Source organism: Aricia agestis, chromosome Z, assembly GCF_905147365.1.
Source record: "Aricia agestis chromosome Z, ilAriAges1.1, whole genome shotgun sequence".
NCBI lineage: Eukaryota > Metazoa > Arthropoda > Insecta > Lepidoptera > Lycaenidae > Aricia > Aricia agestis.
In genome coordinates, this window is record NC_056428.1 from 35,968,274 (window position 1) to 36,029,221 (window position 60,948).

The 60,948-nt window shown below is 36.9% G+C and overlaps 2 protein-coding genes across 2 annotated transcripts; both read left to right on the plus strand.

Moving 5' to 3' along the window:
* The first annotated feature begins 18,269 nt into the window (after positions 1-18,269).
* Positions 18,270-60,279, plus strand: LOC121738756 (PDF receptor-like). Its single transcript, XM_042130991.1, has 12 exons — positions 18,270-18,429; positions 19,388-19,434; positions 22,501-22,612; positions 44,429-44,539; positions 45,936-46,090; positions 52,937-53,040; positions 53,293-53,437; positions 57,759-57,988; positions 58,078-58,147; positions 58,223-58,308; positions 59,753-59,936; positions 60,058-60,279. Exons 1-12 carry the CDS (start codon positions 18,270-18,272, stop codon positions 60,277-60,279), a joined length of 1,626 nt encoding a protein of 541 aa, XP_041986925.1.
* LOC121739295 (tubulin polymerization-promoting protein homolog) lies at positions 31,112-39,012 on the plus strand. The gene is made up of 3 exons (XM_042131672.1): positions 31,112-31,221; positions 31,565-31,763; positions 38,798-39,012. The coding sequence occupies exons 2-3, from the start codon at positions 31,579-31,581 to the stop codon at positions 38,991-38,993; spliced, it is 381 nt and encodes a 126-aa protein (XP_041987606.1). The 5' UTR covers positions 31,112-31,221; positions 31,565-31,578; the 3' UTR covers positions 38,994-39,012.
* Positions 60,280-60,948: the final 669 nt, after the last annotated feature.

Genomic DNA, 60,948 nt, shown 5'->3' on the forward strand with positions numbered 1-60,948 from the left:
AAGCGCATCGAAGAATACCACAGGTCTTCGGGGGGGAGTGATGTGGCGGTACCCACAATTCGCCTAACATTCCTGCATCGCGCTATCGAAGTTTCGGAGAACGGCAAGATATATACAACGTCTGAAATGACGTCAGTGGGCTTCGGCCTGACCGAGCATGCTATCTCGCTCGGTCGGAAGATCTTCCTTTTCGGCCGCCACGAACAACGTTAAACTCGTGTAGCCCATATCACTGCCAAGGCCTTCAAACTCTCTGGTTTCGTGAGACGAGACCTGCAACAATGTTAATGTTATACAAGACGCTCATCCGATCGCAACTGGAGTACGCCACATGCATTTGGAGTCCTTTATACGATAAATATAATAATCAAATAGAATCAGTGCAACGTAAATATCTAAAATATTTAATTCATAAAGTCGAACGAAAACGATTATCATACAACACACTTCTGGAAAAAAATTCTCTTCAAACTCTTACACATAGACGAATATACTTTGACCAAATGTTTCTCTATAAGATTTGTCACAAGATCACCAATGTCACAATTCACATGGTTGTATATGGATACAATATACACACAACCCTTCAATTAGGGCATAAATTCTTTGCAAAAATGTGGGTACGTGGTGTGCAAAAAAAATGGCGACGGGCTACCCTCTTTGTACAAATAATGTAATAACCTTACATCTAATCCATATTTTATGTTTGTGTGAAAAATATTATAATATACTTATGTTAAATTTTCTATCTATCAAGCCATCATAATATAGTATTTAGTCAGATGTGATATTCGTCTCACCACTGTAAACTTTGAAATCTATGTTTCTAACTATTTCGCTACAAATATATTAATACGACCGTTTTCCACCCCAGAGGGAAGAAAACGATTATTTCAGGTCTTGCCGAGGCTTGACCTTTCGGAGATAACCTACCTTACCCAACAGTACACACATGCTTACTACTTACGTCATTTGGTCCCTGAGTGAGTTGCGGACGCGGGAACGGGCCGGGCGGGGCGATGGCAGGCGCAGCACTCGTCGCGCGATTTCTTCAGTACTTACCTATTTCCGAAATGCCGGCAAGGACTTGCTCAGGTCAAGCCTCGGCAAGACCTGAAATAATCGTTTTCTTCCCTCTGGGGTGGAAAACGGTCGTATTTCAGTTCTGTGCCTTCGGCTTGACCTTTCGGAGATGTGTTTAATTATCTGCCGGCGCCCCTTGAGAGCGTACTGTGACCAAAGAAGTAGTAAAGGACTAGAATCACAGGAAATAAAATAAAACAATAAGACGATCATTCAAGTAAATAACAAAAATATAATGTTTTTAAATTAAAATTAGGCACACCATAAAAAGCCTCCTTGGCCTTAACAATTACGTAACTTAAAAACACAGGCTTATATAAAATCTAATTAGACTAAAGGAACTATTAATTTCTGAATCACAGTAAATCACAATAAAGTTGAAATATCTTATTGTTAGTAAGGGCGAATTAAATTGCTTTAAACGCATTATTAAGAATATTCCCATTTTTTGTTCGGGGTTTTTCTACTGGCTTGCAATAGTGTTTGAAAAAATTATCCGAACCCCTCCAGTTCCCCTGTCTTAGAATGTCATCTAACGGAACAAGGTTTTCGAAATCATTCGAAGCTACCGCTGCTCTGATGGAACCTGGACTACAATTGATACCTAAATTTTTAAAAGGACCTTTCAACCAACCCGCAATAATTGCCCTCGAAGCGGCCTTGACTTCGCCTCGAGTGGTAATGAATGAATAAGTTATCTAAGCCCTTTCGCGCCTTTCTTCTATGAGCTGATACCTTAATTAGACAGTTGACCCATTTTATTAAGCTGAAACTTGGATCCCCTGAACATGTCAGAAACCAACCAGACTGGCGATTTTTTGCGTTATCCGTTTTCGAACCGAACCTAGGCCAAAATGTTATTGAAGAGTCTGTTCGCTCACAGTGTTGCTCGTCGATGCTTAAAAGCGTCAAATCATGAATCCGACGACCCGATGCTAACAAAAGAAGTAATGCCACGTGCCGAGACACTTGAAAAATACTCTCGCCAGATAGGCGAATGTGACCTCAACCATTCGAACAAATCCTGTATATTCCAAATATGTGACTTTGACAATGAAGAAGAAGATTTCTGAATACTAATTGCTTTAAGCATTGCCGTAATTAGAGGATGACTAGCAAGACCATTCTCATGAACGGGGTCGCACAAAGCAGATTCACAATTACAGATTTGTGAACGAGAATTGTAGGGTAAGCTAGTTTTTTCGTTCGATGAAGGTGACCGATGTAAGCAGCTAGTTGCTGGGGACGAGGTCTACTAGATTTTACCCCATTCTGTTTACCCCACAAGACCCACTGCTTCCAGGCTGACTTATAAGTGCGCCAAGTCGAATCCCGCCAAGACGATTGCACTAAATTTACATCGTCTGGATTTAGACCTAAAACTAGACTACTCCACCCCGTATCCTCCAGACCTCTAAAAATAGATCTCCCACTTTCGGTGGTGGGCGACCGGTTGATAGGTCGATCAGGTTCTTGCTGACATCGAATATCTGAAATGGGGCCTCCAGTGCCCGACTTTTGAGATCCCCTCTCCAGAAGACCTTTTCCCATCGCGGGACCACTATCAAGTACGTTCCCGATGATTTGTTGAGGTGTTGAAGTACCCTGGGAATTAGGGGGGGAGGAGGAAACAGCCACGCTAGATGGTAGTGCCACGTACGACTGAAAGCATTGACAAACACAGCTTGAGCATCTGTTGCCTCTATCGAAACATAATTCGGAACTACTTTCGACCGATTTGTTGCAAACAGATCAGTCATCACATTATGTCCTTATTTATTTAATAACAATTTAGTTTGTTCTACAGGTATATTAAATATTGCGTTTATGAAAGTGTTTTCATATCAAAAGTTTCTTTTAATTGCATAAGTTATCGAATTGTATAAGTACAAATATTAAGAAATTTAATTGAAAAAAAATTCGACTTGAATATCCAACTTTAAAGGCGCATAACAAAAAAAAATACAAATGCTATCAAGCTGAAATTTTGGGAACACTTATTTTTTACCATGATTTTTTTATTTTATTAACGAAATTCGCTAATATTTGACCTTGTCATCATCCCTATTATAATTATCATCAGTCATCTCGTTATGTCCTTATTTATTTAATACTTTTCATAGCTATTTTAATTAAAAAAAATATAATGTTGTTTCAAAATAAATAATTCAAGTTCTAAGCGACTTATGTACCACAAAATTGAACATAAGTAACAAATTCAAGCCATATATAATTATATTATAATTCTGGAGTTACCAGAGCGTAAGGGCTAAGGCACACATTTGACATTAAAAAATGTAAAGTGTTCTCGTCGCACATGTTACAATAAGCTGACAGACCTACGAATAATATAGTTTTTATTTTTCGTAGTGACAGACACTTCAACTGAACAAAAATTACAATGTTGGCGTTGCGTTCTTTGACGCATTCAATAATGCGCCAATACGAAAGTTGAATAAAAGTAGATGACGAAAATTGAAGATGAAAGTGCATAGTGTGGACATAGCTAATCTACTTCGTAATAGGAATAAGAAACATAATCGCAATTAGTATAAAAAATACTTCGTATTTTAATGTATTTTTATTAATTTACTCGAATTTGATACACATCGACGGTGGAAAGGCAAAAGTTACCAAGCGACATATAGCTATTTTTACAGGAGAGCCGTTTAAAGATTGATTTTTTCTTTAAAAAATCGTATAAAATTAGCTATTAGAGATATTTTAAAAAATCCAACGGGTTTTTAAAGTATTTTAAACCTTTATTAATTTGTTTATTAAAAAAAAGGTATATCTGTATACTTAGCGTAGAAGTGGCGTTTGGTTACAATTTACCTAAATTTAGAAGCAGGTAAAAGTTACCAACCGACAAAAACGTTTTATCTTTCAATCTAGTAAAGATATCTAAATATATATTATTTTTTTCCAAATGGTTCGAAGCAAAAAGGGTTAAGTAGAGATTTTTTTTATTAATTGAACAAGCAAAGGGGTCTTAATTTCATAATATGCCATTATTATAACAAGCAATGTTTACTATACGACAAATAAAATTCTGTTAGTGTAAGTAATTATTTACCTGCCGTCAAATAAATTTGAGCTAGAACTCAAAAGTTTTTACTTTTTAGACTCAGTGAGGAAATTTGCTCAGTATAGTTATGCTGCAATCGAAAATAACTGAAGTTAAACTGTTGAAGAAAAACCTATCAAGTATACAATATTTGAAATATGCCTTTGAATAAATAATTTTCAAACAAATAATTGAAGCTGAGTTCTTGGTAAAAATAATATTCAGTATTCCAATGAACCGTAACTTACTTACTGACTTCTAAAATGTATGAAGATTGAGTACAGATAATATAGTTTAGGCTTAGTCCAATCGTAAAAATCGGCCAAGTGTGAGTTTGACTCGTACACAACTCGAAGGGTTCCGTACCATTATAGAACAAAAATAGGCTAAAATAGTTTTTTTGTATGGGATTATTTATCTATTTTATTTTAATTTTATTATTAGTTATAAAAGTATAAATATACAATTCAGTATTCTGTAAACATTTCAAGGGCCTAGTTGTTGCCATTATTGATATCTAGCAAAAAAGTCCAAAAAATCAGGTTTGTTGTATGGTAAAATATTTTTTTTTTAGAATTTGTTGTTACAGCGGCAACGAAAATACACTATCTGTAAAAATTACAGATGTCTAGCTGTAGCCGTTCTTGAGATACAGACTGGAGACAGACAGACAGACATCGAAGTTTTAGTAATAGGGTCCCGTTTTTACCCTTTGGGTACGGAAACCTAAAAAGGTACTACTATAGAATAAGAATTATGTAACACTTTTTAGTTTATTCATAAGAATAATATTAATTTTGTTTTTGCCAAGGAAGTCAGTTCCAATTTTTTGTTTGAAAATAATTTATTTTTCTCTTTTTTACGGCTAGTCAATAAGGAACCCTTATAGTTTCGGTCTGTCCGTCGGTCTGTCCATCTATTCTGTCTGTCCGTCTGTCTGTCCGTCTGTCTGTCCGCGGTTTTTCTCATAGACTATAAGGCCTACAAAGCTGTAATTCGGCATGAATGTACATCTTAATCAAACCGACAAAATGGTAAGTATTTAAAACCTTTAATTTCTTTTGTGGTACCTTCGATACACATTAAGCGGGGGTGATTTATTTTTTCCGCATCCACCCCACAGTATGGAGTGTCGTTGGATAGGTTTTTTAAAAATATTATGAGTATTCAAACACAATTTTACGATTTAGGGATCCATTTGTGAAATATGAAGTTTTAAATTGGAACAAATCGTTAAAGTCTAGTGTCCCCCACTTCTACCAGCTAAACGGTTACTTCTGGAAATGTGAAAAAATTCACGGGGGTAAGAAATATGCTGAATTTAAAAGGAAAAGTATCACTGCTAAGAAAACATTCATGAGTTATTGAGTAATAGTCGATCAACTAAAAAATTGTATTCGTAGAAGTACAAAGGAAATTTTCGTTCAAACTTCAAATTCCTTTGAAATTAACTGAGATGATGTTGTTACGAGTAGTAATGTAAAACACGTTATAAATGTACAATCATTAACTATACGAAAATTATCAAAAACTAGCGGTACTATGGAACCCTATATTGCGCGTGGCCCGACACGCACTTGGTCGGTTTTTTTTTCGTATCCATCCCAAAACATTTTCATTTCAAAAATAATTTTCCGATTTCGGGGTCCATTTGTGAAATATGAAGTTCTAAAGTGGAAAAATACGTTAGTCCAGTGCTCCGCCCCCCCCCATTCTACTGTGGATGTGTCTAATGGAAATGTGAAAATATTCACGGCAGTAGCAAAGATGCTAAATTTAAAAGGAAAACACTCACGGCTAAGAAGACTTAACAAGTTATTTAGTAATTGTCGATGACATTTAATTTATGAAAAGTATAAAGGAATTTAAACGAAAAATTCCTTTAAATGTTACTGAGATGGTGAAAAATTATCTAAAACTAGCGTTACTACGGAACCCTATATTGCGCGTGGCCCGATACGCACTTAGCCGGTTTTTTTTTAGTTATCTAGATGTCTATTACGCAGTTAGTGGTGGATAATTTTATCTAAGTGTTTATAACTACCACAAAAGTTAACTGTTATTATACCTTTAAAAAAAATACACATTATTTTGATGTGATTGATTTCCGACCATGGGAAGTACCAATAATAGGGTCATAATTGACGGTGCGTGCAGCGTGGCATAATAACTTTAAGATGATGAAGATGACAATTGATGAAATTGATATATTGGCATATTATTATGCTTAAATTAGTTGTTTAAATGCTGAAATCCCTGAACATCTATCTATGAGGATTAAAAATTTCTGTACAGCACCTTCGGAACCAAGGTACTTATACATTTTTGCAGAATGTTACTTTTTGGTAGTACATAATATGTTTGAAATCCTTCAGAAAAAGTCAAAATCACTACAGTAATACCCCTGTACACGTTTCCTTACAAATTTTAAGGTGTTGCCTCGATTCATCATGGATCGCATCATCAGATCACAACTTTTGTAAACGTGGTACCAAATTTCAACTATGTCCTATACAATAACAGAAGTATCTTAAAAATCGGTCTACAAATAGTGGAGTTATCCGCGAACAAACATAACTAAATAAAGAACATACTATCGAATTGAGAACCATCCTCCTTTTTTGGAAGTCGGTTCAAAATAAAAAGACGATTCTCTTCACAAATTCCTTTATTTTATAATCAGCTTTTGCTACGGAATCAGTAAAATATTTGGTATGAGTTTATTATAAAATTAATATAAGAACTTACCACATCGGTGTTCTTATATTCAAAACAGAAAACTAAAAAAATCAAATTAGCTTGAAAATAATATTTTAATAGATACCAAGTGTCGTATCGCACAAAACAGTAGTAAGGAAATGCGCAAGAGCGCGCACGCTGGTTGCCTAACGACTGATCGAAAAAACCGTCACTATCCACCATATTAGGTATGATTTAAAGCGGGGACAAGCGACAACGCGTCAAGTGTTTGTTTGGGCTAACCACATTTAAAATTAAATAATTATTTCAGCAATTGGTATCCAAGTAACAAAATTTATAGATAAAACGGCAGGTAAAAGGTTACCAAGCGCCACATATTATCTTAGTTTCGGCGAGTAAAATTTACTATATCGAATTTTTGATATGATTACGGTTTGTTAAAAAATACTTAACGACAGAAAAAATATCTCAAGAGTTTGTAAAAGAGTCCGAAATACCATAAATAAATAAATGTATTATAGGTAAAACGTCCCAAGTACCTAATTGATAACATCAGTGGAAAGGCACAAAGTACTAACTGTAGTTTGAATTAAAAACGTGTAAAGCCAAAAATTACCAAGTAAAAAAAGAAACACATGTAGATATTACCAAATGCCTACTTTTTAAAAAGATATCAAAAAGTTGTCGCTTGGTCGCCGAAAATAAGAAAAATACAATGGGTATATATCCACGGAGGTCCTAAGCGACATCAAAAGTGCTCGTAGAGACATGGGACTAAGACCAATCGATAGAGAAAAATTCGCTGATTCCGAATAAATAAATAACTCATTTTGACCCCTAGGTGTCGCTTGGTAACTTTTGCCTTTCCACCGTCGATATACAGATCGAATTCCTTCGCAAGTTTATATAGGTACAATAATTGTTAAATTACCTAGCGGCTAGCACGTGTTTACTGTTCACTTCGATTTTTTTTAATGTATTGTTTAAAATTATCTACCAGATATTTGTGAGCACGTGTGACTCTTAACAAATTGTAATAAGAATTAAGATACGTAGAATATTAAATATACGCGATGGTTTGCTAGGTAACTAAAAAGAGTGAAATTATTATTTTTAACAAAAAATTAAAACCGACTTCCAAGGTAAAAACAATAATAACACCTTTTTCCGAATTCGGCTAAACCTCAACTATTTCTGAACTGAAGATTCAGCTGTCTGGTACCGACTTCAAAATGATGAAGATTGAGTACAGAAATAGTTGAGGTTTAGCCGAATTCGGAAAAAGGCACTATTAGATAGGAACAATTATTTAATACTTTTTAGTTCATATTATAACCTGGATGTTATTATTGTTTGTACCTTGGAAGTCGGTTTTAATAAAGTCGGTCGGTGGGTAGTACCAAACAAAACCACATTTTTTTCCTACTTTCGCTCTATATATGTACGTAACCCTTCGTCGCGGGTCCGACTCGCACTTGGTCGTTTATGTTATTTAAATTTCACACTTTAACGGATGGTATCAAGGAATATGCAGATTACCTAGGTAATGTGCACAGTAACATAATATCTACATACTTGGGCTCTTACTTAGTATCTAGGTAATAAACTTTTTTAAATAAAGTGTGGTATTGATTGTAGGTATGTAGATATACCTAGAACAATTTTAATAATTTATCCAAACACTGTATAATGTATCTACTCTTACATAATACAATAGAATTAAACAATAGTTCAGCTATAGGCAGAATATTTGTGTCGAGACTCAAGATTCATGAAATTCTTACATAATTTTTCATCCAACGAAATCTCTTATCTACTTACTTCACAAGAGTCCTTAAGGTTCACTTCTGTAGGCGCTTCAGAACGAGGGATACGAGCCATATCGCAGCGAGAGCAAATCTCAATGCCATTATTCCTTTCTTACTCTCCGTCGCCGGTCGCGTAGTAAAAGTTTTTTCACTGCCCAAAATCTGGATATGTGTTCAACAACATTCGTCCCGCGTGTACACAAATTTAAGTGCATACGGCCGTGTAAATTTGCACTCAATTGTACCCGCGGTGAAAATTCAGGATCGGAAAAGAACAGAAACCCACAGGCATTGCCAAGCAGATAATAATTAGGTGAAATCCCCAAGCCATAACATTTGGACGTCGATCCCCCCATACGGTGTCTGTCCAGTGATAAAACTAGCGGATTTTAGTGTTTTGTGGTCTTGTGTTTGCGGAATAATTATTAATTGGATTGTAAACGGTAAGTACGTTATATTTTATTCTATTTCTGAACAGTATATAAGCAGACTTGCAGATGTTTCTCGTTGCCTTTTGTTTGGAATAAATTACGCAAAATCGTAAAATATATCTTAAACTCGTGACAGGCGGAACTACTTGACTCATACTGTGTTACCACGGTTCAATACGGGGCCGGCGTTAGCCCTACCAGCGCCCTGGGCGAGATTCCTTCGGCCCTTTAACTTGATTCAAATACATACGAAGAATATCGGCCAGGCGCCCTTTTATACGGCGTGCGGCGCCCCATTTTACCCGGCGCCCTGGGCGGTCGCCCAGTGTTACCCCCTATCCTAATCCTTAATTTGTGCCTTAATTTTTCTGGCTTTAAAGCTTTTTGTGTCAATTTGTAATTAAAAAGTCTCACCGCTGTACTCAGAGACATTTAAATATGATTAACCTTCAATTAAATGAAGAGTTTGACAGATAATGTATGGAGCTTATGTCAAAATTTTTAATTAACTACATTTAAGTAATTAATGTTCCACTCTGAGTGCGGCAGTAAGACCAATAAAAAATATAAAAACTTTGCTTATTTTTCCAAATCCTCTCAGATCCTCTCTTACAAATTTTGAAAGCTTACTTTTTACTAGTAGTCCATTGAAATGTCACATTAGCCTTGCATTTTTTAGAGGATGCATTTTATTTTTGGGGCATATGGGGTAACCCCCCATTTTGAAAAACGATATCTCGGAAACTATACGTTTTACAAAAAAAATTGTTAAATCATAATTTGTTGTAAATAATTTTGCTTACAAATAGGTTTATATATAACTTTTTACCCTAAATTGAAAAGTAAAAAAGTTATAAGCAAAAAAGTGAGAATTTATTTTAACAACATCAGCAGCCTATCTTATATCTTTAAACGAGCAATTCTTGTATATGTATGTATATATATATATATATATATATATATATATATATATATATATATATATATATATATATATATATATATATATATATATATATATATATAATTGGAATCTCGGAATCGGCTCCAACGATTTTCATGAAATTTAGTCTATAAGGGGTCTCGGGGGCGATAAATCGATCTAGCTAGGAATAATTTCTAGAAAATGTCATTTTCATCGGATACATCGGTCAAACAGCTAGTTATTAATAATAGGGGGAAAATAAAATTTAAAAAATTATGAAGAAACACCCTGAATTTGCTGGTGGTACCGCGCTATTTCTGAGTAAGGAAGTCGATCAATCTTTGCTCACTCTTGTTGGTGAACGTTGTTTCATTATACGGCGGTAATAAAGACGACTTACTAGACGGCTTGCGACACAAAAGATTTGCAAACAGATTTGCGACAGTGACTAAAATTTCATTTAAAATATCTGTGAGACTGAAAATGAGCAGCATCTGGTGTTGGAGGCAGGAATGATAGATTATATCTAGATGCTGACCGTGGGACATGGGTGGTGAGTGGTGACCCCACAAACTTGAGTTAAGCCTCTATTGACCCCCCCCCCCGCACATATCTCAAAAATAAAATTACGTCCTCTAATAAATGCAATATTCGGTCCTTAAATTGTAACATTCCAATGAACTATAGCACCTCCCATCAAACAGGTTGAAACTTTTTGAAAATTGTGGTCTAGAAAAGCCCTCTTTATGCGTATTCTCATATTGCTGAATTCTGTCCGTAGTGGTCATTGACCCCCTGTCAAAAACTACTCATCTATATTTCATACAAACCGCGATTGACAATAAAGTGAAAAAAATGTTTCTAGTCTCCTTGCGTATCGTATTTTGTATCCTCGATGTCGGATGTGAACTGAGTGTGGAGTAGGGTTACATAATGTCACTTCGAGCTCATAAATACTTGAAGATTCTGAGAGTTACCAAGTGGTTTTCCGATGAATCTATAACTATAGTCTGTGTCTTTAGGTGTCTTTATAAGAGTTCAATTTTGCTTAAGTTAACATAATACAATGCGAGCATTTTTTATATAGCTCATAGACTAAAAAGGTCAATGACTGTTGGTGTCACCTTAAAGTATTTTAACTATAGGTAATAGGTATATTGGGCTTCTAGCGTTAATACGAGTATGAGGCATGCGACCCGCCTTTTAGTTTATTTTGCCAACTTGTGGCTGTTGCTTGCCAAAGATTGCCGACCGTTGCTCTACATCCATACGTAATACCGTGTATATCATAAATGTTAAAGTGCGCCTGTCCGTCTGTCAGTCTCTTACCTCTTGACTCTTGAAGCCGCTTACGTATATCCTCTGTCCTGCCCATCTCTCAAATTATCTCCTCGCTAAATTTTTGTTGAGCGGTTATTTTTAATGAAATTTAGCGAGGAGATAATTTGAGAGATGGACAGGACAAAGAATATTTTTGATCCGGGAAAAATTAACGATTCCTTCGAGATGAATGAATTACAGAGTTCCTGGCATCAACTAGTTGTGACGTCATGAAATTATATGAGAAACGAGAACGTAACTTGTTACTTGCATGAGAAAGGATACAATTATTTCGATAGTATTATTAAGAGCTCACCTGACTCTAAAAATCAAACATCGTCCTTCTCTCTTCACACTCACGCCCGTCTTTCATATGCCAGGTGAAAAAGAACGGCGCGGAATCATCGCCGAGTTAGTTTTACTTGAATAAAAGACGAACTATAATAATTATGAAAAAAGTGTTTTGAGCAAATTTAGGTCTTATCAATACCTTTTTAGATATTAAAAAATATTAAAGAAAAGACAGCAAACTTCGAAGATCCAAGCAAAAATGTGTCTAAAACAAGGTTTTTTGTAAAAAAGAAACTATCGAGCATTTTTTGAGTAATCGTGTTTTCGTCTCTAATCTTTATGAACTGAAGTTACTTGTGTCAAAAAATCAGTTTTCTAGACCTTACAGATTTTGAGATGTAGGTTAAAGTATGTAGTCAAGTTAGGGTCATATGGACTCTTAAATCTATTACCTAGGGTTAACTTTAATCTTTAGCGAGGGCCTAAGACTTACGAAGCATGCTGATGATAATCTTACGTAATCTTTATTCACAGTGCAGAAGTCGTGTAGTAAGCCGGTAGGTAGTGTATATTTTTGAGCTGTCATCACATTTGTTCAGTAACACTTTTATAGCAAACTCTGTTTCGAGCGCGTCTATGCAAATTAGGCGAATATTTATTTTCACAAGTTTATTTTTAAAAGCCATTGAGTTAACATGTGCGGAGTGGTGGATGATTCGTTATTTATTTTTACTGAAAACATAAAATATGTTTCTTGAAACATCCTGGTTTATTGGTTTTACTTAATTACACTTTTTTCGAATATTTTCGTGTACGAGCAATATATAGATAATATTTTGTGGATGTGAAAAAATATTATCAGTTGATTCAGAGGCAAACATCTTTTTTCATACTTGAAATTTAAAGTAATAACGTAGCAATTAGCATACTAACCGCCGTTCTCAGAGACACAATAACTATGATTAACCTTCAATTTTATACGACCGTTTTCCACCCCAGAGGGAAGAAAACGATTATTTCAGGTCTTGCCGAGGCTTGACCTTTCGGAGATAACCTACCTTACCCAACAGTACACACATGCTTACTACTTACGTCATTTGGTCCCTGAGTGAGTTGCGAACGCGGGAACGATCGCCCCGCGCGGAGCGGCGGGGGCGGGGCGATGGCAGGCGCAGCACTCGCCGCGCGATTTCGTCAGTACCTATTTCCGAAATGCCGGCAAGGGCTTGCTCAGGTCAAGCCTCGGCAAGACCTGAAATAATCGTTTTCTTCCCTCTGGGGTGGAAAACGGTCGTATTTCAGTTCTGTGCCTTCGGCTTGGCCTTTCGGAGATGTGTTTAATTGTCTGCCGGCGCCCCTTGAGAGCGTACTGTGACCAAAGAAGTAGTAAAGGACTAGAATCACAGGAAATAAAATAAAAAAATAAGACGATCATTCAAGTAAATAACAAAAATATAATTTTTTTAAATTAAAATTACATAAAAAGCCTCCTTGGCCTTAACAATTACGTAACTTAAAAACACAGCCTTATATAAAATCTAATTAGACTATAGGAACTATTAATTTCTGAATCACAGTAAATCACAATAAAGTTGAAATATCTTATTGTTGGTAAGGGCGAATTAAATTGCTTTAAACGCATTATTAAGAATATTCCCATTTTTTGTTCGGGGTTTTTCTACTGGCTTGCAATAGTGTTTGAAAAAATTATCCGAACCCCTCCAGTTCCCCTGTCTTAGAATGTCATCTAACGGAACAAGGTTTTCGAAATCATTCGAAGCTACCGCTGCTCTGATAGAGCCTGGACTACAATTGATATAACTAAATTTTTAAAAGGACCTTTCAACCAACCCGCAATAATTGCCCTCGAAGCGGCCTTGACTTCGCCTCGAGTGGTAATGAATGAATAAGTTATCTAAGCCCTTTCGCGCCTTTCTTCTATGAGCTGATACCTTAATTAGACAGTTGACCCATTTTATTAAGCTGAAACTTGGATCCCCTGAACATGTCAGAAACCAACAAGACTGGACCAGAATGTTATTGAAGAGTCTGTTCGCTCACAGTGTTGCTCGTCGATGCTTAAAAGCGTCAAATCATGAATCCGACGACCCGATGCTAACAAAAGAAGTAATGCCACGTGCCGAGACACTTGAAAAATACTCTCTCTATCTGGCGAATGTGACCTCAACCATTCGAACAAATCCTGTATATTCCAAATATGTGACTTTGACAATGAAGAAGAAGATTTTTGAATACTAATTGCTTTAAGCATTGCCGTAATGAGAGGATGACTAGCAAGACCATTCTCATGAACGGGGACGCACAAAGTCACAATTACAGATTTTTGAACGAGAATTGTTGGGTAAGCTAGTTTTTTCGTTCGATGAAGGTGACCGTAAACGTAAACAGAATGGGGTCTTCGTCCCTAGCAACTAGCTGCTTACATAAGCAGCTAGTTGCTGGGGACGAAGACTACTAGATTTTACCCCATTCTGTTTACCCCACAAGACCCACTGCTTCCATGCTGACTTATAAGTGCGCCAAGTCGAATCCCACCAAGCCGATTGCACTAAATTTACATCGTCTGGACTTAGACTTAGAACTAGACTACTCCACCCCGTATCCTCCAGACCTCTAAAAATAGATCTCCTACTTTCGGTGGTGGGCGACCGGTTGATAGGTCGATCAGGTTCTTGCTGACATCGAATATCTGAAATGGGGCCTCCAGTGCCCGACTTTTGAGATCCCCTCTCCAGAAGACCTTTTCCCATCGCGGGACCACTATCAAGTACGTTCCCGATGATTTGTTGAGGTGTTGAAGTACCCTGGGAATTAGAGGGGGAGAAGGAAACAGCCACGCTAGATGGTAGTGCCACGTACGACTGAAAGCATTGACAAACACAGCTTGAGCAGCTGTTGCCTCTATCGAAACATAATTCGGAACTACCTTCGACCGATTTGTTGCAAACAGATCCACTTGTAGCGTGCCCCACTTTTGAAAAATAATCTGTCGTATTTCTTTTCTCAGATGCCAATCCGGTAGCTGTTGGCCTCTCGATAAGCAATCCGCTATTAAATTGTAGCGGCCGGGAAGGTAAAAAGCCTGAATTTCTACGTTCAGTTTCGCCGCCAGCAACAAGATGTTCCTCGTTGCCTCCAGGAGTACTACAGACCGGGAACCTCCTTGATTCCTCAAGTATGACACCACAGTTCTGTTGTCGGACTGAATCATCAGAGATCGGCCTCGCACGAAGTCCTGAAATTCTGTTAACGCCCTGTTGACAGCGAATAGCTCCTTCCTGTTTATGTGCCAGATGGATTGTTGCTTCGTCCACACGCCTGCAAGATGAAGATCGCCGAGTTGAACTCCCCAACCCACATTGCAAGCATCTGTAGTTACAAAGATTGATGGATCTGGAGCGAAAATCTTTCCCACCCTTCCTATGTTCTGGATCCACCAAACACAATCCTCGAGCGCGGGTTGAGGAATCATCACCTTCCGGTTTGGACAAACTTGTAAAAGTTTTCGAGCAGCCCTCTGAAGGTTTCTGCAATGTAGCCGACCCAGTGGGGTTATAAGAGCAGCGAAGCCTAGCCTGCCTACCAGTGTGGTTCCCGACTTCCACGACCATTGACCTAACGTGATGACTTGTTTTAACTCCGATTGCAGAAGCTCTACTTTCTCGATTGACAACGATGTTTGGTTTAGCGCTGTATCCCAGACAATCCCCAAAAACTCTATTTGACGTGTAGGCTTCAATGTGGATTTTTCCACGTTCAGGCACCAGCCGAGACTCTGCATCAGATCTACTGCATACTCCATCTGGTTTTCGAGAGTTTCTGGATCTTGGTGAGCAAATAGGAAATTGTCTAGGTAAACCAGCACCCGAAGGCTCTTCTTCCTCATTAGACTCGCTACCCACTTGCTGACTTGAGAAAACGCTAAAGGTGCACTGGACAGGCCGTCATTAGATACAGTTGGCCTGCGTAAGTGAAAAATAGAAATCTCCGGTGACTTGCTTTTATGGGTATATGAAAGTAAGCCTGACTGATATCCAGCTTCCCCAGATAATCGCCGGGCTGAAAAAAATTCGGGACCTGACCCTGATTTATTAGGCGGAACTTGGGAGGAGAAAGGTTTAGAGGACGTAGATCGAAAATCTGCCTTACCTTTCCGCCTGTCTTTGGGATAAGAAACATTCGCGAAAGGAACTCAGTTACGGTATTTGACTTTTCTACTACCCCTGAAGAGAGGAGACTGTCTAGCTCTTTGGTCATTGCAGGCGATGGTGTCGTCGCAAAACTCGCTAAATTTTTGTGGAGGGGAATGGAGGGTGGTTTTGTCACGAATGGAATTGTGTATCCCGATATAATTTTTAGGATCTTCTTTGGGGCTCCTAAATTTTCCCAACGCGTTAGGAAAGCTCCCAACTGTCCCCCCCGGAAGTTGTCAGTAACGTCGGGTCTTTTGCGGCTTGTTCTCATTTCCTGCTTGACGTTGCTTGTTGAGTAGTTTGGATCTTCCCCCCGACCGAAAAGTCGGTGTGCGAGTTCTGGAGAGATACGAGGGGATACGGGCCTGCCAAGCTTGTGGGTTCTTTGCCTTGGTTGGGTTAGAAGGTGCCGATGGTTTACGAAAAGCACCGTACGGCGAATTCCTAGCCTTATCCTTTTTCCCCACATATCTCCCAAAAACTCCGTTAGAGCCTCCATTATCCCTAATGAAGCCAGGTAACTCCTTGTTATCGAAGAGGTGAGTAGAGGATGGCACTATGTTGTGTAGGGTAGTGTCCAATACCTCGTTTCGTCCTCTAAATGTCATCCTTTTCATTTCAATGAATTCTGCGCGGTGAGCGCAAACGTACTGTAAGAGGTTATCCGACACTAACTTAAACTGCGAATCCTGCGCCAAGAGACTTCGCAGGTCCTCCCCAGCACTTGGGCATTTTTTAATTATTGTATTCAGCCCCTCCGCCAGGGCCTTCCTTTGCAGCAATAGTCCATGGGAAATGGTTCCCAACATGGACTCCTGCTTTGTAAGCCAAGGAGATGGTGTGGGTAGGCCTCCGAGTTCGGTGTTCACTTTTCTGGCACTGAAAACTGGTGACGCGTGTAGGTGCTTTTCTGCATCCTTGTATCTAACTCTGTTCCAGCCTTCAGTGCCTAACCGCTGACACTCTATACCTTCCTTTTTGAGCTGTGCCGTGGGCTCTGGCACAGGTGGCTCTGCCTCCTTCACTCTTGGCGGAAATTCAATTTCGTCCAATACCTGGTCCTCCTGGGGTCTGTAGCAATTGCTGGTGGGCCTATTATTAGAGCTCTTGTAAAGGCCCAATCGAGAAGCCTAAGTCGTATTTCTCTATAGCATTTTTCGGACAAATGATCAATATCAGGATAAAAAGCCTGAACTAGGCCCACGGTCGGTAGAGCGAATACTAATTTATTTAAACTTGCCGGGTCCACTTTGCTTCCGAAGACCTCTTCTTTGGATGCCGACGACACCTCCCACTGCGTCCATCACTGCGGGAGACACTCTTGAGCTAAGATCTTAATTCGATCTAAGATCTCCTCATCTTGATCTGGGCCCACACGCTCGTCCAGCAGCTCCCCCAGCGTTATCACACCACTTCCTAGCGCCACCTGCATAATAATAGCTAATGTTACCCAGAAGCAAGGCCATGCGTGTTAGGGGTTATGCAGTCAAAGGCAGTTAGTAAAATAGAAAATAAGCCACCGCTTTAAACAGCTGTGCCACCCAGTATCTCTTCAGAATAATACTTCAAGAACTGTACCGCATTGCCTAAAATTGGGCCGCGCCGTCCAAATTTATTGCCAGGTAGTGAGTGGCTCAGCCTCTGGCAGAAGCTTCTGAGGGGTTGGTATTTTCAGCTTTCCTCGCTAGGATAAGTTTGTGGATGGCATGTCCGACAAACAAAGTGAGTTTGTGGATGGGATGTCCGACAAACAAAGTGAGTCTGTGGATGTAATATCCGACAAACAATCACAGGCTGCGCAAACAGACCAGAACTTAGGTAGGAATGTTAGGATACAAGGTTGAGCTAAACTGCATATTGTCTTTTATATTGTCCGCACGAATCTAAAACACTCAAACAGAAACCAAATAAAAACTTTAAAAAAAGCCACTTACCGCAATGACAGCCAGCACCTGCCGCAGTAAGTTCACTAATTGAGTAACCAAATTTGCGAACGTTACATCAACGTTATTAAATTATTATGTATTCACAATACAGTAGCACGTGCGTATGTCACGGTAAAGAAAGCGTACTGACGAAATCGCGCGGCGAGTGCTGCGCCTGCCATCGCCCCGCCCCCGCCGCTTCGCGCGGGGCGATCGTTCCCGCGTCCGCAACTCACTCAGGGACCAAATGACGTAAGTAGTAAGCATGTGTGCACTGTTGGGTAAGGTAGGTTATCTCCGAAAGGTCAAGCCGAAGGAACAGAACTGAAATGAAAAATTTGACAGATAATGTATGAGGCTTCTGTCAAAATTTTAAATTAATTACATTTGGACTAGGCTTCTATAATCCATGCATTAGAATTTCTGAAAACGGACAACGATTTCGGAAATCAAACACGGAAAACGTGTGTAAGCGATATACTTCAATACTAAGGTTTCATCGAGTATGCAACATACGATATCGCCCTCAAAAGGCCTCAGCAAGGCTCCCGCCCCGCTGCCCTCTGATTTCAAGAAATCAGAGGGCAGCGAGGCGGGAGTCGAGCGGTGGCAGCGGCGGCACGGGAAGCCCCCAAAAGGGGGGAAACCGCGACGTTGGGAACACTGTAGAACGAATTGAATGATCGGCCAAGTGCGAGTCGGACTCACGCACGTAGGGTTCCGTACCATTATAGAGCAAAATTAGGGCAAAATTTGTGTTTTTTTGTATGGGAGCCTCATTTAATTTTTTATTTAATATTAATATTGCATATTAAAGTACACATACAACTAAGGATTGTATGAAAACTTCAAGTAACTACTTGTTGCTTTTATTGATATAGAGCAAAAAGTCCATAAAATCACGTTTATTATGGGAGCTCCCATTAAATATTAATTTTATTTTGTTTATAGTATTAATTGTTGTTATAGCGGCAACAGATCTGTGAAAATTTCAACTCTCTAGCTATTACCGGTCTCGAGTTAGAGCCTGGAGACATACAGACGGACAGACGGACAGACAACGAAGTCTTAGTAATAGGGTCCCGTTTTTACCCTTTGGGTACGGAACCCTAAAATGGTCAAGACCAAACCAAGCTTTACCAAAATAAACCTTAATTACTCGTAGTTTGGTAGATAAAAAAAACACTTTATAAAATATTTTCTAAAAAGTTTGTTAGGAACACTCATTAGGATCAAGAAGTGGTGAGTTGATTGGAGAATGGAGATAGCGATACGGGTTAAAACTCCATCTACGATGAAAATCCTATACTCTAAATAATGGAATTTAGCGCTCTTAGGCCCACTTGTGCCAAAACTTTGAGTTAAATAAATAACCCGGGGCTTAATAACTCAGTGTTAACGTTTTTAATTTTTAACTCTTCCCAATTTTTATAAAAATTATAAAAATTGGGAAGAAACACTTGTGTCCAATGTCTACCTATTTATGAAGGAGTTCACTAAAGACGCACTAATCCAATATTTATTATTATTAAACTTTGGTAGGGACTTACTTTTTATCCTCATTTGTATGTTGCAATTATTTTCAATTTTATTTAATAAAAAGAGAACAGTTTCTTTTTCTAGGCGAAATCTTCAATGGAATTCGGATCGGTCCGTTCGACAATCCTTCTGTAATATGAGTCCGAACTAATGTATTCGATAATTTCTTCATAATCATCAGATAACAACCACTGATCATTTATCATGGTCAAACACAAAATAAAGCCGGTACCTATTACTGAACACAACAAACTGCATAAGTCATAACCGAAAAATCTCAGTCTTGATATTACTAACCCAGAGTTAGTTGATTTAACCCTCCGACATCGGTGGGTTAAAAATTTAAAAATTAACTCGAGGTTAACCTTACTCTTGGTGGTGACGTGACATGATGTGAATTTAAATTCGAAGTGTAATTTAACTCAGAGTTAAGCGTGTTAACCCAGTCTGGCGCAAGTGGGCCTTACAGACGAACGGTAGTCGGCGGCACGTGTCGGCGGCAGTCGGCGGCACGTGTCGGCGGCAGTCGGCGGCACGTGTCGGCGGCAGACGCGGCAGCCGACGGCAGCTGACGGCAGCCGTTGACAGTTTATGACGCATGCAGGGGGCCTACCATGACCTTTGTTGTAAGATTACAATAACATTACCGTAATCACTTTTTAAACATAATTTTACTAAAATCAGTAAAAAATGCAAAGCATTGTTAAATCCGCTGTGAAATATCAACTTTTTTAAGATCGCTAGCTTGACGTTAAAGTAATAAATGCTTATCTGTCAAACGGTGTCGCTTAGTAGAGGCAGAGTAGACAGAGTCCTTATGTCTATTGTGGTAGAGGTGGTGTTAGGCCCCCAGTTGTGATGTTAGCACCCTAAGGTAAGCGTCCACAGGTCGGTATCGTAAGCAGCGAACGTCTTGCATCAAACGGATTATTTTTTTCACAGTATATCCGCCGAATTGGCAGCGTACGGATTACCGACTAGCCTAGTAAATGAAAGCTCAAAAGGGAGGTGTGGATGGAAAAGTCGAAAGCTGAGATTTCGACTAAGGAACTTTGTTTGGACTAATTTTAAGATAAACATACTGGCTAGTAGGTAAATCGTACGCTGCCGATACAGTCGACGTACTGTAAAAAAATATCCGTTTGAAGCGAGACGTCTGTTGCGTACGATACCGACATGTGGACGCTTACCTTTACGCGTTAAGTCACAAGTCACAACTGCAAGCGTGATAAACTGTCGACGGCTGCCGTCGACTGCCGCCGACGCGTGCCACCGACACGTGCCGTTCGTCTGTAAGCGCTCATATAGTTGGAATTAAAATTAAATTAAATGAGAAATGTTAAATTCATAAAAACTCAATTTTTTTGTTTTGGAGTGCTTCAATTTAACGCGACAGTGGCATAATATATTATGACATAGGGAGAGGGGAATGTTATCTCTACCACGCATAGAGTACTAAAGAAGTACTCTGAACCAGATCTGAACGTAGTTTGGTCGCATTACGTCAAACCGAACCGATAGATCATAATTATCTACTCAAGAGTTCTTTAGAGTCATTGACGTTTGAAGAATAACATTTTAGGTGGTCAATATTTTTGTAGCAAAAAAATATTTGAGTCCTGTGGTGTGTAATGTGTATACTACCATGGCCCCCAAGCCCCGTATTTAATAAGCCAATAAATGACACGTAAGGCTGGCGTCACACAGCCGGAATTTCATAATCGGAAATTCATATTTTTATTTCTTACAGATCGATCTATGAAATTCATAATCAGAATGTGTGTGGAGCTTACTGATATTGTATGGTATTCCGGCCTTTCTGAATCAAAATCAAAATCAAAAATATTTTTATTCGGAGTAATTTTTTTACAAAAACTTTACCGAACGTCGATACTACGATGCCTACCACCGGTTCGGGAACCAACCCGGCGAGAAGAACCGGCGTAAGAAACTCGCACGGGGCCATCTTTTACTAAAAAGATGGAAAATTACAATTTAAAACATATACAGTACAACACGGTCACATTAACCTGACGCACCACTGGAATGTATATGCAAGCTTCGTAATGACGTCATGACCATGCGTCTAGTTAATTTGACTGTGTTATATAACAATATTATCACTAAGAGCTATTTACAATAGGAATTATAAAAAAATATTCTAGCAGCCTGTAAGAACCATCCTATTCCCAAGGTGTGTTGTCGTCGACGAAATCATTGATTTTATAATAAGCTTTAGTACACAAACGTTCTTTTACTACATTTTTAAATTTATTGATAGAGAGATTTTGAACGTTTTCTGGGATTCTATTGTACAGGCGTATACACTGGCCTTAAAAAGATTTGCTGACTTTGCTAAGTCTGATCACTGGTATTTCTAATTTGTTCTTATTCCTAGTGTTAAAACAATGATTGTCGCTTTTCTTTTTGAAATTATTTAAGTTCTTTCTTACATACAGTACGTTATCCAAGACATATTGAGATGCGACGGTCAGAATATTTATTTCCTTAAACTTTTCTCTTAAGGATTCACACGATGACATCTTATAAATAGAACGTATGGCTCGCTTCTGCAGCACGAATATTGAATTAATGTCCGCTGCATTTCCCCATAGAAGGATTCCATATGACATAATGCTGTGGAAGTAACTAAAGTAAACAAGTCGCGCTGTTTCTACATCAGTTATTTCTCTGATTTTTTTAACAGCATATGCTGCAGAACTGAGCCTATCCGCCAGATTTGCAATATGCGGACCCCACTGTAATTTACTGTCTAAAGTTATACCTAGGAAAACAGTGGTGTCCACTAATTTCATTTTCTCATCATTTAATAATACATTGGTTTGTACTTGTCTAACATTTGGCAAACTGAACTTTAAACATTTCGTTTTGTTAGAATTTAATAGTAAATTATTAGCATTAATATTATATGAATTAATTTATTAATTCATATAATATTAATGAATTAATATTATATGAATTTCCGATTATGAAATTCCGGCTGTGCGAGGCCAGCCTAAGAACACGTAAGAACATCAAGATTCAGGGTATGTTCCTTAAATCAGTAGCGGCGTAGTGACCCCTCCCTAGGGGCGACGCTATGTCACCACCCAGGGCGGCGGATAAAAAAGGGCACCGCAGGCCTCTTTAAAATGCATCAATTTTTTTTAATTAATTGACTTTTATGTTCATTTCAGATATTCTACAAAATGGCATTGAACATGTCGGAAGTGTTCACAGAATCCCTGCAAGAGATATCGACGGAACAAGAGTGCCTCAGCAGATACGCCAATTACTCGTTAAGCGACAGTGAGTGCATTATTTATTACCCATCTGATTAATGTCTTCCTAAATTAGAATCTATTGTCGAAAACACGAGGTCAGTCAGAACGTTTCATACAAATTATATTAACAGAAAAGTCCGGAAAAAGACGTCAAGGGGCAAGGGCATTCTCGGTGCCTGCGGTGGACAGTGAAGTCTTTGAAACCTAACTTCTGGGATGGGGTCGGACTCTGGACTATTTTATGGTGGGTCGCGCCAGATCGCTTCTGTAAATACACTTGGCATACTGTAGACTCTTGAAAACTTAATACAATGTTAGCCCTAGGGGGTGGCAAACAGGGCAATCGCCCGGGGCCTCGCTCTTGCAGGGGCCTCGCAAAGTATTTATTCGTAGGACAAAGGGCCTCGCAAAGACCTTCCGCCCAAGCTCTCGCATAGTCCTTCTGCCCGGGGCCAAGACCGCCACTGTCGAAATGAGACTTGGCGATACATAAGGACCGTAATCTTAATCAACTGGTAGGTAATCAAATGGTCTTCTGGTGACCATTTGGTTAATTACCTGGGGACGATTGCTATCCCGTTTTAGGTATTTCCGAAGTACACCTTGAAATGTCCAAAAACTCTTGATGTCACTTGAGTATAGATATAAGTATCGCCGGATCGCCACAATAGACAAAACTACCAGTAGTTCGACTGCAAAGAAACGGACAGGTTTCAATATCTGTCAAATTCGTCGGGTCTCACTAGGATTATGAACGGATTGTGCCTCGCGCTGGCTGATATAATTTATTTTTAAATATTTAAAATAAAGATTTCAAAATTGGATTCAGACATTAAGAGGAACACGTCCATCGAATATGTCATATTTTTAAATTCGTAGGTAACAAGTTAACAACCCTAGCGACGATTTTCGTCATAATACGTCAAATTTAAAAATTTCAACATCAGTGCTAAGTCGGCATACTCTATCATTCTGTCTACTCTGGTATCGCGTTCCATATTGTTTGTTGCTAACACTAATTAAGGCCAGGGTGTGTGCATTGCACAGCCATAACCGAACACCCATTAGTTTTTAAGTAGTATGTTAGTATGTTAATTTGTCATGTCAATTTGTTGTTATTCTTCTGTGTTAAAAGCTCTGGCTGTGATCTGTCCTTGTATGTTTAATAAAGATGTTTTTATTTTTTTTATTTTTTTATTTTAAGAAATGCATCTACGCGTCGCGTTGCGGTCTGACATGACTCTAATACGGTAATGCACAGTGATGATAACTCTCTCAAAAAATTGCATTTTGTCTTATCTATACACTTCACTACTTTGTTGACAGGTAATAATAGACAATAGTAGTTTATACAATGACGTCATCGATATTAACTATCGTTATTAATTTGGCTAAAATAGTCGACCTTTAAATTTTAAGCTGCTCTGTATCGGTTCCCGGAATAAGCGTATCGGGGGCTGTCAATAAATTGAAATACTTACATAATATATTATACTATATTTAGAATATCTAGATCTAGATATCTACTCATAATACAGTAGAGTAACTAATGACTGGTTTACGAAGTTTGTTCAATCTTTTTCATTGACTACTAGCTGTCCGGGTAAACGTTTCTTTGCCATATAAAGTATTTCGCTCGTATTATTTTATTGAAGTGACTAAATAAGTACCTATGTCACCATGGCAACGTCCATCCCGTCGCACAAACAATGATCGCCGTCAATCTCGAGTTGTAATAATTATTATTTATTCAACAAATGCACTTATTAATATAATAACACGGTATAAAAAGTACCCTTCACGGTACACGGTATAAAAGATTCTCAGACCCACTGAATATGCATATAAAATTTGGTTAAAATCAGTAATCCATACTAATATTATAAATGCGAAAGTATCTCTGTCTGTCTGTCTGTCTGTCTGTCTGTCTGTCTTGCTTTCACGCCAAAACTACTGAACCGATTGCAATGAAATTTTGTATACAGTTATTCTAGAGTCTGAGAAAGGACATAGGCTACATTTTGATGTGGGAAAATATCTTATATCCATGAAAATTTCGATGAAAATGAATTTGCATTGCGCGTAGCCAGCGCTCATCCCGGGGGTCCTGGGTTCGAGTCCCGCAGGCGGAACAAAAAGTTTTCAATTTTCCTGGGTCTTGGATGTGTATTAAAATAAAATTTCAAAAATCTTAAACATATTTTATGTATAATATTATAAAAATCCAAAAATATATCGATGGAATGAACATTTTAGTTCTAATACGATTCAACAGATGGCGTTTTATTTTTTACTTTATTGTAACATAGAACTAATCATACTTATTAGTTAGTATGTTTTTGTTTATAGTTTTTAATACGTTAGAATATTATCTATACTAATATTATAAATGCGAAAGTATCTCTGTCTGTCTGTCTCGCTTTCACGCCAAAACTACTGAACCGATAGTAATGAAATTTTGTACACAGATAGTCTAAAGCCTGAGAAAGGACATAGGCTACTTTTTAACTGGAAAAAGGGGTTGTAAGGGGGTGAAAATGCGTAAATTTGGTCAAATTAACTTAGTTCCAAAAACTTAAAACAGATGGCGCCAAGAGTCCCCTAGATCGCGCTATTGCTTGCTCATACGTATTTCTATAAGAGGTGGTACCATATTGAGCTAGATTTTTCGATTCTTTCGATTGTTATACACGTTAATATTAACTAACTAGCTGTTGCCTGCGACTTCGTCCGCGTGGACTTTAGTTTATAGCGCGCGGTGTCAACAAAATTTGTGTCAAATTTAAAAACTTTTTAAAACCCTGGTAAGTGGTACCCCTCTTAGGGCCGCGTTACACCGGAATGGCAGCGCTGAAAGTGCTCGCCTCGCCGCTGCCATTCCGGTGTAGCGCGGCCCTTAATTAATCAAAATACCCAAAAACAGCTGTGCAGTGTGCACATAATCTATACTAATATTATAAATGCGAAAGTATCTTTATCTGTCTGTCTGTCTGTCAGTCTCGCTTTCACGCCAAACGCCAAAAGTATCTCTGTCTGTCTGTCTGTCTGTCAGTCTCGCTTTCACGCCAAACGCCAAAACTACCGAACCGATGGTAATGAAATTTTGTATACAGATAGTCTAAAGCCTGAGAAAGGACATAGGCTACTTTTTTTACTGGAAAAAAGGGTTGTAAGGGGGTGAAAATGCGTAAATTTGTTCAAATTAAGTTAGTTCCAACAATTCATAATAGATGGCGCCGTGCGTCTTCTACATCGCGCTGACGCTTGCTCAAAAGTCTTCCTATAAGACGTGGTATCATCTTACATTTAAGTTTCGATTTTTTTCGATTGTTATATCTATTCTACGGTATTAAATAACTCAGTACTTTATCTGTGCAGTGACGTAACCTTAAATCTATCAATGATAAATAGTTTATGGGTAAAGTTGTGTAATCGGAGGGCTAAATAAGCTTTAAAATTTGGCATAAAATATAAAGTTTAATATAAAAAAATGAAATACTTATTGTGTGCACACTGCACATCTGTATTGATTTAAGGGGTACCAAGGTTTTTTTATAAAAGCTTTTGATACCAATTTTGTTGACATCGCGCGCTATAAAGTACTATAAACTGAAGTCCACGCGGACGAAGTCGCGGGCAACAGCTAGTATAATACAAAGCCGTTTCGGTGGAGTACGCTATCTAACATTGTGACACGAGAATTTTATAGATATTAGAAGATTAATCTATTAATATACAAAAAATCAGCTCGTTAGGGTTCCGTTATAGGGTTTTGTAATCAACAAAACTTGGTTGACTACTGAACCTTAAAACGGAACCCTAACAAGCTGATTTTTTGTATATTGATAGGTTAATAGTTACATAATTTAAGAGTAACATTTTTCGCAAATAAAAATGTTCGTCTTATCAAAATGAAGCTACTCACAAAAATTTGCTTGTTAGTAATCAAGAAAAAAAATTGTTCTTTGTTTTCGTTGGCTCCCTTAATTTTATAAGAATAATTTTATAAGGCATTTTTTAGGGCAATTTATAAGGCAAAAAAATACATTAATTAATATTATGGTAGTTATTTGCATTAAGTAACTGAATGACCGAGCTTAGCTCGGTATAGCAAACACTCATTGAGTATACAAAAGTGAAAAAAAATTTTGGTCTTTCAGCGCTGTTGTTTTTGTTACACCTGTATATATATACAGGGTGTAACAAAAACAAGTGATAATACTTTAGGGTGTGTACGTGTTCCCTGTAGAGATTTCACTGTGAAAGTAGCAGCGCTGAAAGACCAAATTTTTTTTTCACTTTTGTATGGGCAAGGGCCCGAGCGTCACGAGTTTCCCCATACATAAAAGTGAAAAAAATTTTTGGTCTTTCAGCGCTGCTACTTTCACAGTGAACTCTCTACAGGGAACACCTAGAACACCTACACACCCTAAATTATTATCACTTGTTTTTGTTACACCCTGTATATATATATATATATATATATATATATATATATATATATATATATATATATATATATATATATATATATATATATATATATATATATATATATATATATATATATATATATATATATTTTGTTGACATCGCGCGCTATAAAGTACTATAAACTGAAGTCCACGCGGACGAAGTCGCGGGCAACAGCTAGTATAATACAAAGCCGTTTCGGTGGAGTACGCTATCTAACATTGTGACACGAGAATTTTATAGATATTAGAAGATTAATCTATTAATATACAAAAAATCAGCTCGTTAGGGTTCCGTTATAGGGTTTTGTAATCAACAAAACTTGGTTGACTACTGAACCTTAAAACGGAACCCTAACAAGCTGATTTTTTGTATATTGATAGGTTAATAGTTACATAATTTAAGAGTAACATTTTTCGCAAATAAAAATGTTCGTCTTATCAAAATGAAGCTACTCACAAAAATTTGCTTGTTAGTAATCAAGAAAAAAAATTGTTCTTTGTTTTCGTTGGCTCCCTTAATTTTATAAGAATAATTTTATAAGGCATTTTTTAGGGCAATTTATAAGGCAAAAAAATACATTAATTAATATTATGGTAGTTATTTGCATTAAGTAACTGAATGACCGAGCTTAGCTCGGTATAGCAAACACTCATTGAGTATACAAAAGTGAAAAAAAATTTTGGTCTTTCAGCGCTGTTGTTTTTGTTACACCTGTATATATATACAGGGTGTAACAAAAACAAGTGATAATACTTTAGGGTGTGTACGTGTTCCCTGTAGAGATTTCACTGTGAAAGTAGCAGCGCTGAAAGACCAAATTTTTTTTTCACTTTTGTATGGGCAAGGGCCCGAGCGTCACGAGTTTCCCCATACATAAAAGTGAAAAAAATTTTTGGTCTTTCAGCGCTGCTACTTTCACAGTGAACTCTCTACAGGGAACACCTAGAACACCTACACACCCTAAATTATTATCACTTGTTTTTGTTACACCCTGTATATATATATATATATATTATATATATATATATATATATATATATATATATATATATATATAGATATATATATATATATATATATATATTATATATATATATATATAGATATATATATATATATATATATATATATATATATATATATATATATATATATATATATATATATATATATATATATATATATATATATATATATATATATATATATATATATATAATATATATATATATATATATATACAGGGTGTAACAAAAACAAGTGATAATAATTTAGGGTGTGTAGGTGTTCTAGGTGTTCCCTGTAGAGAGTTATATATATATATATATATATATATACATATATATATATATATATATATATATATAAATTGCTCGTTTAAAGATGTAAGATATACCTAGATATTAATTTTATGGTTATTTGCCAGACCAAGGTCAATTACACCGGTGTTGAGTGTTCGAAACCACAATTTTAAAATTACGCGTAAATATTGCTTCAGTGAAGTCGTTCAAAATTAGACATTATACATATTTACTTCGTATTATAAAATGTAGAGATTTATAAATTTTAATCGTGGCACTTCACACGGCTGCACTGTTTGTATTTGCGTATTTGATGTATTCGCCAAACAATCACCAAACATTGACAAAGTATTGACCTTATTTGCCTATTTGACAAAATATATGACCAACACCAAATATAACACCGTGCCATTGTCGGTTTTTGACAAACATTGAACGACTTCAAAAGAGTCAAATAATAGGCAAGTAAACAACAAAAAAAAGTTTGGTATTTGACGTCCATGTATAGCAATATCATATTGCTATACTGTGTCCATGTGTTGAAGGCCGTATTTGTTTTTATTCGCTTGTTTGTGTATATGTCGCAGCCGACTGGTTTAAACAGCCGTTCAATCAAACAGCTAGCCCTTTGACTGAACACCGCCATTCAATCACACGTCTAGCTTTTATATTGAATATTTTAGTCGCTCAAAACGTTCAACACTACAGCTGATTCAAAAGCCGCCGTCTAATTGAAGTAGTTCAGCGCGCACCGCTGCGGCGCTAGGTGCGTTTTATTTACAATATGGCGTCAACTAGCAGGTGTTTGTTGGTGTTTGTGGTTGTTTTTCGGAAAGAAAAGACAAAAATTGTGGAGGCACATACGAGTGAATTAAAATTTCAACAAATATTCGAGGAGAAATTACGGGAAACAAACACAATCCAGGTGGCCGCCACACCGACTGGGACCTCACCGTTCAAAACATTAATATTATAATTATGCAATTTATAAAACAATAAATGTATATATTTATTTATTATATGTATAACATATTATACTCTATTCTATTAAATATACACATATTAAAAAAAAAAAAAAAAAAAAAAAGTGTCCATGGCGTGATGGACCACAATTAATTAAAATTCATAATATTATTTCAATTATCCTTGGTGCGAAAAATCTAAATAATAAAATAACAAAAAAAGGATATGGACGAACAGTCTATAGACGGCCCCAATTTTATAATAAAAAAAAAAAAAAAAAAAAAAAAAAAAACAATCCAGAAAGTCTAAAAGTTGGTTAGGTTAGCTTAGAACTTAGACCACAACACAGAGGGAGCCGAGCGAGCGCAGCGAGCGTGCTGCGGCAGCAGCCGGCGACCGCCGTCAAATAAAAGGGGGGCTCGGGGTGCGCAGCCCTCCGACAAAACAAAAACAAACCAGTTGGCTAAGGGGCGATTTCACCAAAGAAATGGAACGCGTTCAAAGCACTCTGAACCGGTTCAAAACGTATAAACGCGATTATAGCATCGAAATGCATTTCACCAGCATAAACTAAACGCGTTCACAGCAAATCCGAGTTTTATCTTTTGAACGCCCAAAGTCCGAAGTTTAACGTCATAAAACCCGTTCAAGCCCTGTCATGGCGGAACGAAAAACATAGACAAAAGAAATGTCAAGATGACAGTTTTGACACATGCGTTTGTTAGTTTATGTATTGTTTCTTGCTATTTTGTGGTTAAATTAACGTGAAAAGGCTTTAAAATGATGAAAACATGTAAAATAATCGCGTGACGTCACGTAAACTTAGATTTAATAATCGCGATCAAAAGAAGTTTGTGAAATCCAATCGAAACAAAACGAGATTTACGTCGCAGCAGGAACGCGTTCAATGGGAACTAAGTTTTATAAAACTAAGTTTTATGTGTGTTTGGCGAAATCCCACCTAAGAGTCGTCTAGCTGTAGTGTTGAACGTTGTAGTCAACAAGTCGGCTAAACGACGTATAGCCGTGTGATTGAATGGCGTTGTTCAGTCAAAGGGCTAGCTGTTTGATTGAACGGCTATTTAAGAGGAGTCCACACCGCCCTTTTTTCCATACAAACGTTGTCCCCTGTTTCCTCCCTGGATGATGCTAATAGAGTTATAATTTTTTTCCTGAATATCTACGGCCACTAATACAATGTCCCTATGTTTTCTTTTTTTTCATAATTTAATTATTAAATAAGATATGAACGTTCAAAAACCCAAAAAAATGGCCAGATTTTCCGCTGTGTTCAAACGTCCAGAAAACAGATTTGGCTAGATTATACAAAAAAAGCAAAACATAGGAACACAGCTCAATCCTTTTTTTAATCTTTAATGAAAAAACTACTTAAATCGGTTAAGTTTTGGAGAAGGAATCAGGGGACAACGAATCGTTGATTTTCTGGATTTTCTGCAGTTGTCTCTATCGCGTTCTGCGGTATAGGCTTGAGGTAAGGGAGACAGCTATAGATATTACAGTTACTTTTTTTTCATTTCTCTAGCCCCTGGTGTATCCTCTTAAACCAGTCGGCTGCGACATATATACGCCAATAATTTTGACAAATGCAACAAATAGCCTATCAAATACCAATAGCCATATATGAAGTGCGATCCATTCACATCCACTTGCGTGAATCAGAACGTTCCACTGTTGACAAAAATTGTCATAGAAACGAACGCCTCATTTACATGTATGTTTATTTTTCTCTATGTCATTTACCTACACAATTTGTTTATGGAAAAGTATTTCATTTATAAAACTTCGATGTACACGTGCTTTTTAGGAAATTGTGACTATTATTATCTACTTGCATTTACATTAACTCTGGGTAGGTTTTAGGTATTCGAGAAAGGTACGCACTACGCAGTTAAGTATTAACAAAACATGTAGTAAATATTTTAGAGGTTATGATTTTTCTAACTTTCACGGAATCAAAGTCTGCCAAAGTTTGTAGGTATATGAATTGAAGAAATAAAAGAAATGTGACCTTCAATACTTCGATCGATATTATTATCCGATCTAATAATTCGATGATATAATAATTCGATCGACGAAGGGCGTTTTCCCTTTCAGTGAGAATCGACTTCACGACGGAGCTTAAAAATAAAATTATAGTAATTAGTATATTATGATAATAATTATACTTTCGTGAAGTCGGTGATGTTTCCAAGATAAAAAAAAATATTTTTTCGCAGACACCATTAAAATAATGGCAGAAGAGCCAGGAGCAACTTTAGATAGCCAATTTTGTGAATTCGCTAAATTCGGTGACAATAATCGCGATGGATCTACCATCACCTTGTATAGATCTGATTACTGGATGAGACAAGCTAAATTAATAGACGACAGAAAACTAACTATGACAGACACTGGAATAACTTTTTATAAATTCAGGTAAATGTGGTCTTTTAAAGTTTTCCTTGTAAACGGATTTGAAAATAACTATTTAAAGCTATTATTACGGCGAAAGTTTGTGTGTATGTCTGTTAGTTCTTTATGGCTCTGGATTAATAAAATTATGTAAACTTTTGTGATGAAATACTATAATATTTAAATACAAAAAGCTCAGCTATAGTTAGAAGAGTTATAATATGGAGCTAGTATTTTTATCTCGAGTTAACTTCTCTTAGTAAATTCAGTCATAGTAAATTAATTCTTATATAAGGTAAAACCACTAATGGCAGACGCTTTAAGGAAAAATGGAACATTTGAATGTTGTAAAATATATATTTATTTCAGTTCTGTGCCTTCGGCTTGACCTTTCGGAGATAACCTACCTTACCCAACAGTACACACATGCTTACTACTTACGTCATTTGGTCCCTGAGTGAGTTGCGGACGCGGGAATGATCGCCCCGCACGGAGCGGCGGGGGCGGGGCGATGGCAGGCGCAGCACTCGCCGCGCGATTTCGTCAGTACGCTTTCTTTACCGTGACATACGCACGTGCTACTGTATTGTGAATACATAATAATTTAATAACGTTGATGTAACGTTCGCAAATGTGGTTCCTTAATTAGTGAACTTACTGCGGCTGGTGCCATTAGCTATTATTATGCAGATGGCGCTAGGAAGTGGTGTGATAACGCTGGGGGAGCTGCTGGACGAGCGTGTGGGCCCAGATCAAGATAAGGAGATCTTAGATCGAATTAAGATCTTATCTCAAGAGTGTCTCCCGGAGGGATGGACGCAGTGGGAGGTGTCGTTGGCATCCAAAGAAGAGGTCTTCAGAAGCAAAGTGGACCCGGCAAGTTTAAATAAATTAGTATTCACTCTACCGACCGTGGGCCTAGTTCAGGCTTTTTATCCTGATATTGATCATTTGTCCGAAAAATGCTATAGAGAAATACGACTTAGGCTTCTCGATTGGGCCTTTACAAGAGCTCTAATAATAGGCCCACCAGCAATTGCTAACCGCATTAGGGGTTCGGCAGCTCGCACTTAATTTTTCAAACAGTCGGTGGAGTCACTGCGACCCCTTCTCCATACAAGAGCGGAGGCAGACAGAATTCTCTCTGGCAATCTGGCCGAGACAGAGGTGACGAATCGAAGGCGTAGAAGCATATCCTCAGCTTCAAGCAGCCGCAAGAAAAGGAGAATCTCTCCGTCCCCTTCCGACAAAAAGTTCGAGGCTCTGGAGAGGAAAATGGAGGGAATGTTCGCCCACCTCCTTGAAAAGATCGAGGGACAAGGTAGTCATGCAAATGATCAAGTTTTAGACGATTGCTCCTACTTTGAATCGGATCACGAGGATGATGAGAGTTTGTGCTCGGACGGTGACTCGTGGAGGGCTCCCAATATGAGTGAGTTCATCGACAGACCCCAGGAGGACCAGGTATTGGACGAAATTGAATTTCCGTCAAGAGTGAAGGAGGCAGAGCCACCTGTGCCAGAGCCCACGGCACAGCTCAAAAAGGAAGGCATAGAGTGTCAGCGGTTAGGCACTGAAGGCTGGAACAGAATTAGATACAAGGATGTAGAAAAACACCTACACGCGTCACCAGTTTTTAGTGCAATAAAAGTGAACACCGAACGCGGAGGCCTACCCACACAACCATCTCCTTGGCTTACAAAGCAGGAGTCAATGTTGGGAACCATTTCCCATGGACTATTGCTGCAAAGGAAGGCCCTGGCGGAGGGGCTGAATACAATAATTAAAAAATGCCCAAGTGCTGGGGAGGACCTGCGAAGTCTCTTGGCGCAGGATTCGCAGTTTAAGTTAGTGTCGGATAACCTCTTACAGTACGTTTGCGCTCACCGCGCAGAATCCATTGAAATGAGAAGGAGGACATTTAGAGGACGAAACGAGGTATTGGACACTACCCTACACAACATAGTGCCATCCTCTACTCACCTCTTCGATGACAAGGAGTTACCTAGCTTCATTAGGGATAATGGAGGCTCTAACGGAGTTTTTGGGAAATATGTGGGAAAAAGGATAAGGCTAGGAATTCGCCGTACGGTGCTTTTCGTAAACCATCGGGACCTTCTAACCCAACCAAGGCAAAGAACCCACAAGCTTGGCAGGCCCGTATCGCATCACTCCAAAACTCGCACACCGACTTTTCGGTCGGGGGGAAGATCCAAACTACTCAACAAGCAACGTCAAGCAGGAAAGGAGAACAAGCCGCAAAAGACCCAACGTTACTGACAACTTCCGGGGGGGGACAGTTGGGAGCTTTCCTAACGCGTCGGGAAAATTTAAGAGACCCAAAGAAGATCCTAAAAATTATATCAGGATTCACAATTCCATTCGTGACAAAACCACCCTCCATTCCCCTCCACAAAAATTTAGCGAGTTTTGCGACGACACCATCGCCTGCAATGACCAAAGAGTAAACATAATGGGGTAAAATCTAGTAGTCCTCGTCCCCAGCAACTAACTGCTTACATCGGTCACCTTCATCGAACGAAAAAACTAGCTTACCCAACAATTCTCGTTCACAAATCTGTAATTGTGACTTTGTGCGACCCCGTTCATGAGAATGGTCTTGCTAGTCAACCTCTAATTACGGCAATGCTTAAAGTAATTAGTATTCAGAAATCTTCTTCTTCATTGTCAAAGTCACATATTTGGAATATACAGGATTTGTTCGAATGGTTGAGGTCACATTCGCCAGATAGAGAGAGTATTTTTCAAGTGTCTCGGCACGTGGCATTACTTCTTTTGTTAGCATCGGGTCGTCGGATTCATGATTTGACGCTTTTAGGCATCGACGAGCAACACTGTGAGCGAACAGACTCTGCTATAACATTTTGGCCTAGGTTCGGTTCGAAAACGGATAACGCAAAAAATCGCCAGTCTGGTTGGTTTCTGACATGTTCAGGGGATCCAAGTTTCAGCTTAATAAAATGGGTCAACTGTCTAATTAAGGTATCAGCTCATAGAAGAAAGGCGCGAAAGGGCTTAGATAACTTATTCATTACCACTCGAGGCGAAGTCAAGGCCGCTTCGAGGGCAATTATTGTGGGTTGGTTGAAAGGTCCTTTTAAAAATTTAGTTATATCAATTGTAGTCCAGATTCCATCAGAGCAGCGTTAGCTTCGAATGATTTCGAAAACCTTGTTCCGTTAGATGATATTCTAAGACGGGGGAACTGGAGGGGTTCGGATAATTTTTTCAAACACTATTGCAAGCCAGTAGAAAAACCCCGAACAAAAAATGGGAATATTCTTAATAATGCGTTTAAAGCAATTTAATTCGCCCTTACTAACAATAAGATATTTCAACTTAATTGTGATTTACTGTGATTCAGAAATTAATAGTTCCTATAGTCTAATTAGATTTTATATAAGGCTGTGTTTTTAAGTTACGTAATTGTTAAGGCCAAGGAGGCTTTTTATGGTGTGCCTAATTTTAATGTAAAAACATTATATTTTTGTTATTTACTTGAATGATCGTCTTATTTTTTATTTTATTTCCTGTGATTCTAGTCCTTTATTACTTCTTTGGTCACAGTACGCTCTCAAGGGGCGCCGGCAGATAATTAAACACATCTCCGAAATGTCAAGCCGAAGGCACAGAACTGAAATACGACCGTTTTCCACCCCAGAGGGAAGAAAACGATTATTTCAGGTCTTGCCGAGGCTTGACCTGAGCAAGTCCTTGCCGGCATTTCGGAAATAGGTACTGACGAAATCGCGCGGCGAGTGCTGCGCCTGCCATGCCCCCCCCCACCCCCCCCGCTTCGCGCGGGGCGATCGTTCCCGCGACCGCAACTCACTCAGGGACCAAATGACGTAAGTAGTAAGCATGTGTGTACTGTTGGGTAACATAGGTTATCTCCGAAAGGTCAAGCCTCGGCAAGACCTGAAATAATCGTTTTCTTCCCTCTGGGGTGGAAAACGGTCGTATTAAAATAAAGGATTGATAAATTCTTCCATGTCTTCAGTAACTCTTACAAAATAAAACAATTATGATTATTCACTGACAAATAAATTAGAAAATAAATTATTGATCTTTTTGTAAACTTAGTCATAACAACTAATAGATGACATCACAGAAAACGAACATTACTAATAGTAGACACCAATTAGAACTAATAGTTGACATATAACATTACATTACATTTAACATTTTTCCTATTATTAGGTCTTTATTTGCCGTTTTTTCAAAAGATTTCATTTACTTCATCATAATAACTACATGTATATGAAATATTATCCACGTTGTCTCCAGATTCTATCCATTCTTCTTCCATGCTGAAACTATCTTTCCTTTTATATTTTTATTTTTCATATATTTTTTCCTAGCAAATTTATTAATTTTTTAGTCTTTAGTCTCCACGCTTCTCTTGCCTCTTCTTTTTTCTTCTTTATTTTCTCAGCTCTCCTTTTTCTTCTTTTTACTGCTAAAAAAGTAAAGCAATCGATTTTTAGATCAGACAAGGTTTAATATGTCAATTTTCAGGTACAGTAGTTTTCATTTGTTAGCTTGTGAATAGAATTATATTTTCAGAGAATATTAATGATATTTGCAGTAAAATAAACTACAAAATAACTTTAGTATGTATTGCAAAATGATGATATGAGTTCCATGTCATCTATTAGGTTTTTTAACATTTTCAAGAACTAATAGTAGACACCCTTTATATTGTTAGGGAAAATGGTTAAAAAATCATAAATAAACATTAATTAGTGTAAACAACATGACCATTAAACCAAATCAATAGAAATTACAAAAAATCAAATAAATGTATTCAAAACTTACGTGCAAAATTTCGCCTTCCTTAACCTATTTGCTAAGAAACTGCCGAGCGCGAGTTGACGCGGTCACATTTTTTACGAAAACTGATCCCATTTTAAAATTTTGTTATTTTTTCACGTCAACAGATAGCTTGAGAAGCTTATAAAATTTATAGTGTTGAGAAAAAATTAGACTTATTCTTATTTTTATGGTATTTTTGTCGTAAGTGTCATCTATTAGTTCCGAGTCTACCATTAGTGCTCTTACCTTAAAGGCGCCACTCACACACCTGCCGCAGGGGCAATCTAGGGTGCATGGCGGTTGTGGCGATATCGGGAGTATCTCTACACACTTGCCTGCCGTGCAGTGTTTCGGAGTAAGCTGAGCTGAGCACACGTATTGAGAATGGCACCCGTATTATCGACCAATCAAAAGATTGGAGTAGCCTTGCCGCTTTCTGTGGTGCTACCTCAAAAAAAAAGGAAAAGGAGATACTGGGTGAAGAAATGGCTACTGAAAAGAAGTGAGTTATGCCACATGAATATTATAAAAGAACTGGAAGTAGATGACTTCAATAACTTTTTACGGATGGATTTTGACTCTTTTGAAGAGCTTCTTGCAATGGTGGCACCATTTATAGAAAAAAAAAATACATACATGATGCGCTAGAGAACGATTAATGATTCCTGAGACTTGTTGAAACTGACTGAGAAATTGCCCCAATTGCGCTACACACGCAGCGACGGCAGGGACGACTTAGGGATCAAGGATGGTCTCGCGCCCCTGCCGCCCTGCCGCAGGGCCAATCTTCTAAATTGCCCCTGCATACCTTCACACATCACAATGAAGGATGCAATTAAGGGTCATCCCCACTCCTACACCTTAGATTGCCCCTGCGGCAGATGTGTGAGTAGGGCGCTATTCATTTATTACATATAAATAATATTTAATTGCTTGAACTGAAAAGGTTTTAAAGACAGGCGAGCAAAAACTACTTTTATTTTTTAAATCAGGCCTTTTTCTCTGATACTTCGTAAATGCATCAGAAATGTTCCGGGAATATTATTTTATTTCAAACGCAATCGACAGCTGAATGTCGGTGAAAAATCAAAGGTATTTTGTTATTACTTTCCATATTTTGTAAAGCTGTTTAACGCCTACAAGACACGCGGGAAAAAACGACCTTAAAGCTTAGACGGATTCCTGCGAAATTTTCTTATAAGAGGATTAATGTAATAATTATCGTCTACGGACTATAATATTTTACCGGGCAACCAGTCGCTGTTACTAACAAAATGTATAGAAAAATAAACCAAACGGACACGGGAATAACCTTAACCTTCTACCTACCAATGTGAAAATACTTTAGGGCAGGGGTTCCCAATCTTTTTCAGCCTGCCACGCAGTTACACGTTCAATATTTTATCACGGCGCCCTTCTTTGCCTAGCTATTACAAAAAGATTCATAAATAAATACCTTTAGTAATTATTATAGTTAGGTTAAGGGGGCGACTAACCCTAAAATGTCGATTTTATAATTCATTTTTATACTTGAAAATAAGCATGGGCAAATTCATAAAAACGCTGGGGCGCTTGCCCATATTAATCACAAAAAAAAGTTTTGCTCCGCCGGCTGCTACTTTTATAGCGAACTCTATATACACCCTAAAGCAGGGGTTCCCAATCTTTTTCAGCCTGCGGCGCACTTACATATTGATATTTTATCACGGTGCCCTACTCTACTAGCTATTACAATAATTACAAAAATATACATAAATAAACACCTTTAATAATTATTAAGTATAGTTAAGTTAAGCAAATAAATAATAATAAACAAATATTTAATCATCTGTCTGCTTTGTATAATAATTCATATTAAGTACTTATAATTTTATTTAATAATATTTGTGGTTATGGATAATGTTGGAGAATTGACTCACGGGCCACGGCACCCCTCTTGCCTTTCCACGGCGCACCAGGGCGCCGCGGTGCACAGTTTGGGAACCCCTGGCCTAAGTATTATCACTTTGTTTTGTTGCACCCTGTACAGACTAGTTGCCATGGTATCCCTAATCCCGGTGAAATAAAGCCCTCAGGGAAATTTCAGATGACACGCATTTTGATATCGCGCATTTTCACTATTTCGGACTAGTTCACTAGTTCGCTATTTCGGACCACAAATGTTTCGGACCCTGTAATATGAAACACCCAAGTACTGAATAATGAGACCTTATTGATTTCAGTAAATCGGAACTCAATTGGGAAGAATGGAAAACATTTTTGGATAACTTAATCGAGTTGAAGGGTTTGGACGGGGAGGAAATAAAGGAAATACTGACCAACTGCGGCTTGCCAGGTCAATCACCGGTCGTGGTGCCGCAGTATAGAGACTTCTTCCTAACATACAAACCCAAGGAAAAGGGCTTGATTTTGGGCTGAAATGTGGTGGCTAATAAATTTTTGTTGTAATTTGTGTTTTGATTTGTAGACTACCTATTTTTTATTTTGATTCCAAGTATGAAGAGTACTGTTATAATAATACTATATAAAAATACATTGTAGGTACATCGCTACGTCCTTATAACCATTACATGATAGAAATTAGTAGGACTATGCTGGTAGAGGCATGGCGAACCTACATTTTCGGAATAAATTTTCAGATTAGTCATAAAAGTTCATTCAATAATTTTTGTGATCCGATGCGTACCTATTTCAAAATTCGCTTAATTTGGTGCCTACTATGTAGAGTTGGAACTAAAAGTTTAATCCTTCATTGTTGGTTAAAATAATTTCGTTACTAGTTTTGTGAGCAGTGGCGTGCTTTAAATTTTATTTCGCGTGCCATTGGTGGCACACCTCTGCTATTCCTCTACTACTAGTTTTAAGAAAAAAATCAACACATTGCACTTCAATAGTACCGCCATATTAAGTGAAAACAAATATCAAAGAAGCAGAAATATAATATTTTGTTACGCTCTCGAAAAAGGAGGATACTCTTCTTACTCTACTTCCTGCTCTACCATCCCTCCGTATTACGAATTTTTAATCAGGTCAATTATTTCTACTTTTGTCGACACCTGCGGAGTGCTAATAATTGTTTTTCCCTTTTAATTTATTTGGACGCACTAAACATAATATAGAAAGCGTCCAATCTATGTTTTTCACTGCGTGGTAACTGGTAATCGGATGACAAAGCCCACGTAAATCCTTGCCACCCTATACAGGGAGGCAATTACGTAATTAATATTGCTATATTAACTACGATAAAACTAAAATGGATTCTTTTTTGTCTTTTTAAGTTAGCTTACAATGTAAGTACATAATATTAGGAATAATCCTACATTGGGCCCCAATGTAGGATTGTTCCTAACCGATTCAGTGCGGATGACACGGGAGCCGTGTCATACATGTTTTTAACGTGTGGCGTATGACACGTGAGCCGTGTCATTTAAAAAACGCTTGTATCTCCCTCAAATTACACTTTAGAAGGTTCTACTCTGAACAAAATGATCTTAATTTTCCACGTAAAACAAGGATATAGGCTTCGCCTCTGAATATTCTGTGAATTGAAAATTATTATTTTTTAACAAAAAATTAAAACCGACTTCCAAGGTAAAAACAAAAGTAATATTCTTAAACATAATCTAAAAAGAATCAAATAATTATTATTCCTTATTATAGTGCCGTCTTCAGACTTCGCCTAAACCTCAACTATTTCTGTACTCAATCTTCATGCTTTTGAAGTCGGTACCAGCTTACCTTAGCGTAAGTTCTATGTCAAGAATCTCAGAACTTTTCCGGGCTGGTAGCGACTTCAAAAGTACGAAGATTGAGTACAAAAATACTCGTAGTTGAGGTTTAGGCGAAGTCTGAAGACGGCACTATAATAAGGAATAATAATTATTTGATTCTTTTTAGATTATGTTTAAGAATATTACTTTTGTTTTTACCTTGGAAGTCGGTTTTAATTTTTTGTTAAAAAATAATAATTTTACCCTTTTTAGTTACCTATGAGACCACGAGGCTATATTACTTATAGCACGTTGTCTTAGAGTTGTACATATTATTACTAGCGGTCGCCCGCGGCTCCGCCCGCGTGGATGTCGGTTACGGCTGCATAAAGACTCGGTCAGCAAAATGATTCCCAGATCAATTCACAGACTCCAACACTGACATCGACGACGCGGACGCAGTCATTATCCGAAGGGATGCATATAGTGCACACTGCACAGATTGTCTTCCTCCCGCACACACATCCCCGCTTGGTGACGCCCACTATCGTTATATTTTAATTTTGCCATAATTTCAAAACTAAACGTCAAATTTTAATCATTTAAAGACCAAATATTATCTACATAAACTGTACTTAGTGACGAAATAATTTATTTTCATAAGGATTAATAGCATAAGTAAAAAATGTAGTCCAAAAAAAATTCAAGATTTTTAAATAAAAAAATGGTTATTGTGCCTCACTCGACATAGATAAGTATAGTGTGTCGCGGACTTTTTTGTATATATTTATAAGATCTACAATTACTTATAACATTTATGGTTCTATCTTTTATAGTTTCGGCAGCGTTTGCGTACGCTATATATAAGTAATAAGTAACTTTTCTGGTTGATTTTACACCTGGCGTCCGAAAAACCCAAATATCTAACGAAACCCAATTTTTTCCAAAATAAAATTTTGCCTATATTCAGCAGAAATAATGTAGAATCCATTGGCTTTTGCTTGGAGTAGCTTAAATAAAGCCAAAATCCTCGAACTTGTATCTATAAGGATTCAAAAGTTCTGTTGGGTACCTTCGGAACCAGGGTACATCCTGGTGCAAAATCTTACTTTTTGGTAGTATATGCCTAAAACACTTCTGAAAAAATCAAAATCACTATATGTTTCCATATAAATTTTGAGGAGTTCCCTCGATTACTCATGGATCCCATCATCAGGTCACCACTTTTATGAACATGGTCCCAAATTCGAGTCAAACCCTAAACAACACAAAAAGAATTTTGTGAATCTGACCACAAACGGCTGAGTTATCGTTGAACATACATAAAAAAAAACATACAGCCGAACGTATTACCTCCTCCTTTTTGGAAATCGGTCAAAAAGTGGAGGCCGTCAACCTTTTTTAAAAGGTGCATTCATTGCGGATTACACGGCAGCCGCGTCTTATGGGTTTTTAACGTGTGGCGTATGACACGTGAGCCGTGTCATCTAGAAAGCGATTGTATCTCCCTCAAACTACAGTTTTTACTCCAAACAAAACCGTCTTAAATTTCCACGCAATAATACAAGCCTATAGGCTTCGTTTCTGAATATTCTGTGAATTGAAAAAAGTATTCATAGGTCCGCCGGACCCCCGCCGGGTCGCACTCTGTTCATACATTTTGTTGTGGACCCCGCATGCTATCAGAATTCTGACGTGTCAAAATGTATTTTTCTTCTTTTTGTCCAACTCTGCGACATCGACCCTCTTAATTAGGCCTTCAGGCCCATTTTGGAAAAGGCCGATCTAGATCTTAGAATATAATGACAATAAAATATCGAATATTATTAGTGTTTTCATTTTTGGTTTATGGCTCACAATGCACAAGGGGGCTACGGCCTACGACACTGTTACTGTACGGCGTAGCGCTACAATGTACCATCGAAGAAATGAATTAACAGGCAGTTGACGAACCTTATGCAAATTATGGTGCTGGGGGCCTATTATGAGCTCTTAAATCCATTCACTTTACGTCCTTATACAGTCAGTATAAGGACGTAAAGTGAATGGATTTAAGAGCTCATAATAGGCCCCCTGTAATGTATTATGTAACGTTACAGAGTCGAGCATTGTAATGCGCACCTTGTAATGATACAACACCGAGCATTACAATGCGCACCTTGTAATGACACAGTGTGTTATATCTTGATACAACTTGTAACATCAACAAGCTATATTATGGAATGCTCAAAGTCGAACATTACACTACACTACGTTACATTACACGCGAAAGCTTGTCAGTCAGGGAGATAGTATTGTAATATAATACTCAAAGTCGAATCTTTAATGTTACATTACACGTGTAATGTAATGCTCAAAAATGAATCTATAATGTTATATTACAAGTGAATGCTCGTGGTGAGGGAGTACCTTCAGATCGCATCAATGCCTATGAATCAACTTCTTTGAACCTATCACTTGTGCAGAGTACTACTTAGTACGTTGTAGCACCACGGTCTACGGTACAGCTGCTACAGAAAAAGTTAAAAGGTTAACAATTTTTAACCCAGATAAATTATAAAATTCAACTGAATGGAACTTATTAAATAATTTATGTGTCGATTAATATAGTTATATATCATATAATATCGGTATTTGTAAATTTCTTTGAAATTAAATATAACTGCAATATTAAAGGAAAATGGTAGTTCAGACTGGTTTTGTGATAACATCAAATTACATTGATTTGTTTAACATCAAATTCTTAACTTTTATAACTGAGAAGTCTATTATGATGTCATATAAATTTTACCAATTTTACAGCAATAAAATTGAAAAAAATTTGGCTATTACAGAAGGAGGGGCATTTCGTACCCACCAATGTAGCACGTTGAGACATATACCAAATGAAAGGGCTTGAAAAGTTGAACATTTTATTGTATGACGAAAAATCTCTAAACCATGGGAGAAAAAAGTTAATGAGGGTAGAAGGTAAGAAAAAAATCACAAAAAAACATCATGTATTATTGCATCAATTTATAGTGTTGCTGGTAAGGAATCATTTCTGGAGAGTAATCGTATATAATATGACAAATATAAGGAAAGTGTTATATTTTAGTAATAAGTATATTGTTTCTTATTTTTAAGAAATGTATGGGTAAACAAAAAAACCTTAAAAATCTAACATACTTAATAATCTAACAGTACATTGTTAGGTACTTTGGAAAAATTGTTTATTAGCAATACTAGCGAATGGCAAGCAATAATACAGGGTGTTTATTTTTCCTAAGCAATAAAAAAACAACCTATATTATCGCACCATGCGATAGTATTGATGCGATAAAAATTTATCCAAAGTGATAATTAACGAAAAAATCAGGCAAAGGTTCGACATTCAGCATTTCATTGTTTTCTCATACATTTCTGTGAAATATTAAGCAATATATCGAAATACAACACTTTCCTTGAGTTTGCTATATATGATTACTTTTAACAAATTGTTCCTTACTAATTATATCAACACTACAAATTAATTCAATACAGAATGTTATTTTTTCATTTTCGGGAAAAAATTAAACAATCTGTAGTGCCATTCGCTAGTATTGCTAATTATAAAACATTTCTCCAAAGTGATTAAAAATCCAGAAAAGGTCAGATAGAACCTTAAAAAGGTTTTATTGTTTTCTCATACATTTCTTTAAAATATGAAAGAATATACTAAAATATAACACTTTCCTTATTTTTATCATATACAATTACTTTCCAGAAATGATTCCTTAACAGCACCACTATAAATTGATGCAAGGATTTTATATACAACATTTTATATACATACAAGAAAATGTACAGATTTTCAAGCCCTTTCATTTGATATAATAAAGGTCTCAACGTGATACAGCTTGGGTACGGGTTCCATACAAAAATGCCCCTTCTTCTTTCACTCTAAAAACAATCTAGTCGCTCGCACACAAACACCGTGCCGAAGTCTGCCGAACTGAAACGACATTAGAATAATGTTAGGTGTTTTTCGTTACAGAATTTCTTGATCTGGTTGCCGCTCAATTTCCGCGATAAAAGCTATGCAATAGGTTAAAAATCGGTCTAACACAAATACTGCAGTAACGAATTCTCGCACTCTAACAAAATTACCTTTTTTTACCACAGATGCAGTGTTCTGCAATGCCACATTCGACAGCTATCTCTGTTGGCCGCCGACGAGGGTAAACACGGTTATACACCAGAGCTGTCCCAGAGTACGACTCAGTGATCCCTCCAGTAAGTTTTTGACCGACTTAAAAAAATTAGGTTATCAATTCGACCCGTATGTAATATTTACAGTATTGCCTTGCAGTTTTCATATATTATGTTAGTTTATATCATCTGAATCAATGTGCTAAATTTCTATATGTAATGTATGTTTATGTTTATTATCTATGTATATTGTATGCAGTACTATGTTAAATTGTGTTTAATTAACCCCCGACAAAAAAGAGGGGTGTTATAAGTTTGATGTGTCAGTCTGTCGGTCTGTCTGTCTGTCTGTCTGTCTGTCTGTCTGTCAGTCTGTTTTTTTTGTTTGAAAGCTGACTTAATTGAGAGTGTTCTTAGCTATGGTTCATCATCATCAGCCTGCTCCGTGCTGAAAAATCGCGGTTCATCTGGTTCGTGAAGAGCCGATTAGCAACTTGCAGTCATTTGGTGGGCTTTATTGCATTCTAGTTCGTGACATTTAGGAATATTTGCACATTAATGGAAAGTTGACCTGGTGCATCACCTGGTAATCAATAGGATACCCAACTCCTTACCAACTTAGAGCAGGGGTTTCGTGTTTGGGCTCATTTTAATTGCGACAACTAGTAAGACGTAGATAAACAATAAATTTTTGCATGCTGCTGCTGCAGCATCACCTTTATTCTATAGGAGCCGAGCTCCATATGAACCCAAAGTGGAGGTTTCATGTTTGGACTCATATTGACGGCCTCATCCAAAAGGACATTCCTAGATGGTATTCATTGGGATATAATATGATCCTGTTGATAGTAATTATTCTGCACTTATAATTACCTACCAACACAAGTTTAAAAAGCATGAAATAAAATTAAATTAAGAAATTTAAAAAAAACCCCGCCAAACAACTTTAAAAAGTAATGAAATAATATATTTTACTGACTTTAAGTTTCAATAATTGTAAAGTGATATTTTAGTCCATAATTGTTGTCAAGGTGTGTCGGGGGACCGCTAATGTAGATGTTTGACTTCACATAACATTATAGTTTAAGGGTCAGTTTTCAGCGAACCAAATCGAGACAATTAGTGACATCAGACATGGCGATACAAAATGCAAAAGACACTGTTGGCGGTCCCCCGACACGCCGTGACAATTTTGCACTAAAATATCACTTTACACTTAGGAATTATTGAAACTCAAAGTTAGTAAAATATATTATTTCATTACTTTTTAAAGTTGTTTGGCGGGGTTTTTTTATATTATATACGTTAATCATAGACGAATAATGGGCTAAAGTTTAGACGCCGTATGAGTCTAGTCTATGTGTCAAAAGATGATAATTATTAATAATTAATAATTATTAGTTATCATGTTTTATTTTGTATCCTAATATACATTATATCATTATTAATCTTATAATTTTTACTACATTATTTTTCTCAGATTTTGCGTACAGAAGATGCGGTTTCCACGGTCTTTGGCTTGGACGACGAAACAATGAGAGCAGTGTGAAGGGCTGGACGAACTTCACTCCCTGCTTCCCTACCGAGCTCCAGTCTTTGTTTGAAGAGGTGTTCGACGCTAAGAATAGTACACAGGTATGTAATAGAAAAGTAATAAAAAGATTTAGGGTATATACAGACAGACCGCATTTCAACTGTAATCCAACCGCAAATTGCAGTTCAAGTGCAGTTTGAATGCAGTTGACACGACTGCAATAGAACTGCAAACCGAACGCACAGTCGGATTGCAGTTCAGTTGCAGTTACGCCAACTGCTCACTCTAACCTTGTTTTTGCTACTGATTCGATGCGCGGGAGAGTGGAGCGTGCGGGCGGGTGGGATGGTGCAGTTTTCACACGACTGCACGCCAACTGCAACTGAACTGCAATCCGACTACACGTTAGGTTTACAGTTTTATTGCAGTCGTGTCAACTGCATTCAAACTGCACTTGAACTGCAATTTGCGGTTGGATTGCAGTTGAAATGCGGTCCATCTGTATAGACCCTTAGAGATGTGCCGACTATCCGGCCACTTTCGTAGTCGGCGGTCACGTCGATGCAACGCTGACGCAACGCGCTGTGTGACTAGCTCTCTCGGATACATCCAAGGGCGTCGCCCTAGAGATTCTAAAAAAGTTGCACAATATATATATAATATGCTATTATAACTTATTTACAAGTTTTTTATTGCACAGCCAAGAGCTCGCGCTAGTGTAGCTTTACACATTGGACTCGGTACTGTCACAGAATATATACCTATGAATATAGTACTAAGATACTGTTATTACAATCGCTGTAGATGTAAGGCTCGTAGTACAAGTGAAAAGCTAATACATCCGTAGCCATAATCGGTTTGGACCACTTGTCGGCCGATTAGTCGGCTTCTTTGCAACCGACTAATCGGCAAGTCGGCTAGTCAGCCCAAGTCATGATCTGAACATCTTTTTGCCATCGTTCACGTATGTGCGTCGTTCAGTCTTCCACCCTGCGTTTTTCGTGAAAAAAAAATGACACTGGAAATAACTGTCACGTCGTTTGCCCAACACGACACCCTTGTTGTTTTTATTTTTATAAAACAGCTTTTTATTTTATTTTTATAAATTAAATTTATAATATTACAGGGCTCTTTTTATTTTTTATAAAAAAAGCCTTGTTGTTAGTATAAATACGGCATCATAGATCACGTGACACATCACTTTATACATGCCCATCCGACGCATCATTAATTGCAACCCGGGAATCGAATCCACGAGTTCCGTGTCAAGAGTCATTCCAAAGTCTAAACTATTAAAATCTAATAACTATCTATTTTTTTGGCACTTTCATAACGGGCATTATAGTTTTTACGCAGTATTTTAATTCCATCTGTTGCGGGGTGGACCCACGCCACGTGTTGTCATAGCAACGGGTGGAGCCCTCCCAACCATCCTACCGGCACAGGAGATCGATAGAAAAATCTAAAAATAAATTACAAGTGCGTATAGTAATAATTATTATAAAAATGTTTTAAATTGCTAGAAGCGTCTTAATTACCGTATGCTACTGGAACCGTACACAATCCAAATTAAAAATTTTGCTTTTTTCTCTCTTCCTCGTATTATATTATGACCAACTCTATCTTTGTCAAAATTAAATAGGTGGACTTCTTTAATTAATTTTCGGTTCAGAGTCTATTTGATGCAAACTAACCTTTCTATTAGTTAGAGAATATAGATTAAAAATCTTCTGAGCTGGGAGTGTGATTTTATTTATTATGTAAAATCATTTTGGCGGATCATTAATTCCACAATAAAAAAGATTTCACGTTACGAGTATACTTGCCCACAGCCCAAAGTACATCAAGGTGTCAAAAAATCCAGGACGTTGGTTGGACCCCACCCTGGTAAATGTCAGGGGTCAACACAAAGGGAATCCAAGGTTACACGTTCCTAGGGCGCCTAGGATTTCAAGGACAAGGCTAGCTCTGGGCTGGCTAGTTGGCGCAGGCGTGCTGGGTCTGTTTACACCGCTGTACCCCTCGCGTCTTGCCGCCGGACTTCATTTGATGCACGAGTGCTGCATCCAGCGCATCTGTTGCATCCGCGAGCGCGACGAAAAAAAAAACCGATTCGAAATTTAAATTGTCATTACTCATTAGTAAGTCTCTTTGACTAGTTTTGGTGTAGTGGAATGGCTCTTAGAGTATACAACAAATATCAAGACCGCCATGCAGTGACCTCCGCGAAACCTCCCACCAACTCTGCAAATTCCGTGATTATTTTTTGTCTTTTCTAATTATTTTAAAGCCTCTTTTTCTTCCTAAATTGAAAGTAACCAAAAATATTTTTGATAATGGTACTCGATAAATATATAATTTTTTTTAAATTTTGAGGCAGTTTTTTCGAAGATGAAATGAAATTACTTTTTCTATGTCTTTCTATGTCTAAAATATTATATTACGGCGCGAGCTCGCCTAGCGTTGAAGTCTTTTCGTACGCGGCGACACTATTTTCTACTTGTTTTAGACGTTTTATTTACCAAAATAATATTTATAGAATGAATATATAGGTTGCTAATTTATATGTGTAAATTTAAAATAATTAGGGCCTGTTTCACCACTTCCTGATAAGTCTATCCACAAATAATTAATTTGACAGATCAAGTATGGAGAATCTGTAAAAAAAGTTGTGAATAGCCTATTAGGCACTTTATCAGAAAGTGGTAAAACAGGCCCTTAGACTTGTAAATGTGTGAATAACTGAACTAATTATAAAACTGAAAAATCTGATGTGAAATAATAAGTAACTAGCTATTTGACCGAGCTTTACTCGGTATTCGATAAAACACGAATAAAATGACATTTCCTAAAAACGATTGCTAGCTAGATCGATTTATCGTCCCCAAAACCCCCTATATACTAAATTTCATGAAAATCGTTGGAGCCGATTCCGAGATTCCAATTACCTATATATAATATACTTTTAAACAAGAATTGCTCGTTTAAAGAGATAAGATTATTGAGAGTATAGTTAGATACAATTTTAATAAATACTTATATAGTTAGAGAAATACATTATATATTTTTTATTTATAAATAATAAAATAAAATATCTTTTTATTCAAAATGGGTATCATGATACACTTTTTGAAAGTCGAACGAAGAAACTACATTGCCTACCACCTTTGTAATAAGAATAATTTGTAATAAGAATAGTGTAAAAGAAGGAAAAGGGTTGTAATTTATTATTTGGAAGGGGGCTCTGTAAATTAAAGCCAATTACAAACGATTTTTCCATTTAATATCTTCTACTGATATTGAAAATTAAGACACACTTACAGTACATACTCCAAAATTAATAATGCGCACGCAAATCTTCGCTAATTGTCGTAATTTCAAGAAAACACCTGAATCTACGAAACGTAAGAGCCCTATAAAACAATGCACTTGCATTTTGCACCTTGTTCAAAGAAAACAGAAGTAAATATCAAAAGAAAATAAAAGTTTCACATATTATGTGTTTCGTTACCCGCTTTACAAACAAATACAATCTATTTTAATATTTGATAGGGCTTTCATATAGCAAACACAACTTTATTGGCCTTTTTTGCTCTGTATAAAAAAGAGCTGCACTAAGACACTTTGATCATGCAAAAAATATTTAATTGTGTCTGTGCTTTTTCAATAATTAATAATTAACAATAAAATTAAAAATAAAATAAATATTTAGGGTGAGCTTCCATACAAAAAGACCGATTTTTGCATAATATCTTTGCTTTATAATGGTACGGAACCTTTCGTGAGCGACTCCAACTCGTACTTGGCCAATTTTTTAAAATTATATTATTTAATTTTAGTTCTCCATATAGGTATCGCTGAACTAACTCTACTGGGTAATTAGGTCTTTAGTCAGTAAAGCAAACAGCAAAAAAAAAACGTTAAAGCTATTAATTGTCAATTGTTAGGTTAGCTACCCTGTAGTGGTAGGTTCTGTACCCAAAGGGTAAAAACGGGACCCTATTATTGAGACTTCGATGTCTGTCCATCTGTCTGTCCGTATGTCTATCTCCAGGCTGTATCTCAAGAACCGCTATAGCTAGACTTCTAAAATTTTCACAGATTGTGTATATCTGTATCTGTAGCCGCTATAACAACAAAATATACTGAAAACAAAATAAAATTAATAATATTGGGAGGCTCCCATAAAACAAACGTGACTGTTTCGGCCTTTTTCGGCTTATCAATATTGGCAAGAGGTAGGACTTGAATTTTTCACACACTCTTTTGTTATAATTAGGTATATTATGTGTAGGTACTTTAATATTTAATATAAATAATAAAAAATAATAAAAATTTAAGGGGCCCCATACAAAAACACATTTTTTTGCCTATTTTTGCTCTGTATCGGTACGGAACACTTTGTGCGTGAGTCCGACTCGCACTTGGCCGATTTTTTAACTATTTTGAAATAATCTGTCCAACCTTATTACTCTTATGTAGCTTGAAGCCACTAGGCTGTCTTTCAAAATTTTTAGTCACAAAGCACAAAATTTAATACCTTACCCCTCCCCCCCCCCCCCGCACATTATACGACTTCTCGGAAAGAAAAGTCGGACGCCCACCGCGGGACACACTTTGCTCATATTGTGCTTTGTTGTAGACCCCGCATGCTAGCAGAATTCTGACGTCCGATTCGGATGAGTGTCAGATGCCGCCGATCGGATGGCAGAAATTTATCTGATCAGAAATTCGGATCGCGATCTTTCTATACATTTTGTACTAAACTCGTACTCGCCGGAAGGAAATTTCTGATAGGTGTGCGGTGTGGTGGTCCGGCGGGCGGTTTTCTGATCAGAAATTCTTAAGAGGATTCCACACCGCCGTTTTTCCATACAAACGCTGTCCCCTGTTTCGTCCCTGGATAATGCCGGTAGAGTTATGATTTTTTTCCTGAATATAGATATTCACTATTAGCATGTCCGTATGTTTTCTTTTTTTTCATAATTTAATTATTAAAAAAGATAAGAACGTCCAAAAACCCAAAAAAATGGCCAGATTTTCCTCTGTGTTCAAACACCCAGAAAACAAAACTGGCTAGAATATACAAAAAAATAAAACATAGGAACACAGCTCAAGCCTTGCTTTAATTCTTAATGAAAAAATTACTTAAATCGGTTAAGTTTTGGAGAAGGAATCAGCGGACAACGAATCGAAGATTTTCTGTTCTTTTATTAGAACTTTTGTCGTGTTGTCTCTATCGCGCTCTGCGGTGGGAGACTTGAGATTGGTGAGACAGCAATACATTTTCAAATACCTGTTTTCAATTTCTCTCGCCCCTGGTGTATCCTCTTAATAGTTATAATGTGCGGCTGGCCTTAACGTTACGAAAGAAAGTGCTGTTAAAATAAATAAAAAAATAGCGTTTCACTTTTCCGCCCGCCCTTTAATTTGTTACACACTTTTTAAGAGCGAACGAACGAAGGTCACACCCCATCAGAAAAATATTTTGTTGTGATGGGGTATGACCTTCGTTTCCCCTTCTGCCGAGGACGAGACTTTTTAATCTTTTCTCTAAATAATGAATAAATAAAGTCTCGTAAATAACGTAAATAATAGGATTAATTAATTTTGGATTAAAAATTAATCCGGTAAACATTTTAATTTTCTCTCCACGTGTATCATAATACAAATAATAAAATTAACGAATTAGCTGTTTATGAGCTTCAGTTGTGTTAGGTGGTAATGGTGGTAATGGTGGTAATGGTGGTAATGGTGGTAATGGTGGTAATGGTGGTATAGGTAGGTAAGCGTCGATTCACGGATATATTTTTGTACTTAAAATTTAAATAAGTAAATTTTACACTAAAATATATAATTTCCGACACTAAAAATATAAAGATTTTTATTTTTTTACATACTTTGCGGCCACATTTGGACTGGTACCCCAGTAGAAATATGTTCGCCTTATCATAAATATTTGTAAAAATGTGTTTTTTATCGTGTATTCGATACATGCACAATTCTGCAATGGGACCGTAGACTAATAGGGAATTGTAAATTATTAATGGCTTTCGCAGCAATAAATAACTTACTAATAATATGTCTGGTCAATATCAATCAGTCTGAACGATCCATCCGACCACTATAATATTACCACTGTACACCTACCAATAGGACGGCTGTTTGTTTAAGCGTTTAATTTTTTGTCCTCGATTTATCGAATTTTAAAAGTCTTCTGTAGGTAGAGTCACCACTAGGCTTTAAATACTGACTAGTGGATCAACATCTTCAAATATATTTATTTATATTTATAAATTCTTTATTTGCATTATAAACAATATAAAATAACAAAAACAACATTAGGCAAGGAACATAGCAAATAGGCGGCCTTACCGCTTTCAGCGGTTTCTTCCAGGCAACCAAAATAATATAAAATAGGTGGCAGAAAATAATGTTAAAGTGCTAAACTTAAACAAAGAAAAAAATATATCCTCATATATTTATAAAATATATAAATATTTTATAAATATATGTATGTATATATATATATATATATATATATATATATATATATATATATATATATATATATATATATATATATATATATTGACAGCAGATGACTTGAGAGGTCTAGAAACGACACAGACACACGCGGCCCACGCGGCCAAGTCATCCAACTGACCGCCATGCCCATGCCACCGCAGGTCGCGTCTGTCTGGGAGACGCTTTAAGCGCACAGGCGACCGAGTAAAAGCCTATATCCATACGTGACAATGCCTAATAGTGAAGGGATGAAAAGTTTATTTTTTCTATTTCAACATTGACATTATATTGAAGTCGTTTTTCTGTTACAAAGTTGATTACTTTTTTCTATTTTTAATCCTTTTTAATCCCTTTTTTAATTTTATTTCTCAAACACATATTTACAATAAAAATATCACCAATTTTTTCTTTTGTTTCAGTCGAAGTACGATATTGCCCAAATTACTAGATTGATAGAATTAAGTGGTTTCTTTGCTTCAGCCCTTGCTTTGATCATCTCCTTGGGAATCTTCTCCAAATTCAGGTAAGTGATAGTTCTTTTATCATTCAATCGTTCGTTGACCTTTTACGATGTTTCGCTTAACTCGCTGTTAAACTTTTTATTGCGATTTGTATGGAATTTGATTACAATTACTCCATACAAACCGCAATAAAGAGTTTAACAGTGAGTGAGTTAAGCAAAACATCGTAAAATGTTAACGAATATAGCTTCTATTATAACAATTTGACGCGCTTTTTTGGACTGATTAGTAGAAGAATTTACTTTTTCTTCCAGGGTACTACGGAATCAGAGGACTTTGATTCATAAGTGCATGTTTTGGACGATACTCGCCCAATCTCTGGTACGGATCTTCATTTACCTCGATCAGATGTACTTCCGAGGTACCCTACAAAGAAACGACGTTGGCATCGAACACGAGGTATATTTTTGGAACACATACGGTGGTATGAATAAAAACTTAGCGAAGGTTTTTGAAAGCCTTAAAAGCCTCTTGTAAAATTTATTATGAATAAAGGTTCTTGAACAGTGCTCTAACACCTTTTAAAGGTGACAGTTGTTAAAGAATAGCGCAAGTTTAACACTGCAGTACACGCGTGGACTACCATGGTAGACCAGGGTCACTTTTTCAGCGATATTTTTTCAGTAAAGCTCGCTAGAAACTTGCCATTCCAGATAATCCTCAATTGATAAATTTGACAAAATCTCAATACCTCCTGTAACCTTATAGTCAATGGAAATTATAGATATTTTGCATCAAAAACGCTGGACTACCATAGTAGTCCGCGCGAGTATTGGTGTACTAAATTCAACCATGTATGTTTTTTTTTTAATTATTGATTTATAGCGGTTTTATTGTTTATGATTGAATATTTTATTCATTTACACTAAAATACATTTTTGATAATTTAATTACAAACACAAAAACTTAATTTTTTGATAAGATATGACCCTTATAGATTGACGTCTTATGACTAACCAGAAACATAGGAAATTTCACCAAATTGCAAAAATATAATTAACAAATTATTAAAAAATGAAATATTTAAGTATTTGATTAATCAATAAATAAACTATTTTGTAGTTTTCACAATGAAAACTTAGCGCCATCAGTGCCGGTTGTCTAATTTCCTCGTCAGGCTTTTGATGTGAATTTTGAAGTAGAAAATTGTAATCTAAGTTGGCTGCTATAACAAAATAAATGATCAAGAGTAATACAAGTGACAAACTTTGACCAGTTTTGTAAACCCCAGTCTAGGAGTCACAATTGTATGAAAATGAGCTAATCCGGTGAGTTCTGAAGATTAGGGTCGTTTATTCTTAGAAAAAAATAATCAAAATATAAAAATAATTGAGTTTTTAAACAGAATAAATAACTTATAAGTATTTTATGTAGTAAAGTTCAGGATTTTTTTAAATATCCAACACGATTTAGCCCCACTCATATGAAGTATGGGGCAATGTCAATGCTGCATACTAGCCCAAATTTGATCGCCAAGAAAGTAATGATAGATTTGTCATTTCTGGTTTTATTCTGACCTGTAAGTAGAACCGTATCTTGAATAACATAAAACAAATAAAAGTCTAACTTATTTTAGTTTCACGTTAGCACATTTGATTTCACCAATACGGTTTTTGTCACATTTTCACAGAAATTCACAATTTTGTTGATTTTTCAGTAATTTAGTAATTAATCAAATAGTTTTTGATTATAAAAGTAAGTTCATTAATTATATTTTTGATTTTTTTGTCATTTTAATTATTATGAACACAATTAAGTTTTTTAGATGGCCTACCATGGTAGGCCACGCGAGTACTCGTGTAAAAAAAAGGGGCGTGTGTACTGCAGTGTTAATAAGCCTGGTAAAAACCTATTTTAAGCATAGTCGTATTATGAATAAACGTTTTCTAGCAGTTGTTTAGGCTCGAAACGTCAAATAGGAGTTCGCAAACTTTAGTAAAGTCTCGGACCAACTTTAAGACCATTTTAAGAAATTGAAAATGGACGCAATATCGAGTATTGTCGCGATTTCTGACATTATTGCAATTTCTGAAAGAATTTCTAGCCACCCTCGTCGACAGAAAGTAAAATAAGAATAAATGAGAGGATGACTTTAGAAAAAAAATATAGATTTACAAAAGAATCAGTACGATACATTGTGTCATTAGTGTCTGCAGAACTACAAAAAGATAGGCGAGGCGGCGGCCTGAACTGCAAGTTTTAACTGCGCTCAGATGTTGGGGTCGTAGAGAGGTAGGTACGGTTAGTAAAATAAGCATTTGATGACTATAGCCACCAGACAGGCCGGCGCAAGGCGTGGGCGGTGTGGGCGACCGCCCACGGCCTCGCGGCCTAAGGGGCCTCGCGCCCCTTGGAATACGAGGTTTTTGGAACGAAGTTCCTAATCGCGTGTTCGGCGTAAATCTGAAGGCTAGACGAAACGATATTTGACATTGATTTGACCTCGATACTTTGTTATTAGTACCTGCATGTTAGGGGCAGAGGGCGTTGATGGTAAGTATTCCTGTGCGTCAACTAGATGGCGTTTTTTAAAATAAATAGCGACGCGCTGTTAGTATTCCCGGGCGTCAATAGTTAGTCGTTTATTTAAATATTTTTTTGAGTGTTTAGTTTGTACATATACATTTTACAGGTTTTTTGAACATAAGAAATAACTTCGTTCCATTCGGATGTCCCTTGACACCTTTCAAGTTTTTTTAAAGTTTTCACGAGTTGAGACACTCAAATCTAAATATTAATACGTGAGCCAAAAACTTTGTATCCCTTTTGACGAAAAATGTGGGAACGTAGGTGAATGAAATTTTGCACAGTTATAGTTTATAATATGGTGAAGGTGTGCATCGAGCTAATATTATTTTGAAATTATGCTTGATATCTATCATACAATATAGTTATAGTTTTTTTTATTGAATCTTAGATACTATTAGACAATGCTTACACGGCCAGTCTAAGATCAGCTGAGTTCCATAGACAAGAGTTGAAAAAAACATGATGGTCAATATTTTTTTACAAAATATAGACCTAGTAGTCCTAATGTCGTTGAAACTAAGGTCGAATTTCGACCATTGGGCGATATTTATTGATGAAATATGCCATAGAATACGACATTAAAGGATCGGACACCGGTGTTGCGACACATTAAATATGGAGCGTTTTCGGAGGCACGGGTTAACCTGAAGTGATACTTTGACCGCGCGCTCTCCGCTCTCTTTATCGGAAACGGTTCACCGTATAAAAATTTTTTTGAACAGAAGTGGTAGAGAATTTTATATTCTACATTATGGTAATAAATACAAATAGCAAAAAACCCGTAGGAAATGAAATATTTACAAAAAGAAGTGCAAAAACCGATTTTTGTGACCTTTTGACCTTGAAATCTAATAGTTGCGCATTAATACCCTACCGTATGTAGGTTTTGAGACAACATTTAGGGTGACAATATACAAATATTTACAGACTTACAGCTGGTTATCTCGAATTCCGTGGTTCCTACCTAATTTAAGCCTAATTTGACTGGACTGCACTACACGGTGCCAAAAAATCCAGAGATGAATTAATGAACGAACATTGATGGATAAAGCTAGAACTATATTGATTGACTCGGGAATGAAAAAGGAGTTCTGGGGAGAAGCAGTTTTGTATGCAGCGTATGAGACAAACCGTAATCCAGTTACTGGAAGAGATAAAACACCAAGTGAAATGTGGGAAGGTAGAAAACCAGATGTATCAAATTTTAAGATATTTGGATGCATCGCTCATAATTATATACCAAAGAAAAGGAAAGAACGAAGCGAACATTTAAGTGAACATCTTAGTGAAGGTTTTGATAGTTTTCCTGTTAAAAGCTTTACTAAGATGTTTTTATTCATACGACTCGACCGTTAGTACCTTGTTAATCCTTTGATTTAATAGGTTGGACGCCAATCAGTCGTGAGACTAAGATTATTGAATTAAAATTGCTTGCGAATGTCATAATATTTTTTTTTTTTTTTTTATGAAACAAGGGGGCAAACGAGCAAACGGGTCACCTGATGGAAAGCAACTTCCGTCGCCCATGGACACTCGCAGCATCAGAAGAGCTGCAGGTGCGTTGCCGTCCTTTTAAGAGGGAATAGGGTAATAGGGGAGGGTAAGGATGGGAAGGGAAGGAAATAGGGGAGGGTAGGGAAGGGAATAGGGTAGGGGATTGGGTCTCCGGTAAACTCACTCACTCGGCGAAACAAAGCGCAAGCGCTGTTTCACGTCGGTTTTCTGTGAGAACGTGGTATTTCTCCGGTCGAGCCGGCCCATTCCTGCCGAAGCATGGCTCTCCCACGTGTAAAATTGTTGTATATAATTGTACTTCATGCGACTAAAGCAAAGTTGTAAGTTATAAAAAAAGGTAAAAGGTATCGCAGTCCGGGCTTATCAAAAAACGCGTCGTCAATTCAGTTAGCCATGAAAAAGCTGAATCCCATTTGTTACAAAACACATTAAATCTTAATTGGCTTTGCAGAGTGGGTTCAGACTGTAACGTTTTTAAAAAAGCCGCTAACTTGATTATTATCTTTTTTACTTTTTTCCGCTCCGACTAAATAATGCCGTTCATATATAACTATTTCTCCCTAGAGATTACATAAAATATTAATTTTGTAATCAAGGCGCTAGTTGTTCGGCAAGATATCTTTTACCTGTACCTATTCTACCAATAAGTAATTTGATTTGATTCTATTATTTTCAGAATAACATTTGCATTATCTGCTATTGTGTCTTGGAGTATATCATTACTGCTACTATCATTTGGCACTTTATCGAAGGCGTCTGTCTGTTCGAATACGTCCACCGGAACGTAATGCGGCCCAGCTTCTATTTCCGCCGGTTCTTCCTCTTTGGCTGGGGAATCCCCGCCCTAATTACCTTGGCCTGGGCCCTAACCAACTTCATGTACTATCGGGCTGAGAAAATTAAAATGTAAGATGGTGTTCGCATTTTATTTATTGTTAAATTTTATTTTATTATTTTGATACGATAATTATTAATATTTGTAATCTCTTCAGCAGTTGCTGGTATGGATACAACTTTCTGCCAACGTACTGGATTTGCCAATTACCTCGATTCATCATTATCGTGGTGAGTATGTGTTTTCATTCAATTAATTTTTTTGCTTGTCAGTACTTCCCGTAATAATTGTTTTAATTTCGACAGATTAATTTCTTTTTCCTGATTGGGGTGATGAGGACGATTATCCAAAAATTGAACATTGCCACTAACACCGAATTGGAACGTTGCAGGTATATTACTATATTTAAGCCACGTTGTTTTGAGACTTCTTCTGTGACACCAATATTATTTGATCCTGAAGTATTTTTGTCAATGTGTTTACGTTTCACAGAATATTAACACGTTCGCTGCAATATAAGACTTAAACACCCGATGAATTTACTCGCGCTCTGTGCGGAGGTGAGAAACAGCGAACTTCCCCTGGTGCGCGGGCTGTATTATGTATAACTAGCCATTTGAACGAGCTTTACTCGGTATTCGATAAAACACGAATATATATATATATATATATATATATATATATATATATATATACAAGAATTGCTCGTTTAAAGATATAAGATGAGTATTTTTGTATGTTCAAATGAGACAAGTATAGGTTTGAGTTTAGGACTTTAAGGGCTACTCGATAAAGCATTGAAATCGTACTAAGGTCTTTCGGCCTGATAACGCACTGATTGATATTTTTTCCAATCCTTGCGGGTAACGGGCCAAGAGGCCCGTCATAGATCACAGGGTCTCTCCACCCCTTCCCGAACTGGTATAGGTGATTGAATTGTTTACTTCATGTGCACAGTCGTTTGTGTAAGTTTTGAGATTTTGTTATTGGTGTTAAATCATTAATAATGCCTCGGCTAAATAATAGAAAAATGCTTGAATAATCGTTTCAGCAAGAAAGAAATCGTGAAAGTGAACGTTTTGATATAGATAAATCGAAAAATGATATAAAAAATAACAAATCGCAGCAAAATCCTTACTGGCCTGTTATTTTTTCATAATAAAAAATATTTTATTGTTTCTTGAATAAACGATATTAAAAATTATATGTCGATATCTTATTTCCCATCACTAAAACTCTCTATAAACCTATAATTCAGTGCGGTATCGGGTTATAAGACCTTACATTTATTTTTGCATGTATCTCTCAAGTAAATAGTAGGAGTCCAGGGTGAAGCCAGCACCATGAACAACTCATCTACGATTGATATTGATAGATGGATTTCCAAATTTTTAAGTTTTCGAATAGTTACAGCCACTTATATTGGTCGATACCTTACTAGGCCAATAATCCCCATACCGCCTCGGCGGAGAGTTTAAGTATAAGGCTAATCGGCCAGTTAACGCACCATATAAAAAACCGTTTGTTTTAGTCCCGCAGCGAACGTAGTTATCAATCTATGTTACTTATAATTTACACATACCTATGATTTCGCCTTCGTAATACATATTTTAACACCCCAGTAAAACATTGCACTTTCTAGAAGCATCTCTTCTACTTTATATTTTGTTTGAAATCTAAGTTTCAAATACTTTGTTTCAATTGAATGTCTTTAATTTTTCTGAACCATATCTTTGCACATCGTAGTAATCTTCGCAAATCGATTGCTACCTATCGACTATTTTATCTATTGCGATATTATCCATCGAGTAAAGCGTTAAAATTATTTTTATCAGGCGAACGGTTAAAGCTGCAATGCTACTGATACCTCTTCTTGGAATCCCGAATATTCTGAACATGATCGACGCCCCGCTGAATCTCAACAACTGGCAATTCGCTCTGTGGATGTACTCGACTCATTTCCTGATCTCCTACCAGGGAATGTTCATTGCATGCATCTACTGTTTTGCTAATCGTGAGGTTTGTATCACGTATCGTAATAAGTTTTTAGTACAGACATTCTGACATAATGTTTTTGGTATTACTTAATATAATGTCTCAAATTTAAATAATAAATAGATATGGTTTTCGATTTAAACAGGTACAAGACGTGATTGCTCGTACTTGGCGTAACGCTAGGGCTCGACCGACGCCCGGGGTCTTCGTCATACCTACTGGTTCTAGAAATGCCCGACCTTCTCGAACTGGCCAAGGACAGAATGGACAAGATGAGAATGCTCAGGAGCCTCGAGCTGCTCAAGATGACCGAAACGATCTGAATCCTGATGATAATGAAGCCGAAGATGCTGGAGGAGCCCCGTAAGTTTTTGTCTACAAATCGACCAACGACGCGAAATGCACTGATACTCGTATTTTTACGAAAGTAAAAATATTTTGTCAAAATGTTAAGTAAGTACCTTTAATAGGATTCTGCCTCTTAAATTTTGCTGTTCTTAGACAAGATTTGACGATATAACAAAATATTTAATGCAGTGGTTATCCGTTCCGTTCCGTTTTATGGTTCCGTAGTCAACCAAATTTTGTTGATTACAGAAACCTAAAACAGAACCCTAACGAGATGTTTTTTTTTTGTATATTGATAGTTTAATAAATCTATCTATATAATTTAAGAGTAACATTGTCCTACAAATAGAACAATCCATTTTCAGGACCATCAAATCGAAATATTAAATCCTTTCTATCTCTGTTAGCTACCACTTTCGAGAATTTTTGCAGAGGAAATTGTTGTTCATCTTATCAAAATGAAGCTACTCACGAAAAATTAGCTTGATAGTAATTAAAAAAGAGATTGTTCTAGGGAACCCGAACTAGGGGAGTCTAGTAATTTTATCAAATTTATTTTTGTTACTTTTTTGTTTTGTATACCTTAATTATTTTATAAGTACTTAGATGAACTAGAAATATTATATTAATATTATTGCACTAGCGAAGACTACTACTAAGGAAAACGCAACAGCGATTTTTTTTATTT

Bases quoted from the DNA above. Each gene is read 5' to 3' on its own strand.
- LOC121738756 (XM_042130991.1), top strand. From the start codon at position 18,270: ATGCAACATACGATATCGCCCTCAAAAGGCCTCAGCAAGGCTCCCGCC. The intron at 19,435-22,500 runs GTAATATGAGTC...TGTTCATTTCAG, and splicing joins GTCCGTTCGACAATCCTTCT to ATATTCTACAAAATGGCATT. The intron at 58,148-58,222 runs GTGAGTATGTGT...TAATTTCGACAG, and splicing joins CTCGATTCATCATTATCGTG to ATTAATTTCTTTTTCCTGAT.
- LOC121739295 (XM_042131672.1), top strand. From the start codon at position 31,579: ATGGCAGAAGAGCCAGGAGCAACTTTAGATAGCCAATTTTGTGAATTC. The intron at 31,764-38,797 runs GTAAATGTGGTC...TATTGATTTCAG, and splicing joins ATAACTTTTTATAAATTCAG to TAAATCGGAACTCAATTGGG.